The sequence below is a fragment of the Dreissena polymorpha genome, chromosome 4, assembly GCF_020536995.1.
Source record: "Dreissena polymorpha isolate Duluth1 chromosome 4, UMN_Dpol_1.0, whole genome shotgun sequence".
NCBI lineage: Eukaryota > Metazoa > Mollusca > Bivalvia > Myida > Dreissenidae > Dreissena > Dreissena polymorpha.
Window position 1 is genome coordinate 114800002 of NC_068358.1, and position 60948 is coordinate 114860949.

The window sequence follows — 60948 nt, forward strand, 5'->3', positions numbered from 1 at the left end:
CGAGTAGCGTAATACGGGATATTTTATTTCAACGATTGATACAACCTGTCTTTTGTTTAATGCATTAAACAGGTATATAATACATATTTTTATTTTACACCTTTGTTATATACTTTTTAAGCGTTTTCATTGGCTTAGTTTTCGTTTATTGACCAATCGCATTTTGTTATTTTGCTAAAATGACGTTTCAACGTCAAATGACATCACGAAATGTAAACAACATTCGGGATTTATCATTATGTTTGCGCGGATATTTATTTAATTTGCTCATTTAAAAGCATGTGAAAAAAAGATCTGACACTCGTTGTCATATCATACCATTTTGTATCATACTCGTCCAGGAAATTCGTTAGTAAGCTCGCAAAAGGTTCGCTTACTAACAAAGTTCCTGAACTCGTTTAATAAAATATCGTATGATATGAAAACTCGTGCCAGATCCTATATTTATGACGCCTTCACAGACAGAGGTAAGATACACTCAGTCATGTACGTTCATTCGTTCGTCATTAATATATGTTATAAAATTATTTCCCTCGTATAAATTATTCGTATAATTCATTCTTCTGATGAACAATACACATATATACATATGCCCATGCGTCAGACTGTCTGTAGAAATTATCCGTCTCCAAACTGCTTTCAAAGACAAGCTTTTTATTTGCACAATCACATATTTAATATGCATCGTTGTTTTTCGACGGGGTTAATAAATCATTCACAATTTATAAACATGACACATATATTTGTTTCATGGCTGCCTTTAGTGCCATCAAACAATAATTGTTTATTATTTAGTCATTATTTTAATATGAGATTCCTAGACTTTCATACAATATCTTTTGGTTCAGAAACAGTAGGCGGGCCCATTATTTCCTATTGCATGGAGACAACTACTATAGAGGCTACTAATTTTTATCATTTGTTTTTCTTTAAGCAGTGAGAGCAAATAAATAAATGCATGTTTTATGTTGTTGATCAATGTTATCTGTGTGTTTGACCTCTCTCTTAACCAGATGGGTAATCACGTGATAGTCAAGATGGCGACGTCCATGACGAGAAAGTTATTTTTCGTTGTTTTATGCCCTTGCTTATTTTTGTTTAATATTTAAATGACACTCACTTTCCAGCCATATCAGTAAAAAGGTTATTAGCGTTTATTTCGTATTAAAGTTCGATTTATATCTCGGCTTTACTTCCCGCGAATTTTCTAAGTGGAGGCTGTAATTAGCTTATCCCGCTAAAACATTTCGCAGTGAGCAAAGTCGAAATTAGAGAAAATATTAATACGAAATAACAAACGAAAGTAACTGCCTTGCTTATATGGCTGGAAAGTGAACGACATTCAACAAGTTAATACAAGTAATTCATGGCATAAAACGGCGAAAGATACCTTCCTCGGCATGGACGTCGCCATATAGACTACCGGTATAACGTGATTACCCCCTCTGCTAACGAGAAATAAGTATTCTAAGTGAATGTCCAATGAGTGTTGTTTAAGAATATTCATTCGCTCTTGTTTCGTATTCTTGGCTGCAATTGAGAAGTTTTTTTCCTTATGAGGTACTTATCAAACAGACAAATATGGTTTATTCAATAAAATCCCTTCATCTCGCAGTCTGGTCGGGGGATAGCTTTGCTCGTGACCATTCTGTGCGAAAGCACATTTTGGTCTGCAGCTACGCAGGGCGTATATTAGTAAACATACATTTTTACTTGTTTGAGTGCTTAAGTGACTTTATTTTTTCAGTTCCGAAATAATGAAAAGATAAAAATTGTTATGTAACCAATACACCATATCGATGAAGAATGTAAGATTAATTGGTAATTTAGGTTTTAACACAATCGTAGTATTAGTGAACATTTTAAATCCGTATCGTGGAAATAAACTCACCCATTGCCGGTTTGTGTAAATTAAACACTTTCGGATGATATATTTATGCGTCACTTGAAAATTGAATGTTTTAATGGTCAACAGTTTGTTCCTTGTGAAGACATAGTAATACACCATTTTGTCGTCGCAGTCAATTTCGCAGGTAGTTCGATTATGGCCAAAGTCTTTTTCTAAATGGTATAAATGTTAATAAAATGTATCTAATACAGGTTTCATCTAATGCACATGCTTAGTATCCGTAAAAAAAAATTCTGTAACGGTAACATATTGAATGCACATGCTAATAATTTGAATCTAATTCAGGCTGCATCTATGCACATGCTTATTATCCGAAAATAATTCTTGAACGGTAAAATATTGAATGCAATTATACCCTTCGTCAGCTGTTAAATCAAATCGAAAACAAACAAAAGTGGTACCGCGTAATGCGAAAATTAGTATTATGCGGCGATTGTAGCTCCCGGACCGCAGTACAGAAACGCAAGGTTTCGTTGTCTCTTTAGCGGACAAAGAGGATTCCACCAGATTGCATAAATGTTGGTCTGGAGCTAGGCTGCCCTAATATTGCATGAAAGCCATGTCCGAATAATGTGATGTTTTTTATTATTATTTTATAAATACGCTGCAACGTTACTTATTTACGATTGCAAAATAAACTCGTTATGAACCTGGAAAAAAAAGGTTTTACCTACAATTGATGAAATATGTATTTATTAACTTTGTTGACATTTTAAAGTCATGATCTTTTATCTACAGTTTGCCCTCGTTTAACGAATTTTTTGACCGAAATCATTCCCTTAACGAAGAATAACTTTTGGAGAATCGTTTGAATCTAATACCAAAGTCATGTATATAGTTGTACTTTAAAAAAAAAACAATTCTCAAATAAGCACTCTGTCACGAGCAGTTTTCAAGTGCGTGTCTCTCAATGTGGGTCATAAAACAAATACACAGTCTGAAGACGCATGCAACAAAATTAATTGTTTCCTACAGTTAAGAAATATTTCTGGTTGCTGTCTAAGCATCAATCATTGTTAAGGATCGAGGCTTTATATTGTTCAGCGCGATATTAATATTAGATCTGTCAGCCCTGGTTTTTGTCGAGTTAATAAATGCGAACGGGAAATTTATTGTTCCTAAATTCGACAATGACAAATGATCGTAAAATATTGAGTCATTTGGTGTAATTACTAATTCATTAAACAAAAACTGTTGAAAGGAATGTGTTTACGAAGAATCAAAACAAAATCAAGCACACTCATTGAGTGTGGGTGCGCGTAATAACTTCATAAAAGTGCATTCAATGTATTAAAATATTTTTGGGACATTCACGTATTGTTGTTTGTGCAATAATGCTATAAATACTCTTAAAGCAATTATCAAAGTCGTGGTATTATGATGCTTGTCGTAACAATAACGTGCACGCATTTTGATAAAATAAGTTAAACAAATTTAACAGGGCTTACTAAAACATGTCTTAACCGGTTTTAGCAATATAAACAGGGTTTTACAATTATAAATTATAAATCATGTAACAAATAAGTATTCATGACCAGCTTTGAAATTTTAATCGCATGCCTTGTAGTGATTGTATTAACTCTTTTCACTCATTTCATAATTTGCTACAGCTTACTTGTTCAATTACAAAATCAAAAACCTTTAAAACTTCGATCTGTTAATACTACATTTGGTATAGCAATCACAAGGCCAGGTCAAAAATATTTCATTATCAATACTAATATTGTGTTTGTTTCAGTACAATATTGCATTCGGTCAAAAAAGCAATGGGAATAATAATGATGATGATGATGATGATGATGATGATGATGATGATGATGATGATGATGATGATTATTATTATTATTATTATTATTATTATTATTATTATTATTATTATTATTATTATAATAAGTGATGTCTTTTAACACAATTGTTAAGAAAATTTGTATGTGTAAATTGGGAGCGACATAAATATACACAGCTTAATCTAAAAAGGCTTAAGTGAGCCGCTTCACACGTAAAGCATAGGTGCATTTCTCGTTCAGGGAGAGCAGCATTACATATCACAGGCGTATATATCTGTGCCGGGGCACACTTTTTGAACACGTTTGCCATAAAAGTAAATGAAAGTTGTAAGCGGCATGTTTCTCTTTATAAAAAAACACACCAGCAACATTCTGTTTAAGAAATCAAATTATGTACCCGATCGATATCTTCTCAGAACTTTTAACCCTACGATTAATGACTTGACACCAGCAAAAGTCTGTAAAACATGTTTTCCCGAAATCGGCGGTAAGTTTTGAAATGTAATATGTTAATCACCCGTGTGTTAAGAGAAATATGCCTTAAACAACAAACGAGTAAATCTTAATTAATGTCAAACAATTCTGGCACAGTAAAACACACTTGCTCCTGTTGCAGTCGACCTGTAATTATTAACCATTTGACCAATGCTTCTGTTAAAGATTGGACGATGGATGTTCGTGACTATGTCAGTAGAACCCGATAACTGAAACACAACACCAATCCGGAAAGTTTCTAACAACAAACAAACCATTAGGATGTAAGGTTGGGAAAAAGCGACCAGTTGCTACGTACTCTGAATCAATACCGGCTATAGAAAGGGCGAGTCTGTGTGTCTGTGTTTTACAAAGTTTATGAGATCCTTTCGCGTATGAGGCTGCACTATTTTAGGACTCAGGGGATTCACAGCACTTTTACCTTATATACTTACTAGACTCATAAAGGTTGTGACGCATTTTGAAGTACTTCTGGTATTCACAGATATTTAGTTTTGTGGTGACTAACAAGAAAGCTCACATGAGATGGGTACGGATTTGATCCTTGGTAGCCTGGGTTGGAAGCGCTTGTACCAACCAATGCGATAACCGAACAGAAGCTCAGAATGAAAGAGTGGTTCTTTTTGTTTGTATTTCGAAAGAAACGAGTTAGCATTTGGACTCAAATACTCTCGTACGGGAATAACAAACTATCAACTAGAGTCACAAAGTCTCAACTAGAATCACAATTTCTCAATTGTCTCACAAGCTCTCAACTTGACTCTCAAGTTCACAACTGGACACACATGCTTGCAACTTGACTCAACAGCTCTCAACTAGACTCACAAACTCTCAACTAGACTCACAAGTTCTCAACTAGCCTCACAAACTCTCAACTGGACTCACAAGCTCTAAACTTGACACACAAGTTCTCAACAGGACACACATTCTTGCAACTTGACTCAAAAGCTCGCAACTGGACACACAAGCTCTCAACGGAACTCACTATCTCTCTACTGAAATCACAAGCTCTCAACCGCACTCACAAGCTATTAACTGGACTCACAAGCTCTCAACTGGGCTAACAAGTTCTCAGCTGAATTTACAAGCTCTCAACTGGACTCACTATCTCTCTGCTGAAATCACAAGCTCTCAACCGCACTCACAAGCTCTCAACTGGACTCGCAAGCTCTCAACTGGACTCGCAAGCTCTCAACTTAACGCACAAGCTGACAACTGGACTCACAAGCTTTCAAATGGAATCACTAGCTCCCCACTGGACTCACAAGCGCTCAACTGGGATCACAAGCTTTCAACTGATCCCACAAGCTCTCAACTGGACTCACAAGCTCTCAACTAAACTCGTAATCTCTCAACTGGACTCAAAACTCCTCAAAGGGACTCACAAACTCTCAACTGAAATCACAAGCTATCAATTGGACGCAAAAGCTCTCAATAGGACTCACAAGTTTGCAACTAGACTCATAATTTAAAAACTGAACTCAAAAGCTCTCAACTGGACTCAAAAGCTCAAAACTGGACTAAAAAGCTCTCCAACAGAGTCGCAAGCTCTCATCTGGACGCACAAGCTATCAACTGGACTCACAAGCTCTCAACTAGACACAAAAGCCATTAACTGGACTGACAAGCTATATGCTGGACTCAAAAGCCATTAACTGGATTGACAAGCTATAAACTGGACTCAAAAGCCATTAACTGGACTGACAAGCTTTCAACTGGACTCAAAAGTCATTTACTGGACTGACAAGCTCTAAACTGGACTCAAAAGCCATCAATTGAACTCATAAGCTCTCAACTGGACACACAACACGCCATTAACTGGGCTAAAAAGCTCTCAACTGAACTCACAAGCTCTCAACTCGACTCAAAAGCTCTCAACTAAACTCGCAAGCTCTCAACTGGACTCACAATCTTTTGACTGAAATCACAAGCTCTGAACTGAACTCAAAAGCCATTTACTGGACTCACAAGCTCTCAACTGGGCACACAAGCTCTAATCTGGGCCCACAAGCTCTCAGCTGAATTCACAAGCGCTCAAATGGACTCACATGCTCTCAACTGCACTCACAAGCCATTAACTGGATTCACAAGCCCTCAACTGGACTCACAAGCCATTAACTGGACTCACAAGCTTTCAGCTGAATTCACGACGCTCAATTGGACTCACAAGCTCTCAACTGAACTCACAAGCCATTAATTGGATTCACAAGTTCTCAACTGGACTAACAAGCCATTAACTGAACTCACAAGCTCTTAACTTGACTCACAAGCTCTTAACTGAACTCACAAGCTCTCAATTGGACTCAAAAGCTCTCAACTGGGACTCGCAAGCTCCCCACTGAACTCACAGGCTTTCGCCTGGACTCAAAAGCTCTCAACTGGACTCAAAAGCTTTCAATTTGATTTGCAAGACCTCAACTTGACCCACAAGCTCTCAATTGGACTCAAAAGCTCTCACATTGCATTGCAAGCTCTCCACTGGACGCACAAGCTATCTAATGGACCCAAAAGCTCTTAACTGGAATCACAAGCTCTCAACTGGAATCACAAGCAATTAACTGGACTCACAACCTATCAACTGGACTCACAAGCTCTCAACTGAACTAACAATGTCTCAACTGGACTAAACAACTTTGAACTGGACTCACAAGCTCTCGATTAGACTCACAAGCTCTCAAATGGACTCGCAAGCTCTCAAATGGACTCACAAGCTCTCAACTGGGACTCGCAACCTCTCAATTGGACGCACACGCTCTTAATTGGACTCACACGCTCTCAATTGGATTCACAAGCTTTTAATTTGACTCAAAAGCTCTCAATTGGACTCGCAAGCTTTTAACGGGACTCACAAATTCTCAAAGGGACTCACACGCTCTAAACTGGACGAACAAGCCATCAATTGGACTCGCAAGCTCACAACTTAACTCAAAAGCTCTAAACTAGACTCGAAAGCTCTCAATGGGACTCGCAAGCTCTCAAAAGGACTCACTAGCTCTAAATTGGACTCACAAGCTCTTCATTGCACTCGCAACCTCTCAACTTAACTCAAAAGCTCTCTATTTGACTAACAAGCTCTCAATTTGACTCACAAGCTCTAAAACGGACTCACAAGCTCACAACTGGACAAACAAGCTCCCAATTCGATTCACAATCTCTCAATTGGATTTGCAAACTCTCAACTAAACTCAAAAGTTCTAAACTAAACCCACAAGCTCTCAACTGAACTCACAAGCTCTCAACAGAACTTACAAGCTCTCAACTGGGCTCACAAACTCTCAACAAAACACACAAGCTCGCAACTTGACTCACAAGCTCTCAATTTGACTGACAAGCTCACATCTGAATTTACAAACTCTCATCTGGACTCACAAGTTCGCAACTAGACTCACAAGCTCACAACTCGGCGCAAAAGCTCTCAGCTGGACTCAAAAGCTCTTAACTAGACTCAATATCTCTCAAGTGGACTCACAAGCTCATAAGTGGACTCGTAAGCTCTCAATTGGACTCGCACGCGCCCAACTTGACTCATAAGCTCCCAGATTGTCTCACAAGCTCTCAAATGGACTCACATGCTCCCAACGGGATTCGCAAGCTCTCAACAGAAATCTCAATCTCTGAATTGGTTTCACAAGCTCGCAACTGAAATCTCAAGATCGCAACTAGACTCACTAGCTCTCAATTGGACTCACAAGCTCTCAACCGAACTCACAAGCTCTCAACCGAACTCACAAGCTCGCAACTGAAATCTCAAGATCTCAACCGGACTCACACGCTCTTAATTGGACCCATAAGCTCTCAACTGAACTAAAAAGCTCTCAACTGGAGTTACATATTCTCCTTTAGATTCAAAAGCTTGCAGCTGGAGTCATAAGCGCGCGACTTGACTCACGTGCTCGCTACTGAAGATAATGTGAAAATACACACATCCTATTAAAATGACAATACTGCAGATTCATCTAATATTATGATACCGATACTGTATATAAATTATTCTGATACATAGATTGAATATATTTTATAATTTCTGGTTTAAATCATTTGAACTTATTTTGTGTTTCATATCATTTTGATTAATTGCTAAATATTTTGTGTCAACAACCAGGCGGAACAAAGGCGATAAATCATGTTTACCAAGATGAAGTATGTATCTTTTTTGACATTTTATAGCTAGATCAATTTTGAAATCGAGTTATTGATCCAAATGGAATATTTCTTTGCAACCGACGCTGTTGTGCTTGCGAAAATGTGGTGTTCTATTTTTCTGTATCTTGCTAGTTTGATTTCTGCTTGCTTTATTCGTCCGTTGTTTGTTTTAATTTGGTATTGGGCTATTAACTTATTCACATGATTACAAAATGACCATATTTCCATTTTACATAGACATTTACTCAGTACGTAACTCATTCAGTGACTCAGCCGGCTAATCGATTGGTTTATACGTTTTAGTTATAGTTATGTATCTATAATAATTGCACATATTTATTATATTTTACTTTAAGGTACCATGCATTGAAGCAAATGTAATTTGCCCGCATATATTAACCTAGCCTAGCGTCCTGAAAAAAAGACTTTGCAAACAGCGTAGACCCAGATGAGACGCCGCATGATGCGGCGTCTCATCCGGGTCTGCGCTGTTTGCTTAAAGGAATTACTGTAAGAAATATTCTTAATATACATATAAGTATGCTAGACATCCCTAAATTTGGAAATAAATTAATCCAATTTAGAAGGATGGGAGAGTCCACTGGGCATAAATGGGTTAAACGTATTCTGTATTACCTTCACACACTCGTGTGTTTATACATTTAACAGGACGAGTGTCTGGAAGGAAACGGACCTGATAGTCGCTCCTCCTCATCATCATCCTCGCGCTCAGTCATGAAAGACTTTCGGGAGAAGCTGCGGGGACACCGGCACGCCCGTTGGATTCTCCTGGCAGTCGTTATCGTCGTCGTGGTGCTTATTATTGGCATCACGGTGGCAATATACTTTGCAAGGAACACCGGCGGAGGTGAGAGCGATATGAAATGCATGCATGCGTACTTAGTTAAAATTGTATACATAATTATCTTGATTTTCGAGCAACCGGATAATTAAAATAAGCTAGGTGGGATTCTTTGCTCATGTTAAGCATTCATCAGTTAAATGTTACCAAATAAAATTAAGAATTAAATTGTATTATACTACTTATAATACGTTTTGACTCGGTGCATACGGCGCTCCCCACACTTATGCGAATTTATTTTTATTGTATTTTTTGCAAAAGTATGATACGATTTCTGTCATTTCATATTTAAGTCGGTTCCAATACCGTGACGCCACACGCTTCGGTAAACGGGACTTCGACGTCATCAACAACAAACATTCCCTCCGACCATCCGTCAATTACCACACAGAGCCCTACATCGGAAGAAACAACTTCGACGCAAACAACCGAGAAATCAACGACACCAAAACCAACAACAATCACTCCGTCAACCACGGTCCCATTGACCACACCAACAACCACTACAATAAAAACTTCTACTCAAACAACATCAGCTACAACAATTACATCAACAGTTCAAACACCCACATCAACAACAACAAAAACAACGACAAACGCAACTCAAACATCAACCACGCCCACGTCAACAACAACAACGCCAATAACAACGACGCCAATAACATCAACTGGAACAACTAAATCAACTTCAGCTCCGGTAGCTTCAACAACTGCGTTTAAAACAACAACGACGACTACATCAATGTCAACACCTTCTACACCTAGCAAACAGAATCTCAGTAAGTACGCTTTATAATTTCCTCATAAATATATATTTAACATAGTAACATTATAATTACATTTACATGTTTTGAGTTAATGTGATTTAATTAATATGCATCGATTGATAGCTTCGGCAGTATATTTATTCCTGTTTTATTTTAAAGATTATTATTAACAGCTTTATCTCAGCGTTTGCAAGAAAGCCATTTGCGAACACGTTTCTAGGTAGTAGCATCCTATAGGGTCCACTTGCAATCTCCACTTCTACCGATTCCGATACAACCAACATTCATTCATTACGGTATAATGCAAAATCATCATCAATCCCTTTACCGGTTTGGCCGCTGGGGGAATGAGAGACGACAATTCAGAAATTCTCGAGTCAGGTCTGTGGTGTGCGGCAGAGAGCAATTCATCCATTATCGATCAAGTTTTTCCTCTGACGGCCTCGACGTCGACCTCCCTCAAGCGTGTCCTGGAGAACAGTCATTCATAGAAAGTCGTGCATTGTGACGTTTCCAAACCAAGCCAACTTTCGTCGTTTGACGGTCACCATTAGAGACTATTGAGGACCAACAAGTGTTGCAGTCATGTTCCAGACGTACTCGTTGGTCTTGTACTCCGTATAAGAGATGCGGAGCAGTTCTCGAATACATTTATGTTTAAATGCCTGTATCCTGCGTTCTGTGTCCGCGCGAGGCGTCCATGTCTCGCAGCCGAAGATTAGATGGAGACTACGAGGGACTTGTAGAGCCTGTTGTTAGCGGGGAAGCTGATGGGACTGCTTGTACACAACCTGCTCAATCTGACCATCGCTACGGTCGCCATGGTAATTCTTATTCGGGACTGGTACTGGTACCATTCTTGGACAAGGTTTAGCCCAAGTACTTGGAGCTTGTCACTTTTGTTCGCTTCTCGTCGTTCATGGAGATGTCTACACCGGTGTTAGTCGTGCTATTCACCATGATCTTTGACTTCTCCATGCTGACCTCCATCCCGTATGCTCTTGCTCTTTCATATAGTTTGTTGGTGAGCTCTTTAAGTTCACTGCTGGAGCCGACCATGAGTTCAATATCATCAGCGAATATCAAGTTGGAGATAGGTCTTCCACCGATTGAAATAGAAGTGTGGTGGTCATAGGCAGTCTCAATCTTCTCAAGGAAAAGGTTGAACAGGACGGGAGACACCAGACATCCCTGACGGACGCCAACTGATGTCCTCAAGAAGTCCATCTGCTCTCCGTTGAGAAGTACTGCACTGGTGCCGTTTCAGTAGAGTTATTGGATGACTTGCACAAGCCTTGCGTCAATGCTAAATCCTCTCATAACATTCCATAGGCCATTGTGCCACACGCGGTAACAACTTAAACAAGCAAAATACATTAAACAAACCCGTTTAAACACATAAAACCTTGTTGATGTATCACATAAAACCTCGTTGGTGTATAAATAATAACCTCGTTAGTGTATTACATAAAACCTCGTTAATGTATCCTTATTTAAGAGAATTTTATTGTAATTTTCGTTCACTACCTATTGGTATAAATACTGCTATATGTATTTGCACACTAGTTAATTAGTCGTTTCAATTTCTTTGTAGCTGTAGCAATGAACGACATCCTCTTTAATCCAACGGATGTGACGTCACTGACCTTACGTTGCGATGGGAGCTACCGGGGACGCTTAGAGAGCTTGACAATACGAAAGCAGTTCAAGGATGGCTTCGAACCAATCGCTGTTGCAATCTTTAATGATAGCAACTTTGTGGAGGTCGTAAAGTTATATCCGAATATTACTCATCTTGTTGACGTAACTTCTGATTCGGTGACGTTGTCTTTGAATTTGGACCCGTTCCGATGCATTGATCTGACAAATTATACGTGTTCTGTGGTTGACGAGGAAGATGTCGCTAGGGCCGAAGCCCCCATATCAGGTAAACAATTAATCATGTTTTGTTACCAATAGTGTGTCGTTTGTTATAGAGGTAACATTAGTTATTATTCCAATTAATTTCACCCTTAGAAGTTATAATTTCATGTTTATAATATTTACTACCTTTGATTTCCATGTATGTCTAATATTGCTAAACAAAAATGCTTCACATTGTTTTGAGAGATATTCGAGAACTCTACGACGTGCGTGGTTTTTATTCCAATACGAGTTCAATTATCCAAATATGTGTTAAAAAGTAATTAAGTAAGTCGTCACCAATTCAAGAGTTGCAAATATCGTTATTACTCGACGTTTTCAGACAATCTTTATTATCGGGCAGACCTGTTTTTGGCCCGATTAATTATCTTTCGTGACTCTCAATTTTCGACCATAAGTTTTGTTGTCTAAAATGTATCACTCTTATCTTTCGGAAAGTTTATTTCACAGCGCTATTTTACCCGAACTCTGTCCTGTTGAGCATATCTGGTGAAACGTTGACAAAAGCTTCGGGCAATTGACCATTACATTTGTGTTATTGGGTTGATAACTATATAATACGGTTATCAGCTTAAACTGGAACATACATAAAACTAATTTATACTATACAGCATGGTATTCGATTGTTTGTTTAAACAATTAACGTTACACACCTTGCATTCTTGTATCCGATCGTCAATGCAATATTTGTAAAGTTTCATCCAATTTTTGAACATATATTTTTGTCTCTACATTTTCAGACATCAGAAGTGTACTAAAACGTAGAGTTATTATGGTATAATGGTATTCAGACTGTTTTGGTCCCTGATTTGACAAAAAAATCACGTCCAATAGAAACATGTAAAATCCATATACAAAGTGTATTGCTACACGTTTGCTCAGGTGTTGGGTGCGTGACCAAGCCACTTTAACACTATAAATATGTCATAAAACAACATTTTTCATCACTTTGACAAAAAACGTCAATACTAAAACCAGGTTTAAAATTGCCAAACAATTATCAAATATACACTCTTTCTTAACTAATCAAATACTCAAAGATCACAGTAGCAACAACACATATAGAGAAAGTCCATGTCATTCAGTAAAACGTAAAATGTCCTACATTAACTCGATTGACAGTACAGGCCCCGTGTTCACAAAACGATTTTGCAATCGAAAATCGATTTTAACTGACATCGACATGATTGTTTTAAGGCATGTTGGCATGATCTTATCATTCCAAGACTGATCCAAGAAGTTCCGCTATGCTAATGTCACAGCTCTAGTCATTGAAACTAGCTTTTTTTTTTTTTAAACATCCGAGCCATTATCGCCTTCTAACTAATCTCCTGCGTTGTCTTGACTTGAACGCTGTTTCCATAAAAATCTGTACAACTATATGTTATCCAATCGTCTGACCAAACGGTATTAATCAGGTTATTGGAAAGGAAATTCGACGGTAATTATGTATAACAATATCCTTCAAGTTCTTGACGAAGTTAAAAGCCGTGTTCTGCATGGTAACAAAAGAATTTGACAGGTTATTTCATTTTATGTCTACTAAAACACTTTTAGCTGCATGGATTCAATTAAATCTACTAAATTTGATCCATTCGTAATATATAAAACGGAAACGTGTAGCCCTTTGCTAATTTGTCTAGTATTACTCGGATGCCAACAGATCAAATAATGCGCTCAGAACAAAAGTCACCAGTAAATTGGTTTTATGTTAACCTTGTAAAGCGCATGCGCAGAAAAACGGTTGTCGGATTTAGGCGTTAGCTAGTTATTGAAATAATATAGCGAAGTAAAACTGAGGGTATTCAATATATTGTTTGATGTCCATAAAAAATGACAGAAAAAATTGCAGCAAAAAATCCACCTCAAACTTAATTTAAAACCGTTTTGCATGATGTGTTCCTTCCAGCGTTTTGATAGGTAGATGCATATCAGTTCAATGTGGCGACAAACAATCTGATTTTCAAACCCTCGTCCTTGCAGTATTCCTACCGGAGCCTCTGCTGGGAGTCCCGCATGCCGTTGTGGAGGCTCGGGAACTCACCCTGCAGTGTCTGGCAGAAATCTGGCACCAAAATGGAGACGTTGTCTGGAAGTTCAAGGTCTAAAGAGAACATTTTTAAATCATTATTATTATTTATTTATTTTTATTATTATTATTTTTTATTATTATTATTATTATTATTATTATTATTATTATTATTATTATTATTATTATAATTATTATTATTATTATTATTATTATTATTATTATTATTATTATTATTATTATTGTTGTTATTGTTATTTTTATTATAATTATTAAAAAAATATTATTTGTAGTTATATTATTAGCAGGAGTAGCAGTAGTAGTAGTAGTAGCATGTGTAAACATAGTATCGGACCTCTTAATGAAAACATCTTAATATTTTTGTGAAAAGGTTTAAAACAGACATGTTTAATACGTCAATCTATAGTTTAATGTGTATTCTTGGACATAACAACAAAAACTGCTTTAAACTCGGTAATGTCTTACCAAATGTTTTGGCGAGACAGAGTCCTTGTAATATCTCATACCTCATAATATCGGCCCTTCTGATTGGTAGCTAAAGGTTTGATACTGTGCGCATATACTTATTCCAAAAATTGTTTCTTATTGGAAAAACGAAACACTTGTTTATGTTTCTCTCTTAAATTATTACCTTGTTTTCACAAATAAGAGGCTTATACAACATTTGATAAACCTACTAATAAACCAAACATAAACTAAAACAAGTATGTGAAATCATAATCTCGGCCTGGAGTAAACATGACCTACTTTCAAATGAAAACCGGACATCATGAGAAACATCGTCGTAATAGTCATTACTATGCAGCAAATAAATTAAAACTTCTAAAAATGGAAAAACCTTTACTGTCTTTCACTTCTTGAGGAGGGCCTTACCTATGAGAATAAGGGATAGTAGTAGTAGTAGAAGTAGTAGTAGTAGTAGTAGTAGTAGTAGTAGTAGTAGTAGTAGTAGTAGTAGTAGTAGTAGTAGTAGTAGTAGTAGTAGTAGTAGAAGTAGTAGTAGTAGTAGAAGAAGTAGAAGTAGTAGTAGTAGTAGTAGTAGTAGTAGTAGTAGTAGTAGAAGTAGTATTAGTAGTAGTTGTTGTTGTTGTTGTTGTTGTTGTAGTAGTAGTAGTAGTAGTAGTAGTAGTAGTAGTAGTAGTAGTAGTAGTAGTAGTAGTAGTAGTAGTAGTGGTTGTAGTAGTAGTAGTAGTAGTAGTAGTAGTAGTAGTAGTAGTAGTAGTAGTAGTAGTAGTAGTAGTAGTAGTAGTAGTAGTAGTAGTAGTAGAAGTAGTAGAAGTAGTAGTAGTAGTAGTAGTAGAAGTAGTAGTAGTAGTAGTAGTAGTAGTAGTAGTAGTAGTAGTAGTAGTAGTAGAAGTAGTAGTAGTAGTAATAGAAGTAGTAGTGTTGTTGTTGTTGTTATTATTTGTATTGCGTTATCATCGCACTCATTATAGCCCCCGCAAGCGACTCGATTCATGCTGTTCAGCGTCCCTCCAGTTACCACCGTCAAGTACAACAACTGCACTACCGTAGTTAACAGCACGTTGACGTTTAACGTGACGTCATTTGAGCACGACGCTGAGTTCCGTTGTGAGATTGTACCTCGATGGCCCGACCCCCAGGTCATACAGACTAGATTCTCGGATGTGACGCTTAAAGTTGTGCCAGGTACGTATTTTTACAATCATACAAGAAGTATACGTCAAAGTTTTAAAATGGACTTAAAGGGACCTTTTCACTTTGAGGTAAATGGACAAACCTTGAAAAGAGTGTTTCAGATTTGCGAATTTTCGTTGCAGTTACGATATTTGATATGAACAGTAATACTGAAAAATTACTATGCTCTAAAACATCCATTATATACATCTTTTGACGATTTAAAAACCTAATAATTATAAAGCGTTAAGGCGAAACGATAGAATAATGAGTAGAGTTATGTTGTAATCTTTATTATTTTTTGTGTGTGATATTGCGAGGATAACTCACATAAAGAATAAAATACACCACTCCATAAATGCTTTACTCCTAGACTTTACACCACTCCATAAATGCTTTACTCCTAGACTTTTACTTAAAGGGTCAGTTGATCGAGCTTAGTTGAAGATTACTTTTTTCCTTTTTTTAATTTTATTCTTGATGTTAAATCATTTGACGATAAACTTCTATACATGCCAAAATCTGTGAAAATGTCTCTTTAACAACAGAGTTTTGTATTAGTGAAAACGTCTTTCACTATATTTAAAAGCAAAACTAATCATCACAAATAATACAAATGTCTCCCCTAAAAGTGACCTTTGAGAGCAAAACTATCAACACGCTATAACTTGTTCATACAGGCTTTACAACATAATATCGGATGTTAAGTGTTATGTAAGTATGAAACTGTTTTCCGAATAATCGACGAACTACGTTTCATTTGCTAAATTTTATATCTTTTTTTGATTCTCCATAACCGAAACGATTGTTTTCCTGTATCATAATGGATATTTCGCTTGTTTATTTATTTTGATTTATTGGTCAAGACATTTTGTAATGGTCTCTTAGCCCAACTTTTCTCTGTTCATTTTGATATTTCATTCCAAATATAACCAATGATAGATTTTGTTCCTTTCATGAGTGAGTAAATCAACGTTTAATAAACTGTCAACACTTACTTTTGTTCCACTCTTAATTGTATTTTGTTCTTCTCTTAAATTCGTTTGTATTTGTATTTGTATTTTATTTCAACTTAGTGTAAACAATATTTATAATATTACTCTTGTTCGGTGCCCGACACAGAAGTACGATGTGACATTAATTTTACTATAACACAATGTGGAACAAAAACGAACGGCAAATGCTTAATATTTGTTTTAACATCACTACTGTTGTTCTCCCTTAAAGTGATCTTACATATATGATACATGATACTGTTATAATAACGGTCGAGCTATCTTCAAACTAATCTGTCCATCTTAACCCATTTATGCCTACCGTCTAAAAAAAGGCCTTGGCAAACAGCGTAGAACTTGATGAGACACGGTCTGCGCTGTTTGCATAAAGGAATTTCTGTAAGGAATATTCTAAATATAGAAATAAATATACCAGACATCCCTAATTTTGGAAATAAATTGATCTTATTTAGAAGGATGGGAGAGACCACTAGACATAAATGGGTTAAAGTAGCGCAAATACAAGTACAATGTATTTCCATTCATATTCAAGAAGAAAAATTAAACGGCTGGTGAAAAAAAATGTTTAGCCCCCTTGAGTATCAAAACACAAAGTAAACAAACCAAGGAAATATTACAAATATAATTCATTAAAAAGAAAGCACCATACATTGCTGTGACATATGGACACAGTTTTAGGTTATGAAACGTTCAACAAGTACATCTATGATTAAAAGTTTTTCATCAGAAGTGGGATCCTGTTTTGCTTGCTGTTCTACTACGATATTTATTTTTTTAACTAAGTGACCCGTAATTCAGTTTGATTTATATGTATGTTGTCTGTCTTTCCCCACAGGCAACTATTGTGAAGGAAAGCGTCCCAACACCATTTACCCACACCCGCACGGACCATGTACACTGGTTGTGTATTGCCTCAGCACCGGGCCGTTGGTGTTTGAGATAGAGTGTGAGCCCAACCACTGCTACGATTACGTCAAGACGGCGTGTGTTTTACGTGACACCGGATAGATTACGTCATCATATGTACGAATTTTAAAAGTTTGAGTGGTTAACAACTTCCAACATAGTTCTCTTGGCAACTTAAACTGCTTAATATTAACCAGAGTTTGGTTTCCTTTCAGGACATTTTTATTGTTTGAGCAAAACGAAAGCCTTAAAAGGAGAATGTTTCCTTTAATAGGGAAATCATAAGTTAGGGATAACAACAACCGATGGTCTTGTGAAACGTCCTGCGTGGTAATGGCGAAGCTAAATGGCGATACCGATACTATACGTGCGTTTATGCCTGCGTTCTACATGGAATGATTGATGTAAGATATTATTTTTAGTATTTGCACAAGAAAATCGTGGTGGATAAAGACAATCGGATTCGTATGTGTAGAAATGCGTGTTGACCTACCTGTTACTGCTGTAAAACTGTACTGTGTTTCAACACTGTGATAACATTAGTGTTTATTGGGCATTGTATATGTATGTATCTACATAAGAGTTACTGTATATTTAGTATGGTACGGAATAAATATTTACATCATTTAATATTTTAATAGAATGTGCATTCAAGACACGGGGATCGAATGCGGTATTTGGGTAAACCTAAACGAACATATAATTGCGCCCAAAAATAATATAGATGTTGATCCTGAGGAACCAGCTTCTGTCTTGTTAAAAGTCGACTTTCACAAGGGTCGACAAGTCTAATGCTTTAAAGTTTGGTCATTAAGTAAAGTATCGTTTTTCTACAGGTAATATAGATGCTATATAACGCTGTGGTGTTCTTTCAACTTTGTATATGATATTCTGTATGCATGTATACTGTTTTAATTACATGTGCAAACCACAGGCAACTTGTGGACACGTTAACCGACAATCTACCTTACTTGCATGGCTCATCAAATAGTATCAAAACTCAAATTAAATTGAGCAATGTTCTGAGAAAACTGGGCATAATGCATGTGCGTAAATTCTCGTCTCAGATTAGCCTGTGCAGTCCGCACAGGCTAATCAGGAACGACACTTTCCGCCCAAACTTGATTTTCTGTAAGGAGGGACTTCCATGAAACGAAAAATACCATAAAAGCATCGTCCCTGATTAGCCTGTGCGGATTGAACAGGCTAATCTGGGACGACACTTTTCGCACATGCATTAAGCCCAGTTTTCTCAGAACAAGGCTCAATAGTCTCTTCTCTTATGTGTGATTCGTGTACTGTTTTATTTCAATATATGTGTTCCACATTCTTGTATGTCTTCACATTCTTTGCGGCTGTTTGTGATTTGTGAAATTTCATTTTCAATGTTTTTGTAACTCAGTTATTATTAGATGTTTCTGTCGTTTTCTTATTATTATTGATGCAGTGGTGTGTTTTGATATTTAAAACTTGCATATTTATCGACTGGGTTTTCAATTACTGCTGACTTGTGTATACCGTATATCACGCTATATTTCAAGCTCATTTATCTTCACCTCTTTTTGACCTTTTTGCTTTACTTTTTTTATCCGAATAGTTGGTACATTTAGTGAACACTTGCCTGATGTATGTGCAGAAATGAAATCGGTGGACATTTTCTTTTTCTACCTCACCTTACACCATGTTTGTTGTTTGTATATAGTCACTGTTGCTATGGAAACAACGCATGTTATAACGTTGGTATTTAAACCACGTCAGGAATATGTTTATGTGACAATTTATTATTTTATATGAGACAGTTATATTATCGTTGAAGAGTTTACTGGTTTTGCCTATATTAGACAAAACAGTTGCATATATGAGTCATGTTCTGATAAAACTGGGCATAATGCATGTGCGTAAAGTGTCGTCCCACATTAGCCTGTGCAGTCCGCGCAGGCTAATCAGGGACGACACTTTCCGCTTTTATGACATTTTCGTTTAAATGAAGTCTCTTCTTAGCAAAAAAATCCAATTTAGGCGGCAAGTGTCGCCCCTGATTAGCCTGTGCGGACTGCACAGGCTAATCTGGGACGACACTTTACGCACATGCATTATGCCAAGTTTTCTCAAAACACGACTCATATAGTCCGCGTGTGCAAGCAACGCATAATACTACTACCCGTGCTGTTTGTCTGCACACTTTGTGCAATTTGAGGTCTTATGCTCATATACATGTTGTGCAAGTTTGTTAAGATCGGATGAAAAAGACAGAGAATTTCTAAGTGGTCCTGTTTTTACTGACCCATCAAACAATGTCTAATATTTTATGCAGACACTGAGCAACGTTGGATAAGATATCACAAACAGATTTTGCCAATGCATGAACGTTCTTCGCCTTCACAATGCATGGGCATTGCACTCTTCTTCCTTGCCTCTTCCTTTCCATTGCATGAAAATTCTTATCTCCAGCCTCCGCCTTACCAACGTTTGACACCAGAATTTACGAGGAACGACACAGGAGAGTTTCCGTTTATCAATAGCTAACCATCCAATAACTACGCGCTACGGCAATCGGAAAGTTGCTCCCATTAGGATAAAAATGTGTTTCCTCTCGAACATGAAAATATCTGCCATTCAAATATGTTCTAGTCTGGTAGTCATGAGATGTTTGTTGGTAATCATTGGTGTTATAAGATTGTTCATGGCAAACCTATCCACGGGAAACTATTTTGTGTCTATGTTGGGTTCAATTCAAAACAAATTATTAACTCTCAAGTTTTCGTTTTAGACCAAGTTTAGATAAGAGGACATATGTCATTCATGAATTCACATTGAGCAAATATTTTTTAAACAAATGAAGGAAGCAAAATATTTTATTTTTGCTTACTTCACACTGTACGTTCATGGCTTCTGACGCAATTGATTTGTATCTAACCAACGTAATGACGATAGTATGCATTCTTGATGTGGCGATCAACTATCTAAAAAAAATGCAACGATGATTAATTCTTTAAGCACAGACACTTATTGTATTTATTATTGAGTCGTTAGTTATTCGCATCCTCGATTATACTTTATACCCCAGTCACACCGGATAGGCGTTCTTTCTGCGTTCTTAAAAAGGGGCCTTTTCACTTTTGGGTTAATTGACAAAATTAAAAAAAAAGTTTCAGATTCGCAAATTTTGGTTTTAGTTATGATATTTGTGTGGAAACGGTAATTACAATTTAAAAGCCTGAAAATTATACAGCGTTGCAACGCGAAAAGATTGAATGATTTGGAGAGTTTTGTTGTTGTTATATTTTGTGTTACTACGAGGATCTTACATAAAGTATAAAAATACATCCATTGTCTTAGGACGGATGGTCGAGTGGTCTAAGCAGCAGACTTTTACTTCATTTACTCCATGGGTCAGTGGTTCGAGCCCAGTTGCTGGTTACTTTTTTTCTTTCTTTAATCTTATTACGATTTTTACTGGAGCTTTTTAGATCCAATGTTTCCTTTTACAAATATAAAGCATTGAATGACAAACGTCAAACGTCAAAACATGCCAAAATTCTGTGAAAAGGCCCCTTTACGGTGAAATAACGTTTATCGTTTTTTTTGTATAATTTCACAAATGCCTATTTTTGGTTTATTTGAATAATGTTATGAAACAAAAATCGAACGCACGCATGTGTTCATGCATTGAATTGTGCATGCTACACTCCCACTACTCGATGGGTTACGCATTTCTAGACCAAACACCATGCGTGCATCGAATTATATGATGTATCACGCTTGCGTAAATTTTGACAGAAAACATCAAACTCTAATAACTTAAATACGTTTTACTTTTTATCGTTTTAGTTTATTATATGTCCGCCGAAGTTCAAATGTGAGTCTATGCAGCCCAGATAAGCACCGCTCTTTTCTCGGAATTGCACGTTCACTAGATATCGCCCCTGTCGAGAAATAACATAGATAACGACAGAAAGAAATGGGCCGTGCTCTGTGAAAAGGGGGGGGGGGGGGTTAATGCATGTCTGTAAAGCGTCGACCCAGATAAGCCTGTGCAGTCCGCATATGCCAATCAGGGGCGAAACTTTTCGCCTAAACTGGATTTTTGCTCAGAAGATACTTTCTTCACACAGAAAAGCGGAAAGGGTTGTCCTTGATTAGCCTGTGCGGACTACACAGGCTAATCTTGGACGACATTTCACGCACATGCATTAAACCCCCTTTTCCCAGAGCACGTCACAAAATAAATGATTTTGTTTCTTTCGTGAGAATGTAAATATAATGCTAATGAAAAGAATGACACTAACGAAAATTATTAAAATGACGGCGATGATTACATTTTTCAAATGATGCCGATGATTAATCAAAGGGTTTTGATATTGTATGTCTACAATTAAAACAGCAATGAGGGTAGTGATGACGACGATTATAGTGATGGTGATAATGAAGTTGATGCTGATGTGGCTAATGACAAAGATGATTAGGACGACGGCAATTGCAGAAAATGCAACACCTTTGGTAGAAGGTTGAGTTGAACAAGGTCGAAGGGAAGCAGAAGGGGCTGGTCTCTGAATGCAACCCGGCCCTTCAGCAGTGGGCAGCCGGCGTGATAGTGCAGTGCCTGCGTATACAGCTTGTCAATCTGGATGTCAATGTGGTCCTTGATCCGCTCAGGGCTGGCAAACAACAGCTTGTCAATGAGAAAACAGCCGTCGTAGACACGTCTGAAACAATACAATTCATTAAATAATAGTGTTTGTTTATGTTTTGGGGTTGCAGTAGTTGTTTTTAGGCGGTCGCGGTATAGACAAAACGAAGACTTTTTCAGGCTTTACAATGCTGCTACATCAAATCCAAAAATTGTATCGCATTCTCGACATCTTTGTATGCGCCGTTTGAGTAAAATGACATGTTCTTACTTACATAAACTCTGTCTCCACGGGATACACCCGCTCCACTTCCGCCGTGGAGGCATTTTGCAGCCCTATCTGAACGTCGATCACGAGCTTCTCAATCTCACGGGCAGCGACGCCGTCAAAGGAGATGTTGTAGAGTCCCGGAAGCTGCACGACTACCGGGGATACTACCATCTCGTGCACGAAGAAAACGTCGGAGTTCGCATCCGGCACTCAAATAAAGCAAATGAAATACGTTTCAAATGCATATAAAAAATATCACATTTAACAAAAAAGTTTCTTTAACACACTTAAATAAACTCCATCGATGTGTGTGCATTTGGCACATATATTTACAATAATGCATTTACAAATGTGCATTACTCTTCTAAAGCGTGTTAATTTTTTGTAGTTTAATCGGTTGTTATCCAACGTAGTTGGGTCATGAAAGTGCACATTCGTTTAATTATTTAAAATCTTCAGTATACGTTATATTTGAAAATATTTCATCCTTTCGAAAAACAGCAAACATAAAAAATACAATAAAAAACCTTATGACATGCAAAAACCTAAAGCTTACATAATAACGTCTGCATATACAAAGAAATGGAAACTATTGGCAGTAAATATTTGCTGAAAGTACAATTTACATAAATATTTGTATGTACAGCACTTTGCAAACATAGCAATAATAAATAAAAAAAATCAATTTAGACAATGATCTCCCAAAAAAGTCAATATAGCCAATAAGTGCATGTATACACGGTTGTAGCTTTAAAGTGTTCTGTAGCCTACACAGTCAAAGAGTAGCCCACACGATTCATGTCTCTAAAAAGTCATACATACACACAAAATCGTTAGCAATATACATTTAAATCGGATGAAATAACGCACTGCTTACCACATTTAGTCCAATTTGTATCGCTGAGACTTCCATAGCAGGACATGAAAAATATAACGATCTGTAAAACGAATTCCATTCCCGAGGTCGTCAACTGTCGAACTCATCAAGTCTCGTACGAGGAATATCGCGTTACTTATCACCTAAAGTGACCCAGTCAAAAGCCAATGTGCAAGATACGTAATCACGATGCACCGTATTGACTACTTTCACAATGTTTCGTGAATGTCTCGACAGATAGAAACACACCAGTTTATCGAGTGCTTCCAATTTGAGATGTGCTTAGGTTTTATACCACCACATTAAATGATAATCAGAAAATCGGTAGAACGTTGATTTCAATTTATTGTCAATGTCGCAAGCATATCAAAGTTTATATTAGTGTAAAAAACACTGATTAACGCTTAACGTTATAAATACCTGTATGGATGGATATATGTATAATGAGTTAATAGAACAAACGAATCTAGGACATCAGCTTGTAAAGTCTTATGTTATGTCAATCTTATCTATGACCAACATGAACACTGTTACCTAACATTTGTGCATATAGCCGTTAAGTCTGCACAGAAGCCCGGATCACACTTTAAGCGACGAGTATCTCAAACATTAGGAAGAACGATCGTGATGGTCCTTTGTTGTTGTTCGTGCGTTTTGTGTTCCAATAATTGTGTCTTGTTGTGAGAAAATTGGGCTTAATGCATGTGCTTAAAGTGTCGTCCCAAATTAGCCTGTGCAGTCCGCAAAGGCTAATCAGGGACGACACTTTCCGCTTTTATGGTATTTTCAGTGTCAAGGAAGTCCCTCCTTACCGAAAATCAAGTTTAGGCGGAAAGTGTCGTCCCTGATTAGCCTCTGCGGACAGCACAGGGTAATCTGGGATGACACTTTACGCACATGAATTATGCCCAGTTTTCTCAGAACACGGCTCAATTAATCAAGTTCATTAGTAAAATATTATTCGGCCACATGGATTGTAAGTAGCGTCTATGAAGGATAACTGCAAAACATTTCCCTCTTGATGAATAAAACATTCAAGGCGTTCTATTTCCTTCTTGTCGATATAACTGCGCAACTGTTCCGATTGTATAAATGAGTCTTCATTCAGTCAAGTTCCTCCCAGAAGCCTTTCCATACGCTAAATCATTTAATTGTTTCAAACAATAACAAAAAATCCTTAGCAAGTAAATACGAACCTTGAATGAAAATCATTTAAAATGTTAACACTGTTTAAATTAGAAAATATTATATCAGAAATTTATTGATGAACGTATTTCTTGACGAAGCGGGCTAATTTCCACATATAGCCTACGTTTAAGTTTGTTGTAACCCATTTAACCGAAGTGCGAGGTTACCGAACCTATTCATCATGGGTATCCTTTGAGAAATTTGATTCGATTTACAATTGTTAATCGGTAATTAAACACAATTTGCAAAAAATATGCTATGAACTAAATCCACAAGCGGTTAAATCCGAGTTGTCAGATAAACACTCATAACACCAACCAACAACTGTTTTTTCATACATTACCATAAAGAGGCAATACTTTCACAATTTAATAAATATATGTGAACTTAAAATAAAACACATATTTAAGATGGCATTCTCATGTTCAGGACATCTTCAAGTGTTGTTAGAAAATAGACTTTCAACGAAGCTCAGAAAGAAATGTGTTGGAATCTTTTTTTTATCAACAATCTCCGTAGAACACATAATGAACAGAAAATGCTGAAGACAGAAGTTATCTAGAATATATACAGAATTAAGTGGCCGTTAAAGTGATATTGAATGCACAAATTAAGGACATAAAAAGAAAAAAATGATAATGGTGCAATATACAACATGTAAAACGATTGACATTTGAGGCCACATCAACGATACAACAACCAAAAAACGCGGTTTAAATTAGATTCCTTTATATCGAAATAAATACAATGACACACAAACTATTAAGCTGAATACGAATGCATGAATACTCCCAGCATAATTTTCACCCAACAGGCCTTGATGAACGAAGATCAAGATCATATTCCAGGTCGAACTCGATGCAACCAAAGTGATCTTTCGCGTCACGTGATTCCTTGAAGAACAGTTTGATCGTGTACATCTTCTGTAAAAAACGAGCATACGTACCTTTCAAGTCCCAAACGCATCGAACAAGCTTTTGTCAGACTTTTTATTGTTTTTCGGCATTGCATTGAATAACAATGTAATTGTATGTGTATGCTTAATTATCAGTAACAATACCAAAAGGGTCCTATTACGAATGTGTATTTAAATAAGCGAGAAGTACATTTAGCGCTTTGGCACGTTTAATTGTAATGCTAAATAAATGGTCGTGTGATATAATTATTTGGTCAACTAATAAAATAAAAAAGAAACAATATTGGTACAAAAACAACACGCACGTTTCCCAGAAGGACGAGGGGCCCAGGCACAGAGGGTATTGAGATGAGCTCGTCCTGGATCACCACGGACTTGGAGGGGATGGGACAGTAGCTCTCGTTGCCTAGGAGATAGAACATGAACCGCTCCCAGATTTCCGGCATCTCGATCGTCCTGTACTCGCAGCAGTCGATGTCCGAACTGCAACATACAACATTATAAATTAAATTCACTAATGTTTCGGTTGAAGAAGAACACAAATTGACATCTCTAAACTGCCTATGAAATCAATGTAGTGAGAAGTCCTCATCCCTCGCGAAGCAATATAATAAGATTATCCAATTTGCAAGGTCATAATTGAAGCGAAATAATATTCGCAGTTCCATTTATATCGATCAAGAAACAACGCCCTTTCATATGTATTAAAATCTAAGGCGCCGTTCGACACCGATTCCTCGTAATTTGTTCTTTATTAATTAAACAACATTTTATTACTCTGGACTGGAAATTAACTGTTATAAATTATTTCCTTGTATTTTTAAAAAGAAAAGAGCTAAGTATCTGTCTGTCAAAAATCATGTGACAAGCTAAAGGATTGACTGACATATGTTGTTACGTGTTGTACGTTCTAAACATAAATAATAAAATGAACAATTAATGAGTCATCATAGATAAGTCATCATAGATTATGTTGTTTTGCATTTATACTAATTTCAAAATGGTGGCGTTATGTGACGGTGTCATACGATTTCGAACATTAATCTACTGCTGTTCCTTTGGAAAGCTCGTTCATTTTTTTCAAATACATTTAAGTTACAGTTTTATATTTCTTTAAAGTACTCTGTATCTAACGAATCCTTAAATACATTAATTTTTCATACATTTGTTACACTGTAGTAAAAGGTGTAAATTTACATTACTTCGTTTAAGTTTATCAGGAATATACAGTAGCTTGAAGCAGATAACTGAATTCAATTCATTATAATAGAGTATTATTTAACTGCATTGAATATCTGCAAAATTGATTTCTAAATTGGTAATACACTAATATCTCTTGCTTGTCTAATAAGAGCTAGTTGCCGATATGTATGAACGCATTTGTATTTAAAAAAAATAATGAATCTATGGAAAACAAACACGTGTTTTGCATTGACAATTCGACATTTATCTTAAAGTATCTGCCAATTATTGAGTTTTCATATATTGTATTGGCCACTATTAAAACCTCATGTAAATCTCTACACCTCAACGCTATAACGTGATTTAAGGGATGGTTTACCAGGAACCGATCCCCTGGCCCATACAAGGCAGCTTAAAGAAGAAACTCTCGATGGCTTCGTCCACATCTTCGTCCATATAGAGGCTGTGTACCGGCCGGTTCACGGTCAGATCCGCAGATAAATGGACCGTGCCGGGAACCAAGATGGGCATCGGCCAGATGTTGAAGTTATCGAAGGTGAAGGCCGCTGTGGTTTTGTTTTGAGCTGTAATAAATCATAATCAACGCCATAAGGTTGACAAATAAAATTTCATTTTAACCATTCATGCATTTGTTTTACAAGGACAATAAAAAGGCTTTTTGTGACTACCTTTTGTAAATGGTTTGTTTGTGCGGAATGAAACATTTTATTGCAAAATAATCCCGTCATGGCCGAGATTCATATCTCGTACGTTCTTTGCAAAGTTAAAAGTGGATCATTCTAATCTACAATCATAAAAATCCACTTGAATACAATGTTTAGCTGTGCGTTTTGGCCAAATAATAAAGAATGTGTGTCACATAATCGCTTATTGTTCGTGGAGAACACACAGTAACAAACATAGTTTATTTCTCTTCATTTAACAGTGTGTAACTAATCGTTCGATTACACGTCATGTGCATATTGCCATAATGACGTGATTCGCATTAACTACATTTTGCTACATTGCGAATAGGGCAAGTCGGTACCTTTCTATTAATGTCAATTTATCCATATAACAACGTGGAATGAAATACTCAACAACCACGCCTTATGTGAATTCCAGTCCAATTTAATATCTAATATAATTAATATGTTCAAATATATAAGTACAGTCTGACAACTACATGATTGGATCTTTCTCGATCCGTTCACCTCAAAATCTAAGCGCAGAGTGTAATTTCTACACCAAACATCTCGACATTACCTAAAATAATACTATTCCTTATAACATATTTGATTGGTCAAAGCGTTTCACTGACTACTCGTTGATTTCTAATTGGCTTGGTCAAATAGTTCCCTTAATACTTGTTACTTGCCGATTGGCTGACCGCTAAAGTACTGTTCCAAAATGGCATTCCCCGGGAATTGAGTAACCAAATTATTCATGTGTTTACCCAATTATCGAATAATCCTTTCAGACATCTGATTTGACTACTTGTGGTGATAATAAGCATAGGCGCTCGATGTCAATGACAATGTTGTTTGTTTTTTTTATTTATTTTTTAGTTACCCGTTGTTTATTATAATGCATACACATACTAAATTAAAATAATCTTCCGACAAAACGTCTTCTTAAAAAAAGATAGTTCGACTATGTACATAGATATTGACAAGGTAAATCACTCGCCATTTTCTAAAGCAACGGAAGTGCGTCATTATGCATATTTAAATCGCTGTCACTCCGCTCGCTATTTGAAATGCGCGCGCAGACCTCGCTCTTTCTCTATCTACTTTCAGTTTCAACAGAAACATCCACAGACGATGTGATAAATCCTTGTAACTATTGTTTCACTCAATTAATGGGGCAATCAACAAAAAATATTGTAAACTGCATACACATGAATTATTCCTTACCAAATGTTTAACTTGATTTCGTCTGCCATGGTGATTTCCTGAAAAAAAATCAGCACGTCAAAAATCAAATCTGGCGCCCATAGTGTTTAGTGGCTGTTATTGTGTATAAAGAGCGAGGTTCCCGGCCTGCGCGCGCATTTCAATAAGCGAGCGGGGTGACAGCGATTTAATTATGCATAATGTCGCACTTCCATTGCTTTAGAAAATGGCGAGTGATATACCCAATCTCCACGCAGAGTTGTCGTTCCTTGCTCTCACATAAAACTCTGCATAAGGCTCAGCACGCCATTTTGTCTACCAAATAGCTAAAACCGAACAAACGCATACACTGTATATTTGAGTGGATATTTAAGATCGCATGCATTTAATTAAGATATATGACTTTTAAATGTACGATAAATCGTGCAAAAACTTGTGAGTTTTAATGCAACTCTTTGGAACTATTTTATTGCCCATTTACACAGATGTAATCATTCCACGCACTTCACAAATGTAAACAATTGTACATATTTTTTATTGAGTGACGTTAGGCATTGCTTCGACGTATTTAGGTATGTCGGCTTCTTAACATAAAAAACATATCAATTTTATAATAATTAATTAAGACTGATATAAGATATGGTATGAGATGGTTTTCTTTAATTCAGTTAATGCAATGTAACCGTCGTGCAAGAGATTGTTTAGTATACTGTAACCTCACTGATGAACGCTTGGAATGATCATGACATGAATGAGACGCTTTCATAACAATAGTCCGTTCTGAGCCCAACACAGAGGTGAATGTAATGTGACCGTCGTGCAAGAGATTGTGATATACCTTGTCAATATCTATACATACATAGTCGAACTATCTTTTTTAAGAAGACGTTTTGTCGGAAGATTTTTTATTAATTTAGTATGTGTATGCATTATAACAAACAACGGGTAACTAAAAATTAAATAAATTAATTAATTTAAAAAAACACATTGTCATTGACATCGAGCACGTATGCTAATAAGGTATAATTGTAATCGTCTTCATCGTATAGTTCAATGGATGTGAGAGATAATTTAATAAGATTATGATTCCCGCTGCAGTACTTTGTATGTCTGGTGATAATAAGGTATTATTGTAATCTTCTTCATCGGCATAGTTCAATGGATGTACGAAATAATTTAATAAGATTATAATTCCCGTGTCCGTACTTTTGACCATTTTATTAACTGGGATACCTTGTTATATACACGTCGCTGAGTAACAGATTCAGGTTTTTACTTGCGAGATATCTTAAATAAAGTTCTATTTTATGTATATTCTTATATTATTTATAATTTAACAAATAATAATAATTTTCAAATCCTATAATCATGGCCAATATATCACAAAGATTTATTTTTAAATTTCCAAACTTAATTTATGTTATAATTGTTTCTTACATTGAAATATTTTTGTTATAGAACCCTTAATTTTTACGATATAAGATGTATCATTAATAACGACGGTTATTTTATTTATAAATATTAATGTAAATAAACTTTTCACATTTTCTTACATTATTAAGACACCCATTTAATTTATGAAATGCATACATGATTTTGTCATAATATTAAAACATCTCTTGATAATTTCTGACATACAATTATGATAATTATATCTACTTATACATTCCTATCACATTATTAATATTATCTGTAACTAAATTCCTATCATATTGTTATAGTATATAACATAATATTTATGTTATATGAATAAACAATATGTTATATGAACAAATACTTAATTGCTTTATTTATCTCTACAGGGCTGTTACATTACATGTGGTGAACTATGTTAGACAAACTTGTGTATATTGGTTAGAATAAGGAATAAGAGTAGATTTTGAGTTTCTTATCAGAGAATGGTATGCAGAGTTTGCAATATATAGGCATTACAATCGAGCATTAATTATTTTTGTATAGTCACAAAGGTAAAGCGACACTGTTATTGCTTGTTATCTGTATTCATGCGGTGTTAGAATACAAATATTTCTTATTATAAGCCCATGCATATATTTTCTGTGTATTATTCCATAATATGTAAACTAAAAGGTTAGTCCACTCCATCAAAACAAGGCAGTGAGTAGTTAGATTTAAATCTAATCTACAAACAAAAGATGTATACAACGGTATCATTACGTCTAACAACTTAATTAGAGTGGCAAGACATTTATGTAAATATTGCATATTGATAAGACTAAAATAAACTGTACAAGTGTATTATTCAAATTTTATTGAACATGAATTATGAATCAATATTTAAAAGCCATATGGTGAGTGTACTAAAATTGCGCTATTAAAAATGTATTTTTACTTTTAAAGCTTTTCACGTCTTGGTAAATTGACAAAAAATTTAAAAAAAGTTTCAAATTCGCAAATTTTCATTGTAGTTATGATATTTATGGGGAAACAGCAATACTGAACATTTACCATGCTTTAAAATATCCATCATATGCATCCTGTGACGATTGAAAAGCCTGACAATTATTTTCGTCGCACTGAAATGCGGCGACTAGTATGTAATACTTTTTTTTCGCTTATGGAAGGATAAGTTATTTTACGGATCAATGTATATATTTTTGTTGTCAGAATATCTGGTTTTGTATAAAAACAAAACTTCTTTGTTCCACTATCCTAGCAACCACCTAGTTATAAATAATGCTGCTAAAGAGCGCGAAGCGCGACACGCATTATTAATTGTAAAAATGAGTCTTGATAAAGGAAGCAGCCGCTTATCAATGAGGAGCACCATCACAGCACCCCAGTCTCATTACTATCAAGTCCTCCTACAGGTTGTTCTTTTAAGATCCACATATAGAAGGCCGGAGGCCTGACCCGTATCTTGCCAGTGGTATGGACCCTTTGGTATGGACCTTTAACCCCGCTCACTATCCAGCGTTTAAACTTCCGGGTTTACATTTAAACCGACTATTAATAGCTTATTAATATCTTAGTCAGAAGGTGATTTTTAAGCGGTTTCGTAGTGTATTGGTTACACGCTCGCTTCACATGTGAGAGGCGCAAGGTTCGAGCCCCAGTAGAATCAAATCATTTTATTTGTGTTCTGTGTTAACTTTTTGTTTTGATGTATACATTTTAGTTTAAATAAATATGCTGCTTTAGTGTAACCATTTTTTGTTTTTATTATGCCCATGAAATATATGTGTGAGAGGGTGGGGGGGGGTCGTTAACACATTAAAACTTTTACAATGTTTTCATATCAATGAGTACTCAACCCCTATCGTAAATGAGCAACGTAAGAATAAGTTCAGAAACATCTCCCCTTGAGGTTGAGAAAAATATGAAATTACGCTTACAAGATGAAGCAGATTTTTTAAAAACCTACACAGTTCTGTTCCATTAATGAAAACTTCACACGGATGCCAGTAAAAAAAAGGAAACCAATGTAAATAAAATGAACTATGAAATATCTGGGGGTTACAACACAATATCATACATAATGGTTATTTGGGGGTTATAACACAACATCATAGATAATGGTTATTTGGGAGTTATAACACAAAATTATAGATAATGGTTATACCAGTATCTTTTTCTATTTTGCTTATAATATTCGGCAAATATATTAATATTTACAGTAGAAAAAAATCGTTCCATGTAACTTCATTGAGTGCCTTTTACACTGAAATTTCCGACGCCCTTTCATGCTTTGCATCAATACTTATCTTGTAAAGCGTTGCAACGCGAAATGATTGAATAATTTGAAGATTTCTGTTGTTGTCGTTAAAATTATGTTTCACTACGATTACTTATATAAGCCATAATATACATCACACATTGTATTAGCACGGATGGCCGATTGGTCTAAGCGTTAGACTTTTACTCCAGGGGTCAGTGATTCGAGCTCGGTTTAGGGTTACTTTTTTCTATCTTTATTTTTTCTTGTTTTCTACTGGTGCTTTTTAAATCCAATGTTTATCAATATAAAGCATTTAATTAAAAACTTCAATACATGCAAAGAGCAGTGAAAGGGTCCCTTTAATGCAAGTGTGGATTGTAAACAAGTTTCGGTTTCTACAAGACCATTTGGTTTCTTAATAGAAGCCCTAATTTCGAAGTTTACTGATCACAAGTTCAATACTTGAGCCAACTGAATAGTTTCAGCGATTGATAAGCATCAAATATAACTGTGTATCGATGTATCGGGGACCTTTATATTAAATAACGAGAATACCAATCGAAAGAAAGATTTGTGTCACATGGCTTGTGAAACACATAATGATAAAATCAAGCTATGTCTGACCTGTTCAATGACATTAATTCTTTGCATCACGTTACTATTTTATAAATGGCTGCCGTGATGATAATAGAAGTAATTCTTCTGTATATAGGGATTTAAGATCAAATGTAAGTATCACCTATTATATTGACAACTTCGAATGCATTTTAAATTCGTAACATGGTTATATGACAATAAGATTTATATAAAAAACGTCCTCACAATTTCTCGGATTTAGTACATTTCAACCTAATTTCCTACAAATCTTTGTTCGGATATTTGCAAGCCTATTTAGATAGACCTTCAACGAACACGAAGTAAAACATATATTAAGGAGAACCTAGTGGTATGAATGCAAAATATATTTAAAATAATTAGTCAAGAAATGCAATATTCATAACCGCAGTTTATAGTTATCAGTCATAATCGCGGAGTTAAAATGTAGGTTTTATTAAGATAGCAGGGGCTTAATTAGCATTTGTTTTAGCTGTGGGCCCGGATATGAAACATAAAAACGGTGGGTCCGGGGGTCCTCCTCCTGAACATTTGTAAATCCTATAACGCCTGTGGTGAGATTAAAACCATATCTAGATAAATAATAAGATAAGAAAATATCAGACGTTGGCATGTTTTTCTTTGATATTTTACTTTTTTATCTCAATGTCAGAGAACTAAATTTTACTGTATTATTTTTATACCAGAGAACTAAATTTTAAAACATTATGGAATAGAGGAACATTTAAAAGTGTAACACTCTACTTATTCACAAGTCAAACCATGGGAATTCTTTCCAATAATGCTGTCTCCATGTCTATAACGGCAAGTTTTTGTTCGGCATCAAGGGACCTAACCGACCAGAATTCAGTCAATGGATCGGGATACGGGGGCAAGTGCTCCATTTTAAATTCCCGCGGTCATAAACATAATTCGGAATGATTCTTAAAAATCCAACGATAATCGATTACAACTTACTGTAATGTTGAAAAGGAGAAAATTAGATCTACATAGATCTATGTAGATCTATGTATACTTATAACAGCAAGTCACGTGAAAAGACGCGATCTAGAATCTATGCACATAGAAAGAAGTAGAGTTGATAATTGGAAGATATGTCCTTTGAACACGACCAGAAACCATTGTCTGAGGATTATATCAATATGAAATGCAGATTTCTAACACCTCACTCCCTCAGGGTCAACATTTTAATGCGTTTTTCGAAGTTGAAGCTTTTTTTCATGTTTCCAAAAAAATTGTATGCCCGGTTCTGCTGTGCCTAATAGCAGCTACGCCCCTGGTTAGAACAGCTGATTATTTTGATTAACAAACGTACTGATGATCATGCGCAGAGAAATGCTCTGAAACAAGTTCAATAATGTTATTTGTTTACTGAAACTTTAAAGGTTTGGTCAAGTTTTAGCTGAAAGCCATTTTCATGTAATTGACACATGTTTGCAAAATTTATAAAAAAAAATGTTTAAAAAAAAATAGTGGTTCAATCCTCATGATAGTGCTCTGTTTGTGTTTAAGATTGGTTGTGTTTAAAATCACGAAAAGCAATTGTTTAAGGTCTTGTTTAGCCCTTATATTGAATTGTAAGGTTTTATAGAAAGAAGTTTTGTATAAGTACGATAAAAATGACATTTAAATAATCTGTGCAACGTTGAACACCGCCCAAGCTGTTCTATATACATAAACTGACAAGGTACGTGTATTCTCTTCGTTAACGCGTGGTCATTTAATATTGGAAGGAGAAATAGTTGGGTGCTTTCATATAGTCATACTAATTCAAATTGTTACAAGAAAATGTGGGACAAGGTCTTTATTTTTGTTATCATTTAATGTTGTAGAAATCTCAAACACGCAACAATATGCTGTTTTCTCATACATTAATAATGATTTATAATATCATATCCTATGTTATAGTACCTTTCTATAATTTAACATTTATTTGGTGTGTGTTTTTGCAAAATTAAGGTTTCTAAAAACGCATGTTTCATATTAAAAACAAACCTGTGGCGTGTATGTTATTGAAATTAATTGTGGATGTAGCACAAACTTTCACAAATCAAAGCCTTTTTTACAACGGCCCGTAATAAGCAAGAGTTTCGTAACTAAATTGTTGGAGTCATTATGCTAGACATGTTAAGAAGAAATGTTAGCTCAAGATAATTTTTAAATGAAGAAATGAGGAATCGAAGTGCGTCAACGTTTTACATGAGTTGGGAGATACATGGTATGCACGCAAAAAGTGTCTCATAAGTCAAATTTGCTGGCCCTTTCAATAAGGGTGACACTATAATAAAAAGACCTTTACCTTTTACATACTTGAGACATGCTTTATATGTTTTATAGATGTTGAACTAGAAATCGTCGTAACATTAGTGTATGTGAATACACCCTAGCATAAAAGTAATGTATAATCTAAACACTCACCGCAATCCCTCCATCGGAAACATTCCACCGACAAAAGAATGGCAAAGAGTAAAAACGCGATCGTTACTATGTTACGCATGACTGTTGCTAATGTAAGTAAGGAAGTATCTCCGACCCATTCTTATCTACTTCAGACTACTTGCACTCACCAGAGGTGCAGTAGTTGACATTCATATTGGCATGCGCATTGACATGTCACGATAAACATGGAAAGCGTCGGCGATAAAGTCCAGTGTACCTATTGTATTCATTACAGGAACTCTAGGATATTGTGATTCTGTGTGGTTTAAAACTAGTATCTCATAAGCTTAAACGATAATTGTAAAATAACCGATGCGTTATTCAGATTATGTTCATAACTAAATGTATGTTTCCATTCGATGGCAGTGTAAATATTCATGTAATGCAAGACTAGCATATATATGTCTGAAAAGCCTTATAGGTTGGTCAAATCCCTCTTAATGTATCAACAAGCCTCATCCTAAGTCCAGCGTTTGTAAAGTAGTCATCTACACACGCTTGTTGTGTATAAGAAGCTATAAATATGCACACACATTGTACAATATCTCGCTTTAATCATTGGTCGCAGACAACAAAGTTTGCTAATGCAAGCAAAGACACGAACGCGGAAGTCAAGTTGCGTAAACACTTTATTTATGGATAAAAAATGTAACGATAAGAAAAACTGTACACAATTTAGAACATAGAAACCAATAAATCAATGCATACATGTTCGATTGAAAGTGTGCGTTTTTCTTTCTTGTCTAAGATCACTTTATAAACACCATTGTGTCAGGAAGTATCACTATTTTTGACGATGCTGCGAAGCATCGTCTAAGTTATCATATCATGAAAAAATTCTTCACAATGGCAACCTATGTAAAAGACCGAGCCAGTCCGATTGAGATAGCTCGATTTTTCTAATCGGCATACCTCGCTGATTATCATTGATAAAGGTATAGGAAGCTCAGCTATAACTAGGACAGCATATTCTGGGAAAAGATTTAATAATAGTTTGAAAACGTTAATTTTAAATCAGTTATATTCAATCCATTATATGTTTATAGATCAATGAAATAACTATGCATTTTCTGTATTGTTTTTGACATTTGTCGTGATTCAGTAAATAAATTGCGAATCAAAACGTGTATAATTAACTTTCAAAGCGATCATGAGTGTAAAGAAAACGAATGATTTCGAACCTGCCATTTGTAAACGTTGTAGCGACTATGGTATATAAACAGCATAATAGCCGTATTAAATCTACGATACTCGCTCTTCTGCATGCTTTCACATATTGAATATTTAATAAACTTTTCAAACATAAATTACAGAGCTACATCAGTGCACATACTATGTTTGACAATTCATTCGTTTGTTGGATATTGTTTGCTGTTTTAAATACATATAAGGTCATATCGCGGAGATTTAGTTAACCTTACCATGTGTTCATGGGCGAACTCACGTATTCAAGTGCTCTTACGACTATGTGCTCATACCCACTTTCGATCGGGAATCATCATGAAATTATTGCCGTACTTAACGAACAAACATGCCTAAGCTTATTGAATTAGAGAAAAAGAACAATAAAAAAAAGTATATGTTCATGCACATAGGATTGTGAAATCACGTCCGTATACATAGCATCATTAACTTAGGAAAGGAAACAACGAAATATAAAGTTTGGTATGATATACATGTGAAATTAAAGAGCATGGTGTAATTAAAGAGCATGTCAAGTTTTGAATTTATATGCTAACCCACAAACGTTTTACTGTAACAGACAGTTTTTTAAGATAAGTGTTACATAAAATACACGTCGAATACCTTTTTAAAGATATTTCTTGTTATATTTGATCGAGAATGTAACCCGCCTCCCAGTTTCGCTGAAAGGATCAAGTTCCCCACGGGTACTACTTCCCCGTACCACCATTTTTTTTCGTACCCTACATTTTTCGTGCCCAATTTTTTTCGTACTTAATTTTTTTTTCGTACCCAAATTTGTGCTCGTAAACAAATTTTTTTTCGTACCCAATTTGTTTCCTACCCAAATTTTTTTCGTAACCAAATCTTCTTGTTAAGGAAGTGTGGATTCAATGGCATTTTTCTAATACGGTTTTGCAAAAATGTAGAGGTTAATTCAAAAGTACAAAACAGCGGGTCAGTGACAAGCCTAATAATTAACTCTTCCGGTCTGACGAGTGAAATTACGATAGCTCAAACATAACAATTTGACTGATTATAAAATGAACTTTTTCTTATCTCTTGAACAATATAAAAAAGCAGTTTTTTACTGCTTTCAATTCTAAATGCCATTGCAAAGGCTACATATTTTTCATGAAGGTTTATATTTATATTATCATTTTTAATACGATGAAATTAAAGATTTCCAAATCATTTCGTGAGACATTTTAGCAAAATGATTAATATTCTTCGTGTCCCAATCTATCGCAGCCTATATGCAGGTTACTAACTACATATAATTATATTGTTATGTTCACTAATCATCACGCAAACAGTGCCAATGTCATAAAGCAAAATTATACAGATCCCTCCAAATTATTCAATCGTTTCGCGTTTGTAACGCTTTATAATTTTCTGGGTTGTAAATCGTCAAAAGATACATATAATGGATATTTTAGAGCATGGTAAATGTTCAGTGTTTCTGTTTCCTGGAAAATATAATAACTTGAATGAGAAGTTGCAAATCCGAAACAATTTTTGTCAATGTTGTCAATTTACCAAAACGTAAAAAGGTCCGTTAAAACCAATGTCCACTGTATTCGTTTGACAAAACCAGTTCGCTTGTTTTTTATTCGTTTAAAGTTGAAATGAAAATCAAACGAGTAAAAAGCGCCGATTGTGGAAGATGTCATTGTGATTGAACCGAGCTATCTTCCTAAAAAATGAATACATAAATAACGAAAAAACATTAACTGCACTATGAACATGGTACAAAATCAATCTAAACGTGCCGGATAATTCTAAATGCCTTGTCAATAATGTGAAATAATAATGATTCTTGTGAATACATGCATTCACTTTAACGTATTTATCAACTTCAAAGCCGAGTATATTTCCGCGTCTATATCTTTTTATGTCGATTTATACTAACTAATAAAATTATCAACGAAATAACCAGGAGCAGCAAATTTCGACCAAAGTACTTAAAAAAGGTGACCCTAACAGCCGTTCTCCAACAGACATCGATTCGTCGTCCTGTAACCAGTTGCTAAAGAATTCAGTTGTCCTCAATGTGTTGGTATGAAGTAATAAGTGTGCCTCTGTATGTCAGCACTGTACAAATAGCTGTTAAGTAGACAGTGAACTATCATTTCTTCGGTTTGGGTTTGACTGTGTTGTCTTTAAAGAAGAAGTTCTTAATGGTCCTGCTGACCGAGCCAGCTGGGCGGTAGTCTGAAAATGCAATTCCAAAATAATCCACTAGAATACGCAAAACATAGTGTGTTACAGAGGGGGTAATCACGTGATAGTCAAGATAGCGATGTTCATGCCGAGGACGGTATTTTTCTCCGTTTTATTCCCTTTAATAACTTGTATTATTTTTTTAATTCCGCCCACTTTCCAGCCATATAAGCAAAAAAGTTCCTGGCGTTTATTTCATAGTAATATTCGCTCAATATCTCGACTTTGCTCGGTGCAAAATTTCTTAGCGGGATGACCTAATTAGGGCTCCACTAAGAAAATTTGCGGGGAGTAAAGTTGAGATAAAAGCTAATTTAAAAACGAAATAAACACTTGTTTACTGATATGGCTGGAAAGTGAGCGTCGTTTAAAAATAAAGGGTATAACACGGCAAAAAATAACTGTCTCGGCGTAGACGTCGCAATCTTGACTATCACGTGATTACCCCCTCTGTTTTAGTTTGCTGTCTTCGAACCGAATGTTGGGCGTGACGCTGATTTAAAACTGTAGAACAAACACACCAGCTTCACGTGCAACCCTTGAAAATCATTTAACGCTATGTTCGTTATATATTTTGGTATAAAGCATATTATATGATATTATTTAAAAGATTTGTTTTTACTTTAGAACAGCAATTTGAAGACTGCTCTTAAGTGGCAATAAACGTTCACCTGGTTGTTTACGAAGGAGCTCATTCAATCGATCATGCGGCTGCGGTGTCGGCGGCGGCGGTGGTGGCGGCGGCTGCAGCTTGATGCGAAGGCGGGCGGCCTCCTCGATGCCGGTGTCTGTCTTCTTGGAGATGATCACGTGACCGAACGCCTCCTCTGGGTCGTAGATGCCTTCGTGGAGGAGCACCCGGTACGCCTGGAAGCTCGGGCGGCACTGAAGGAACTGCAACTTTCGCTCGGTCGCTTCCGATGCATCTTCAAGTGCAGAGTTCCCCTGAGCAGATTCAAAGATTCTGAGACTCGTGTATGCTGACATTTCTAACGAAAAGTTACTAGCATACATATTATTTTTGCGCGAAATGTAAAATTAACTTCAGTGCTAAGGTCTTTTAATATCGATGCATAATTTTAGTATAGTATGCGCGAAATCTGGTCAAGAACTAACATGTTCGCATTAAAAACAAAAGGAGTTCGTGGTCTCTTTAGCGGACATGTTGCTTGTGACTGGAGTGCGCGGATGGAATGACGTTGTTCGCATAAGAAATATGACCGATTTAAGCAAGATGCGTACCACTTATTTCAATATATAAGGTATAGTCACCCGTTGCTAACCTCTACATTCACTATGAAGGTGTCCCCGGGGGTCATCATAATGGCGCCTGTCTCTGGCGGGTTCTGTCCCTCAAAGTCTTGCAGCTCCCATCTCTGACGGCGCTCGAAACTCTTTGACGCCAACACACACTCCACGAGGATAATGTGACGCAGACCTTTAAGTGAAACAATGATAATAAATGTTCGTGAGGTAAATCCTAAACAAATCTGTAAGCTTGAAATATATATCGCCAAGACTAGTAAAAATAATAAACGAAATTTTATTAAATACTTTTTATATAAACGTAGTTCTTTGAAACTTATGGATTTGGTGCTAAACCATCGGTCAATAACAAAGTTTGTTTAACTAAATTTACTTGATGTTTCAATGAAACGTCAAAAAGGAGACTATAATAAAGTATATGGTACATCTTTTGAGGCGAAATCAAGTTTAAACTTAAACAAATGACAGTATTCCATTTATCCCATCATTAATAGCATGATCTAATTGTCCTTGATGTCATAAAACATAACCGAATTATACCAAGCCTTTTGCTGTTTTCCACAGTGTGAAAATACAATGTAAATGAGTCACATACTGTAGGGTGGTATTTCGTTAATTCAGGCTAAAAGATTGAATAGCTATCTGTATATCCTTATACGTAGGCATTCAATGGAGAATAGAGAGTAAGTAAGAGCGCCCGCCCATTATTGTATAACGAAAAAAACTGGAATTTCGGGATATCATCTCACGTTGGTTTACAAAGATTTGTATATTTTAATTCATATTTACTTACATTTAAAAACGATTGAATTAAGAAGCGATACATATATTAATAGTTATGTGAAAATAGAGAGCTTGGATTCTTCCGGCTTTGCCAGTTCTTAAAAAATATGCTTATTAATAAAAAATATGCTAAATAACGCTACTACTAACAAATAATCAGCAGAAACAAGATATGTGTTTGTCAGAAACACTATGTCCCCTTCTGCGCCTCTTTGAAGCTATATATTTGACATTTGACCTTGAAGGATGACCTTGACCTTGACCTTTCGCCACCAAAAATGTGCAGCTCTATGAGATACACTTGCATGCCAAATATCAAGTTGCTATCTTCAATATTGCAAAAGTTATGGCAAATGTTAAAGTCTGACGAAAACACACACACAAAGTAACAAACCAACAAACCAACAGACAGGGCAAAAACAATATGTCCCCGACTATAGTGGTGGGGGACATAAAAATATGTTTAAACACGAAATTAACAGATGTTCAGCATTAAATAACACAATTCAAATACGGCCAGACCTGTTGGGTCGGTGTCGTCTTTCCGGACGACGACGAACAATGCCGCCGGCTTCTGTTTCTCACGGGTGCTGCTGATCTGCCGCTGCAGCTCACGACGGTCGTCCACTGTCGTAACCTTCTTCTTCCAGGACGCTACATAGCTGCAACCAGGTCATTCAGTTAATATCGCCAGATTTTAATATGGCGACGCCAGGTCAGAAAAGGTTTAGCCAGCAACTGCATATGGTAAAACCAAGTTATTAAAGTTGGAAAAGACCACTAAAAGTGCGAATAGTACTTAGATATTGAGCAACAATGGCACATATAACAAACAGCCCGTGAATTGAGTGTTCACAGACCAAGCATTATAGAGAATATGGTGATTCAGGTCATGTATGTATGATACATGCAAGAGCATCTATGCATTTCAATCAGTGGATTTATATAAAGCAACGAAGCCACATTATTCGCCAATGTTTTGGTCATAAAAGTAGTGGACAAAAATATTTGATACAATTATTTAAGCCAGGTCAGTAATGTATGCAGCAAAGCATTAATTTAGTCATCCCGCAATAAGGAATGTAACAAAAAGTTGAGAAAACTGTGTTCGAAAATATTATGACGTAGACAATGATTAAAATGAATGGTGCAATCATGTATTCGCAAACGTGCACAATACACAAATGCCATGGATATGATACACACATGTGGTTGATATATAGTAACTAATGCACTCAAAGTGAAAATGTAATATTTGCCGTTAAAACTTGATTAAAACTTAAAACTATTATGCAACCAGGTCACACAAACTGAAAGCATGGCACAGAAAGTTCCATGTTTATACCGGAAACTGTAATACAAGTTGTAACTTGTAAAACAAGTGACGGCTGAATAGAATTATGTAACAAATTGTGAAACCACAACATAAATATATTGCAAGAGAAATCCATGAAGGCGAACAATGTCACACAGTCCGTTGAGATTAAAAAGTGCACAAGGAGCCTCAAAATATGGATAATAATAAGCGCACCGAAAAAAACAATGCATGCAGCCCGGTAACACAAACAGCAACCAGATTATTATATTGAGCCAGATCAAAAAGTGTGCGAGAAGTCAACGACACCACCAGGTTATGGACATATTGCAAACAGGCCATGTAATGCGACCATAGTTAAAAGAAAGACAAAATGTTTCATATTATACAACTGGCCATCGGGTAAGACACATAAATGACATCACATGCTCTCGCGAAAACAAAAACTAATATATTCATCATAAAAGTACTTTTACATAGATATATTCAAACATATATGCAAGTGTCAAATAATATTGCCGAGCTATTTAAACGTATTTTGTATGTGTTCATTAAAAAAATAACAATAAAAACAAACATACGTGATACTTCAAGAGCACAGTTTTGATACATCAAACGTGTACACGGGAAATTCTTTACATTTGTTGTTTTTATACACAAATGATAAAAGTAACGTTTCTTTGAAGCCGTTTGGGTGCATATGTGAATAAATTGCATGTAAAGTTTTCGTGATTATGTATAATTTTAAAAGGGCGATAACACATGTGTGTTATTATCGGATATTCGAGTTTGTTTAAAGAGATGTTCGCTAGGCTAGTACTGTTTGTAATGTTCAGAATACCGAATGTGTACTGGGTGCATAGATATGTCGACGAAATATTAATATTTCGGACATAAGTGTTCTTTAGGACATAAGTATACTAAATGTTTAAGTAAAATATTGTAATTGTGTATACAAATAGCGAACGTATAGTATACAGCAGGATAACTTATGGTCCGAATAGCGCTGTTTCACATTTGATCTATAAAACGCTGTATAATACTTGATGCAAATATAAACGCTGAATAACACTTTATATAAAAAGCGCTTTATGTACTAAAGCTTAAGTGAATATGTGCATTCTGTTACACGATCTTACACACTGTTTTAGTTAACACCTGACATCACCAAAATCTCATCCGGTTACACTCTATATTACACGATGACAAAGCGAGTTGATCTGTATGCATCATTTGATACTAGCTCGACCATGGTTGGTGTTTTGCCTATTTTCAAAGAAAACATGTCTGTGTGGTACAGTTTAAACTGGAGTTAGTATATTCGGATCATGGCTAAATTGATACGTGCATTCTGTGGCGCTAGTGCTTATAGTATTGATAGTTATTTGATCGCAATTATAATAAACGCTCAAATCACATTTTCAAAATTATTATCAATAAGTGAAAACTGTTTGTGCTTTTTCGCAAAATTTAAACTGTATGGAATGATTTATGTATAGTGTGGTATAAATGAAGTGAAAGCGGAACACATATTTTGCACACATATAACTTAATTTCTAAAATGAGTAGGAAAGTTATTTTTATGGCGTACCAAAACAAACACTTTATGACAAGTATCTTGTGTAACACCCATCACATATGTTCACAAATGTGTGAAAAAGGTGCAAAATTGTACAAACATGATGTAATAAAACAAATGTTTAAAATACTATTAAAAATAAAACAAATCAAGATAATATATCGGTAAGGGCAAATGACTTTGCATGAGTTTGCATATGGGTTTCATGAACTTAAACATTTACAGAATTAGAACCTAATGTGACTAAAAATTGACAAGCGAATAATTTCTTATGACCACAAGTTCTTGAATAAACAATGTCAGAAAGTTTAACATTTAAACTTTTATTAATAAATAGATATTTAAAGGTACCGTCAACCACGACGACGAAGAAAAGAAAAGTTGTAAAATACCGATTTTTTGACAATTATTAGTTTATATTGATTAAAATATTACGACTGGTTTATTACATTACTTGAAAAAAGTTCATATTTTCAGTATATTCGGTAATAAAATTTCGCGATGTGAAATCAAAAGTACGCATGCACAATTATCATTTCTGGGTTTACCACGTGATGATGATGATCAATCTACTGGCGTTAACTGTTAGTTACCTGGTACCGGTACCCAGTAAAATTTATTACCGAATATACTAAACATATGAAAACCTGACAACTTTTGTCAAGTAATGTAATATGCCAGTCGTGATATTTTACACTTACATGCTGAAGTGGGACACCTCGAAGATGAGGTTGAAATTGACCACCCTCGGAGCCTCCGGAAGAATCTCGAGAGCGTTTTCATTGCATTGAAGCTCGTTCTCGTCGGCCCGGACGATCACTATGTCGTCGTCGGCTGTCATTCCTTTGCAGAGCGGGATCTGAATTAGAACCTCTTTTTTCGGCTGCTTACCTGTGAACATCACAACGGATAGAGGTTATGGTTTCAGAAATGTGTTTTATTAAGTGTTTCAGGTCGTAAAATCAGCAGCTTGCATAATAATTCAATCGATAACATATAGGAAAAGAAACTACTTCAAATACAGTTTAAAGGGGCTTTTTCACAGATTTTGGCATGTATAGAATTGTGGCATTAAATGATTTATAATGATAAATTTAAACATTCGATCTGAAAAGCTCAAGTAAAAAACAAGAATAAAGTTAAAGAAAGAACAAAAGTAACCCTCAACTGGGCTCGAACCACTGACCACAGGAGTAAAAGTCTATGGCTTAGACCAATCGGCCAGCCGCGCCCATACAATGAGTAATGAATTTTAAACTATATATGAGCACTTTTCGTAGTATCATAAAATATAACGACAACATCAGAACTCTCCAAATTATTCAATCGTTTCGCGTTACAACGCTTTTTAATTGTCAGGTTTTTAAATCGTCAAAAGATGCATATCTTGGATATTTTAAAGCATGGTAAATGTTCAGTATTACTGTTTCCTCATAAATATCATAACTACAACGAAATTTGCGAATCTGAAACCTTTTTTTTTATTTTATCAATTTACCGAAACGTGAAAAGGCCCCTTTAAATTATTTATTTGTTACTAATTATATGCAATATGCTGCAATGATGTTTGTGAAAATTTATTCATATAGATGTAATAGATGTATTTTGATTGGTGAACACAGTTTTATAGCCCACCACATACAATATATGCTGAAAAGTTCACATTTATTAGGCCCTAACATACACCTTTGACATTTATCTGGTAAACATCCGTAATCAAATTTTGATTGTGAATGTTTGGTGGGGTATCTGGCTTCTTTTGGGTCAACTGTTTATCGATTGACGAATCTTGTTTTCTCTTGTCAGATGCTACACCGACCATATCGTCTTCTGGTTCTTCGACAGTGTCATCATCGTTTGTCTCATAAACCTGAAGATAATGAGCGTTTGTGCTTTCTTTATGTTTAAGGCTATAGTATGTTCTCTACAAAGTCGCGAGCCACGAGGTCAAAACATTGACACAGCAAGCATCTAAGTAATATTTAACTAGAGACACACCGAAAGTCGTGTCGGTTTGTAAATTATATATGCATTAAGATTTTTCTAATGAGTATTTTTATTGGATCTACGCCGTTGCGGTTTCGGTGCTTTACAGGATATCCAAAAGATTTTTAATCGTTTATGTATACAGTGAACACAAACAAAAATTAACACGCGATAAGTTTTTTTAATCCTCAACATAGCAATTATAATTGTCATCTTAAGCAGCAGCAAACGAAACATACTCATAATCATTGTCATCGTAACATTATCATAACATATGAAATTCTGAACCTGACATGGATGAGCATTTATCGAATATTTTTTTCGAAGCAGTTGCATAACGAGTTTCACTCTGGGAAAACGAGATTAAGGCGTGTAATTAAAATGTCGCCTGAGATAAGCTTGTGCAGTCCGCACAGGTTAATCAGGGACGAAACTGTCCGCTGTATGGATTTTTTCGTGTTAAGAAAGTCTCTTTTAAACGATATCCAATCTAGGCCGACAATGTCGTCCCAGTTTAGCTCGTGCGGACTGACACTATTTATGGATGCATTCAGCCCAGTTTCACAGAACGCGGCTCTTATAACAATATGTCAACAAGCAGTATTGCAATATAATGCCTCCCAGGTTGCTGGCTTGTTGAATAATTTCGTAGTTGAAAGATAAGTTTATACTAGCATTAAAAGCATGCTCTTATAAGCTCTCATATTACGCAGTGCGATGAATGTTAACTTATTTAGCTTACAAGATAAACGCTAACGCCAAGCTCTATTTGCAGATTATATAAGATATCAAAGATTGCATACATGCCTTAAAGATTTGTTTACTTAATGATTGGAACAATAAACGAAAAATGTTCAAAATGTAAAAAAACACTAAATATGTATTTATTTGTTTGTTGTTTTATTTAGATTTTGTTCCACGTCCCCTTTTTAAAGAAGGTGACGTCTAGCAGTCGCATTGTCCGTCTGGTCGTCTGTTTGTCTCTGCAAATCTATCTGTCTGAGCAATAAGTTTGTCATATGTTAATGGCTTTTTAAATAACATAGCACTATCGTCTACCATCATATGTCGACGTGTCGCGTATAAAACCCCTCTAATTACATATGATGTCAAGGTCACACTTAGAAGTCAACGGTCAAATGTCGTAATCAAACAGCTTGACAAATTTTGTGTCAGCCATCTCTTTGCAATATGTTTAGAGATTTTAAAATAAATTGGCGCAAAGTTAAAACATCGTAATACGACGAGTTGTAAAATGAGAAATTCATTCTGTCTGCCATAGTTTTTAATTTTTTAAAACAATATTGTCTCTTCATTATAAGTTTTGTACTAATGTTCTTAAGCTCTTGTAATTGTTACATTGGGTACATTCTCCATTAACAAAAAGCATTGCATTTTTGTAGAAACTTGTTAATTAACTTGTTTTTTGTATTAATTATTTAATTATTCAAATTCCGGAGTATGAATTAATCATTGTATTTAATGTCTTAAAATGACATATGCATACATCGGAAATAAAAACACTAGCGCAAATAATAACAAGAAAACTATATCAAAATAAGAAAAGAATAAGACGTTAAAGCAACTGAATTTCGGATTCCGGATTGATCGTGGAGATTTTGCGACATTTTTTCGGAGCATTATTTTTGATAGAGTGCGTGTTCACTTGTTTTGAGTATATGAATAAAACCATTCATAAAACAAAACTAACTTGTAGGCTAAGTACAGTGTTCTCCTCGAACGTCCCCGCCGGAACCTCCAGTGTGAACGCCTTCTCCATGTCAGATGTGACCGTTGTACCGGAAGCGCTGACGGTGCTTTCCTCTTTCCGGGGCCGGATGATCACAAAACACACGCAGGTGGTTTCCGGTACCAACGTAACCTCTAAGGGACAGTAATGCATCTGGCGAAAAGATTGATGAATTTATTAATTTTCCTCGTTTTTTACGGAACATTTATAGAACTGTATGATAAGTTGGCTATTAAAATGTTATAATGTAGGAGGCTTGAGGCATTTAGAAAAATAACTCAAGAAAGACAATACATAGGAAATCGTGTTTACTGAATACAATGCTAATAATATATTTTATAGAGATTGTTATGGATTCATGAATAAGAGAAAATAACACACATAGGTTTATTAAAAGGAAGCAACCTATTTTAAAACAATACATTTGTGACTGATCATAATAGGGCATACTTTTTTCTTAAATGTCCGTGCAATAGTTAATATCTATACAAACCTTATTGTTTGTAATGAAGTTATCCAACGGGCGGTCTTCCGGTGCGGATTCGATAAACCGTAACATCATCTGCTCTTTCTCCGACGGCAACCGATAGACGGGAAGCTGTATAGTGGCAACGCAGTTCCGGTTCACCTCGAATATCCGGATGTGGTAGACGTCGCTGATAACCGCCTCTTCCTCACGCTTGGAGATCTGAATCGTGCTGTTTTCAACCTTTTCCCGTCTGCAGTAGAACCCTGTAGGGAATTCCGTTGGGATATCAATGCTGGCTATGATGACTCCCACTCTATCCACAGGATACGGCTTTGCGACCTGCTCCCGCGTGATTTTAATTCCTTTGGCTCTGATGTTGCTTTATTGTATGAGAAAACTGTCATTAAGGAAGCAAAAACTTGTACTTTGTATTTTAGTTGGACAGTGGATGAATATGTATATATGATTTGTAGTGTTGTAATCATGACGTTTACGTATCATCATGGTTTGTCATTTGTGGTCAACGTTGTTTTCGAATTCAATGAAAATTTAATAAAAAAATAACGTGATTAAGTGATGTTTTCGTCTTACAGTTGTTCGAATTGTTTAACAATCTTAAGGGCTGAAGATCTATAGATATTTATAGAAAAGAGTCTAATAATATTGTAAAGATGAGCAACAGGAAGTTGTATGGGATCGTCAATACAAGGAAGTATAAAGCGAATGCATGCATTACATGCGAGGGCTAGATATGAGTCGTGTGCTGAGAAAACTGGGCATAATGCATGTGCGAAAAGTGTCGTCCTAGATTAGCCTGTGCAGTCCGCATAGGCTAATCAGGGACGACACTTTCCGCCTAAATTGGATTTTTGTTAAGAAGAGACTTCATTTAAACGAAAAATGTCATAAAAGCGGAAGTTTTTGTCCCTGATAATCCTGTGCGGACTGCACAGGCTAATCTGGGACGACACTTTAAGCACATGCATTATGCTCAGTTTTCTCAGAATACGACTAAATTATGTTATATATGTGGCTTGATACAAGGGACATTCTGATGCGCCAAATGTAAGATCGCGATCGAAAGATTCATACATGCAAACAAACACAGAATGAAGATTCTACATAGGGTGTATTTTCCTAATAGAATGGCGAGCTAAATACGCTATAATATACATTTTCTCGTTAATAAATTGCATACTTGGTTCCGATACGTTCCTGTTTATAAACATGCATACTTTGGTACGATGCTTAAATAAAAAGAAACGAAAGCATGAACAATTCCTTGAGGGCAGAATAGAGAGTTTGTAATGAAAACAGAATTATACTGATAACGAATTGATTCGTTTTTTTGGCATGCTTTTCTAAATCTATATGAAACGGCTTGCTTAGTGGAGAGAAAGAATAATAGACACTTCTACATAATATAGATAAAGCAAGTAAGATAAACAAATGCGTATGTTCGAAAATATTAAATAAACGTTACCAAAACTTGCCACTAAAGAATCAGATAATGTTAGACAAATAATGTGCACAGTAACATAACTTGCTACAGCCATGTCGCCTATAACCAAACAACAAAACACAAGTATTATTATTATTTAAACCTATTTTTCACCGATTTATTAATTTCTTTAAATTTAACTCGAGGATTGATAACAGTACATGCAATGGTGTCAGTGATCGTTCACATTGATCTTTCACATTCACACTATGCGATGTTATGTCTAGAGAAATAAGCTTTGAATTTTGCTACAATTTCCATCAGTACCGGAATGTTTATACGTGGCCTTTTTTACACTTTACAAAGCAAACTTATCATAAATATTATGTTTTTTGAACAAACAATTAACAATATACATATAATGATAAAACCATCAGTGTAGGTATTCACAAATGATCAAAACGACGCACAATCATATAGTAAATATATAATGGGTAAATATGATACACATTAATTTGCAAAGAAGCATATCAGAATCTTAAGACGCATTAGGTACTAAACCTAAAATATTTCCGTTGATACATATGAAAATTGTGTTTTCTATTGAATGCTTGAATCTGTCACTCAAGTATTAAGGAATACGGGGAATCGTTTGCAAAATAGTTTTCAGTCCCTGAATCTTTTATAACGCTCTAACGAAAGGCTGAAACAATAAACTTATCATACTTTAAAATAAGAAACCGGTAAAATGAAAAGCAAATATTATTCATTATTTTACTCCGCTATTAAATTCCGACATTAACAATTCGGTCGTATTGTTATTCGAAATTAAACAACAATCACCTTTTTTAAACTTCTTACTTAAGATCCACACAAAAATGTTAAAATCTTCATGAAATCATTTGATAGATATTAGCTTATTAACCGCAGTCAGAAATGTTCGGTCGGTTAAATGAAACAAGCATTATTCTGATGAATTGTTATTTCACCGCCTGTGTTTAGTACACAGACAGCATTTTTGATTTCGAATAGGTAGGAGCAGAAATTATAGCGGTCGCATAAGAATTGCTTGTACTTCTGTAATATAATGTTTTATGTTTAAAGATCCTATTAAAACATTTCAGCCGCGTCATGCAAATATTGGCCTTATTCCATATGCGGTCAGCGCCGTTGCTCCAGACAAGCCTATGCAGTTGCCCAGACCGCTACCTTTTTGCCGGCTTATGAGGCCATGATACATTTTTGCGGACTTTATAGCGTACAGAGTAGCTCCTGAACAATCTACTCGGATAAAGAAGACTGGCCGCCTATGGCATAAGATCCATTTTTCACTTGACGCGGGTCAGTTTTGCAAAGGCCAATAAGCTATTTTGGCTTTCACACGACGTTTATCAGGGTCTGACTTTTCTTATTGATTTTCACAATATAAATTACACCGGAAGTGGCAAGGGACATACCCGTGGGACATGGCCATCAGGAGGGACTTGTACATCCGGAGACTCTCGCGGATAGCAGGATGTTTGGCCACGTCTTCGGGTTTCTTTTTGTCCTGTCATCGCAATGGATAAAAACACTGATTAGACGTCGCATACCTAAATACATGTACAAGAGACATGTTTTTATATGAGTTGCTCGATGCATTGTGTGTGGAATTTCTAAATTTACCTACAAGAAGTACCTCATCGTTAAATTATTTTAAAGTACACATGCACCTAAATAAGTTCTTACCTAATCCTTAATAAAAGCCAATGCCGATTTCGTTTACGTACAAAAGTTCAACTGTTCTTTATTTAAAAGCCGTCATAAAAGGACATTAAGAATGCCCAATATACAACGTTGTCTTTCTTCATTAGTCACACACCTTGTTCTGTTATTAACTTACTATCGGTTTAAATTACTTAACGTTTGCTTACGAAATTGCGCAGTTCCGGATTGGCCCCTTTAATAAGCAGAGCTTCCATCGCCTCCTGTGCCCCGCACTCCAGTGCCGAATGCAGTGGCGTATTTCCATTCTTCTGTAGGGTAAAAATACGGCACACGATGACACAAAGCATGAATACTTAAGAAATAATGCTCGAATTCCCTTTGTTTATTGACCAATAAACAACAATGGCGTGAACAATATTTTGAGTGTAACATTATCCGGCAAATATTAGTTGTTATTAGATTGACGCCTTTGTGTTACTATGCTCATGATATCGACCTATTTCCTGTTGATAATTTAACACTTTAACAACAATTTGTCTATACAGAAAGACCCGATGGATTAAGTGAATAAGTCTGTTTTTAAAGCAATCATTAATTCGATTGTAATAAGATCTTACATAAAAGTCATGTTGTTGGAAAACAGGGCAACCATAAACTAAAATAAATAGTGTGAACCATAACAAATATTTTGTGTGTGCTATCTTATAAAGGAACATATCATTTTATATATAAAGAAGTTACGTTTTTCAATTTGCATTAACTCGATGTATTACGATGAAAGAAGAATGCTGAAAAGTCGTTTCTACGGTGTTTGGAATGCTGGAATGTTAAAATGAGCCGGTAACAAGTAGCGTACCTTGTTGACGACGTTGGGGTTCATGCCGAGGTCTGCCAGTGTCTCTATGGTGTCCATGGTTTGGGTAGTGACCGCCTTGTGCAGCGGGGAGTCGCCGTCCTGAAATGTGCCACACCAGGCATGTCATGCAAATCACGCAACACAATGTTCGATGTTCAACACCAAATCGCGCCAATGGTTTTGTCTACACCAAAGTGAGTTCTATTTACGGTCAATACCAAAGTGCGCCACCTTTAATGTCTACACCAAAGTGAGTTCTATTTAAATTCAACACCAAAGTGCGCTACCTTTAACGTCTACACTAAAGTGAGTTCTCGTTGATGTACACACCAAAACGTGTTCTCTCAAAGGTCAACATTACCGTGTGTTCACTTTTAGGTCAACACCAAAACGTGTTCTTTTTTTAGGTCTACATCACAGTCCGTTCTCTTTAAGGTAACGCCAAAGTGCGTTCTTTTTTATGTCTACACCCAAAGTGCATTGCAGTGATAAACATACCAGTAGTGTAGAACGCCTTTAATGCGGTTTCAGCTACTAGTATGTTTAATTTCTATACGTAGAAAACAGCGTCCCAAAAAAACATTTTAAACATATTTACTCTGCATAGTCTCCATGGTTTGGTTTTGGTTATTCTTTATTAAAGCAAATAAACAGGAAGCATGTTTTGTCCCTACCTTAACTACATACATTTACAACAGTTGTTTGTACGACAATGCCATAAACAGGAGGAACGTACCAGATCGTTTAAAGGATTGAGCTGACATCTGTTTGCCTTTAAATACTTCACCACGTCTATATAGCCACCTCTGGCTGCGAAATGCATCGCTGTATTCCCATGCTACAAAAAGGCTAACATTATATATGATAAATATGAGTCGTGTTCTGAGAAAACTGGGCATAATGCATGTGCGTAAAGTGTCGTCCCAGATTAGCCTGTGCAGTCCGCAAATTGGATTTTTGCTAAGAAGAGACTTCATTTTAACGAAAAATGTCATAAAAGCGGAAGGTGTCGTTCCTGATTAGCCCGTGCGCATTGCACAGGCTAATCTGGGACGGCACTTCACGCACATGCATTATGCCCAGTTTTCTCAGTTCTAACACGACACATATGATCCAAAACTCTTTACAACGGTTATCCCAGCAACCATTAGTAGAAGCCTTCCAGGTATCCAAGAAGGATCTGAGTATAGCTTTTCTCAATAAATGATTACCGGTGCAATTTTGTGTATTAACGCATTCTTTCTGTATTGGAAAGAATGGCACAAATGAAGAGAGGAAAAAAAACACGTAATAACGTCATATACAAAAATAGTGCTATTTGAATATATCATCATTACGTAGTTTGAATTCTTGACACGAATGAAATACGCTGTACGCGGAAAATACTCAGATCTTGATGTGGAGGTTTTAATGAACACCTTACGGAGAAAATAAAATTGTGACTTTGAACTACATTAAACAACCTTAAACGCAAATGCATAGATTATACGCTGAGTATCATGTTACTAATCTGGCAACTTTTTTATAACGGCTGTACCAGCCGGATTATTTTCCGTAACGCGTGTTTTATTCACAAATATTTTCGGAACGGTCTTGATTTTTGAAATTATGTACTGTAACAAAAATGGGGGTTTCTAACATACAATATTATGATATCGGTGTGATGTATTGACGACGTCGACAAATATACCCGCTCGAAAGACAAAATCGCGATGTGTCGCCTTTTTTTTATCATTCTGGCAAATATATAAGTCGTTTTAGATGTTGGAAACTAAAAAAACATGTTTTGTCGTTCTAAAGAATTCTCGCGTTGGCGACCTTCAAACCCGCAAACACACCGGACGATATATCTGAAGTAAGCAACCATACACTACGGGGCTGAATGAAAAATTATGGTATTTCATTATGCATTCTTAAACAGATATAAGCGTTTTACACTCAGCCCTCGATAAAAATTAAGAACCATCAGAAAACCGCACGTCACCAGGTTTTCACGCTGCAGATTCTCTCCCACTTCCTGCATCAGCTGGATCAGCTCGAGTCTTCCCAGTCTCGCCGCCAGGTGGAGCGGGTTGTCGCCGCGCTGCAACCATAGCAACCAATACAAATTAACAACATGTAGCACAAAGATCACTTTCAGAAATAATGTATAGCTTACAGTTAAGAGGCTACCGGGTATTCTACTTAAGCATTTTATTGAGCCGCGTTCTGAGAAAACTGGGCTTAGTGCATGTGCGTAAGTGTCGTCCCAGATTAGCCTGTGCAGTCCGCACAGGCTAATCAGGAACGACACTTTCCGCTTATATGGTACATGTATTTTTAGTTTCAATGAAGTCCCTCCTTACTGAAAATCAAGTTAATGCGGAAAGTGTCGTCCCTGATTAGCCTGTGTGGACTGCACAGGCTAATCTGGGACGACACTTTATGCACATGCATTAGCCCAGTTTTCTTAGAACACGACACAAATAGTCAAACATACTCGTATTGGAAAGTGAACGTTAAGATTGATGTGTGATATCTAGCTTACAGCTTTAGAGTTTTGTTCATTTGGTCATTTGATTATGTGCTTCTAAATTGTTACTCACTTAAAGAAACTTAAATTGCATCAGCTGTGGAATCTAATAATCACTACATGATCCATTGTTAATGACATGTGATCATTATAAAAATGACAAAGCAAAGGAAAAACAACAAAAACATGACCATATAAATGAATACCACTTGTGTCAGAGGATCGGAACGGCTATCACGTTCATGCTATGAATACTTCTTATTAAAAACTTGAATACGTATACTGTTAATTCTTTTGCTATAAATATTTATATTATCTCTTTACTTTTTACTTTTAAAATTAAGTACAAGTTAGGGTTTAGGTAAAAAATGTAGAATAAATCGCTTTGAATAAAATGGAGCTTCTTAAGATCCAACAAATATGATGGCTTTCCTAAAACATTTTTCGTAATTTGAATTTAAGCATAAATTTATTTCATTATTCGCCACAAAACACACTCATAACAGGGCCATGATGACCCTTAATTGACCATCTGAGTTCAAGGTACACCAATCGTCAAAGTTTGACCCAGATTCAAACATGATTCCAATAATGTCGAGATAACTTTCATAATTTAAACCTATTTATTTAAGCTTGATTGAATTGGCCCCCTAAGTATTATTGAAACTCTTGATTCCATTTCCAGGGTGTATTTGGAGATGAGATAAAGAAAAAGAAAGCTCAAGTAGAAGGGTTCGAACCCGTGACCTCCCGGTCGCAATGCGGACAATCTACTACGCTACGATGGCTGGATGACATTATGTCGGTCTTTTATATATATTGAGCCATGAATGCTGCCTCTAGAGTTGCAATATGGTTTTACCAACATTTGACCTGCTGGTCATGTTTTGGAATGCATGAGGCCCAGCAGACGTCAAGATAAACGTTCTAACAAAGTTTCATTATGATTTGGTAACCCATGCGGCTTCTAAAATCGTAATATTGCTCTAATATTTGACCTAGTTTTGGACGCTTGTGACCCAGATTAAAAAATAGCTTGCATATTGTAAAGTTAACATTCTGAAATGTTTTATCATCGATGTGGCTTCTGGAGTGTTGAAAACAAAGTGGCTTCTGGAGTGTTGAAAACAAAGAACAAACAGTATATATATATTTCTTGGGATTCACAGAATACTGAAAGACAATTTTACGACACCAAGCAACCATTTACAATGATGTATGTATCAAAATTGCCTTCGTTCAAGGGCGTACAAGATAAGTATTGATGCAAAGCATCAAAGGGCGTCAGGAATTTCAGTGTAAAAGGCACTCAATGAAGTTACATTTAACGATTTTTTCTACTTTAAATATTAATATATTGGCCGATTATTTTAAACAAAATAGAAAAAGATACTGGTATAACCATTATCTATAATTTTGTGTTTAAACCCCCAAATAACCATTATTTATGATGTTGTGTTATAACCCCCAAATAACCATTATCTTTGATTTTGTGTTGTAACCCCCAAATATTTCATAGTTCATTGTATTTACATTGGTTTCCTTTTTTTACTGGCATCCGTGTGCAGTTTTCATGAATGGAACAGAACTGTGTAGGTTTTAAAAAACCTGCTTCATCTTGTAAGCGTAATTTCATATTTTTCTCAACTTCAAGGGGAGATGATTCTGAACTTATTCTTACGTTGCTCATTTACGATAGGGGTTGAGTACTCATTGAAAACACTGTAAAAGTTTGAAAAAACATGAATAAAAACTGTAAATTGCATAAAGAAGCTGCATTAAACAATACTTTGAAATTCAGTAAAAGATCATAATAGATTTATTGCTCCGATATTCATCATTTTCAATAGGGTTCGTGTAATACTGATATAAAAACACTTAACAAGTTTGGAAAGATTCAGGCGAAAGTTGTGAAATCTTTTAAACAAGTGGAAATTGTTTATTTTGTCAAATTTAATAGAAAAAAAATCTTGACTAATTGTCCCGATGTTTCTCATTTTAAATGAGGTAAAAATGCTCATTGATATGAAGACACTGTAAGTTTGGAAATAATCTGATGAAAAATGTTGACATAATCACCTAACCAAGCAGTTTTTTACTTTTATTTTTAAATTCAAAGAGACAAAATTCTGGACTTATGGGCCGATATTGCTCATATAGAGTTTGGGTTGGGTCCTCATTGATAAAAAACCTGTGCAAGTTTGGGAACAAACGGATGAAAATTTTGGACTTCGAACAACGATTTCAAAATTTCTCAAGTTCTAAGGAAGATAACTATGGACGTAATGGTCGGATAATGCTAAAGGGCCCACACCACCTGGATAATAATACGTGTCGCGCTTCGCGCTCTACTTGTGGTTCTTAAAAAAAAACTCCGAGGAATGCTTGACTCTAGGGAAACGGGTTACTGGGACACAGCTCCTCCAGGATAAGCGGCTGCTTCCTTTATCGCAACTCATTGTTACAATCAATAATACGTGTCGCGCTTCGCGCTCTATATGTGGTAGGGATAGTAATTAGGGACTATGATAGACAACCATAAAAATACATGGATAATAGATGTGTTGTTTGCATTTATTTGTTAATATAAAAACACGTGTATTTTTTTATAAGATATTTAAGTGATGTAAGAAATTTTAATTAACGTTGTCACCACGCGGCATCCATTAATTTTAATTTAAATGTCCAATTGTAGTAAAATGGATTTTAAAATGTCTACATAAAATAAAGCTTTATTATATTTATTAACCTGACTGAAAAAATTATCAGCCTCCGAACTGTTCCGTTCGTGCCGGAACACGGGATTGAATCGGGGGCCTCTAGATGATTGTTGCGTATACAACTTCAGTCTAACGCTCTCCCAACTGAGCTATTCCGGCTGACATCATTTGTGTACTGCTATTTGGTGAAGTTGTGTATAGCGATCGTTATTATATGTCTATTAATAAACTAATACATTGTACGTTTTCGTACCACTACGCCTTCCAATAAACTTGCTTGCGCGATAGGTCGTCAAATATCGTACTACATTAATTCTCCACTAAATAAGCAAATTAGAAAAACTACAAAATAAATATATTTTGATTATGTTTTGTTTTTATACAAAACCAGAAAGTTTCGCGTATTTGCCCAGTCCCTGTGATCTTTCCCCTGTGATCAGTTGTGGATCAGTTATTAAATAAAACAATTAGCTTTGCATTATGGGCAATAAATGTTGTAATAAATGTTATAGGCACAAATGCAGTACTTATTTACACTAATTTACACAAAAAAATCACCACTATGCAAGATATTCTTAAAACACTGTTGATTATATTTTACGGATATAAGTATATATTTTTGTTTAACAAAAATATATACTTATATCCGTAAAATAACTTCTCCTCCCATAAGCGAAAAAAATGCATTACATACTAGTCGCCGCTCTCCAGAGCGACGCCAATAACTGTGCAACAAAGAGCATAACATACACGGAAGTTACGTCTTGCACTTTTACGTTGTATAAACAGCATATTTGAAGATATTCACGTTGGTAAACATTAAACTTAGATACTTATTCGTGACCCAGAGTCGAATGTGCAGCCTGACAGACCAACCAACAAACCAACCAACCAACCAGCCAGCTTGCCAGCCTGCCAGCCTGCCAGCCAATCAACAAACTAAACAACTAACCACAAAAACAACAAACCGACCGACCAACCTACCGACATGGTGATACGAACGATTCAAAATTAAGCTTCACTCACATTTTCGACGGTGAAATCCAGCTCGTCCAGACGCTTGATGGCGAGCAGTTTCCGGGCGGCGTCATGTTTACCTTCCAGCAGTGCATCAATCAGCTTCTGGCCCCGCTCCTACAGTGCGTTTTCGATTGATATACGGCACGCTTTATGCGAAAATGTGTCTCATGCAATACGCGGCTAGCGTAGCTCCAAACCAGTTTTCGCACTCCTGGTCTGGAGCTGCATTAATGTCCGCTACAAATCATTCAAAGTGTTGTGGTTTTATTAGCCGCCATGATAGCTCCTGACCAGACAGCGCGTATGTGCAGGCTGGTCTGGACCTATTATGTTTGCATGTGGCATAATACCCATTTTTGTATGACAATGCTAAAGTACGTTAACAGGCAAACGTGCAAAATGTGCGTGTGGCGGGAAAGGCTGATTAAACACTCGTAACATGTCGTAACAAAAAAGCATCTATTTTGCAAAATAAAATAAAGTCCTTTGGATTCCATAACGATGACCCTGTTTATCCACCGATCATGATAGTTGCATTAAAAAAAAGGCTGATACGTTATGCACGGACATATCAGGTCGGACTTGGACAAGTTTATCTCGTGCCTCAAGTATTGTTTTGACACAACACAATGACTTTACCTTGATTTTTTTTTACTTCACAGAGAAAATTAAATATTGAATATGTATTGAATGTCTCTACTTTTAAAAGGAATGACTTGCATATCAGCTATGACTGATATCTAAATACGTTACAAGTGTATGACCACGTTAGGGATTTGTTTTATTTTGAAACACTTTTATTGCCACAGACCTTAACACGTGCTCGCTTAATAATATAGAATGGGCGACGAACGAATGAATAGATAAGAACGACAAGATTGCATTTATTACAGAAATAAAAAAGCTTATGTTTGTGTGTCAAATATAAACTTAATCTACAATTCTATTGTTCGCATGTTAACGTGTTTAAGTTAAACATAGAAACTGACACTAACTAATGAATTATTATCATCGACCTTCAATAGAAATTGTACCGGCATGTGAAGAGTCACCGCAGGCCCGTGATTACCATCTATGAAATCTAATGCACTTATAAACACCGTGAACATAAAGGGTAATTTACCTGAGCATGCATCGAAACTATAAAATTGTAAGGACACTACGGATTTAAAATAAAATTACCTATAATTGTATGTAAATTAGCGACTTCTGTTTGTTAAACACCGGTTATTGGAAAATCAGCAAGTATATCGCTATGAACTTTTTTTAAAGCTTTAAGTGAATCATTAGAAGTGAAAAAAACCAACAAACATAATTCCGCCATTTTTACTGATAAATCAATTGAATGACATTGTGGTAAAACGACGTGTCTATAAACTTCTTTGGAAGGTGTTACATTTTCCACGCGAACATATTACTTCCATTAAAAAAAATAAGTAAACATTCTTATATATGCGAATAAGTAGGAGATAAAACACAGTACAAATTGCATATTGAAGCCCATTCATCTTGTATGTTTTTGTTAGTAAAGAAAGAAGTGATATTTAAGATTCATTTAACAAACTCACGTGAAGAAAACGATGTATTACCTCCGGCCACTTTTTCGCATTTCTGTAACGGACAACGGGTGAGCCAACAATTGTCCAGCCCAACGTTCTTTTCTCAACGTGTTGTTTAGGAAATTTGACATTGATAACAATTATAATATTTTGTATTAAATATTGTAAATCTGTATGTAGCCAAGAAGTTATGAAGGCGTGAACGAGTACGTACCTTTGGATGCATCGGCGATCTACAAATAAAGTAAACTAATAAGTATAACAGCATTATATACAATGGCGAGATTTCGGCCAGATTATTTGATAGATGGAAAATACAAGTTGTAAATGTTATGTTAAATGTGTACTTGTATTAACATAAAAGTCAGGTGCATATGTGAATAAAACACATGGTTTATTTCTAAGACTTACCTTTGTTCAGCTGAAAACGTCTTATATTTTCCTTTTGACGAACAAAGAAAACTGGCAACTATACATTTATCACTTTCTTAGTCAAAAGCAAGAATAAAAAGACCACAATTCAGACAATTTCATTATGGCAGAAACGCAAAACGAGGTTGACTTAATAAATGCACATCAATTTAACGATCGTATAAAAAAAATGACAAAACTTCGTGTGATTGTGTTTACTTCGTAAGACTAAATAAATAAGGTTATCAGTTGATCAGGCTGCCAAGTTTACGGATTTAACAAGGCAGAGAATTGTTCCAATAATGTATCGATTTTCAACAATAATTAGGAAGTTTAAATCATTTATTATTGGTCTATACATGGATTAATGGCAAAATTAATTATGTTGATTATTGATTTAAACCAGTTCCTTACATAAAACAAAACGGATTGATTTAATAAACGCTATTCGATAATCTCTATTGTTTGGATTAATTAATGTATGTTTGTGGATGGATGGATGAATGAATGGATGGGTGGATGGATTGCTGGATTAATTGATGTATGGATGGATGAATGGATGGATGGATTGATGGATTAATTGATGGATGGATTGATGAATTGATGGATGAATGGATGGGTGGATGGATTCCTGGATCATGGATGGACTTTTATACACCAAAGTATCCATTGTACATCCGGACCAGATATGTGTATTAATCTAATACACATACCTGATCCGGACATACGGATTCCTTGTAGCAGACTCTTGCCGGAAGTAGAAAGGGTAGATAGGATTAATGTGATATGGGAACGAGCGAGATCATCATTGAATCACTGAAAGAGTAACAACTCACATGCATAAACAAAAGAAGTGGGCAATAGGATGAAGGTAACCCGAGAAATGTCGTTACCTATTGTTTGAAACTACTAATATATACTTGTGTATATGCATCTTATAAATTACAATCAACCATACCTAAAGAGATAGCCATCTATTTATAA

At 35.8% G+C, this 60948-nt stretch overlaps 5 protein-coding genes and 1 long non-coding RNA gene across 6 annotated transcripts; 3 read left to right on the forward strand and 3 right to left on the reverse strand.

Moving 5' to 3' along the window:
• The first annotated feature begins 8546 nt into the window (after positions 1-8546).
• LOC127878721 (GATA zinc finger domain-containing protein 8-like) lies at positions 8547-9877 on the forward strand. The gene is made up of 3 exons (XM_052425253.1): positions 8547-8582; positions 9004-9230; positions 9490-9877. Exons 1-3 carry the CDS (start codon positions 8547-8549, stop codon positions 9875-9877), a joined length of 651 nt encoding a protein of 216 aa, XP_052281213.1.
• Positions 9517-18669, forward strand: LOC127879734 (uncharacterized). Its single transcript, XM_052426751.1, has 5 exons — positions 9517-9975; positions 11558-11890; positions 13870-13988; positions 15373-15586; positions 17426-18669. The coding sequence occupies exons 1-5, from the start codon at positions 9939-9941 to the stop codon at positions 17596-17598; spliced, it is 876 nt and encodes a 291-aa protein (XP_052282711.1). The 5' UTR covers positions 9517-9938; the 3' UTR covers positions 17599-18669.
• A 2624-nt stretch (positions 18670-21293) lies between these two features.
• LOC127877108 (uncharacterized) lies at positions 21294-23700 on the reverse strand. The gene is made up of 4 exons (XM_052422762.1): positions 23275-23700; positions 22402-22606; positions 21992-22202; positions 21294-21422 (listed from the first exon to the last, which is right to left on the reverse strand). The coding sequence occupies exons 1-4, from the start codon at positions 23351-23353 to the stop codon at positions 21324-21326; spliced, it is 594 nt and encodes a 197-aa protein (XP_052278722.1). The 5' UTR covers positions 23354-23700; the 3' UTR covers positions 21294-21323.
• A 1474-nt stretch (positions 23701-25174) lies between these two features.
• Positions 25175-60178, reverse strand: LOC127877107 (uncharacterized). Its single transcript, XM_052422761.1, has 19 exons — positions 59965-60178; positions 59768-59786; positions 58001-58108; positions 53727-53825; positions 52479-52580; positions 51743-51841; positions 51093-51194; positions 50637-50728; positions 47763-48117; positions 47231-47422; positions 45220-45403; positions 44235-44424; positions 41162-41301; positions 39874-40028; positions 39262-39535; positions 35165-38581; positions 26940-27144; positions 25684-25861; positions 25175-25385 (listed from the first exon to the last, which is right to left on the reverse strand). Exons 2-16 carry the CDS (start codon positions 59777-59779, stop codon positions 38496-38498), a joined length of 2190 nt encoding a protein of 729 aa, XP_052278721.1. The 5' UTR covers positions 59780-59786; positions 59965-60178; the 3' UTR covers positions 25175-25385; positions 25684-25861; positions 26940-27144; positions 35165-38495.
• On the reverse strand, positions 25266-27823 carry LOC127878722 (uncharacterized). The gene is made up of 4 exons (XM_052425254.1): positions 27814-27823; positions 26940-27144; positions 25684-25861; positions 25266-25385 (listed from the first exon to the last, which is right to left on the reverse strand). The coding sequence occupies exons 1-4, from the start codon at positions 27821-27823 to the stop codon at positions 25266-25268; spliced, it is 513 nt and encodes a 170-aa protein (XP_052281214.1).
• LOC127877109 (uncharacterized) lies at positions 34137-39731 on the forward strand. Its single transcript, XR_008048248.1, has 2 exons — positions 34137-34433; positions 39218-39731. It is a non-coding gene; the product is annotated as an uncharacterized LOC127877109 (long non-coding RNA).
• Positions 60179-60948: the final 770 nt, after the last annotated feature.

Excerpts from the sequence above, each read along its gene's own strand:
- LOC127878721 (XM_052425253.1), top strand. The coding sequence starts at position 8,547 with ATGACCATATTTCCATTTTACATAGACATTTACTCA. Across the intron at positions 8,583-9,003 it reads TTTACATAGACATTTACTCA|GACGAGTGTCTGGAAGGAAA; the intron begins GTACGTAACTCA and ends TACATTTAACAG. Across the intron at positions 9,231-9,489 it reads GATATGAAATGCATGCATGC|TCGGTTCCAATACCGTGACG; the intron begins GTACTTAGTTAA and ends TTCATATTTAAG.
- LOC127879734 (XM_052426751.1), top strand. The coding sequence starts at position 9,939 with ATGTCAACACCTTCTACACCTAGCAAACAGAATCTCA. Across the intron at positions 9,976-11,557 it reads ACCTAGCAAACAGAATCTCA|CTGTAGCAATGAACGACATC; the intron begins GTAAGTACGCTT and ends ATTTCTTTGTAG. Across the intron at positions 15,587-17,425 it reads GACGCTTAAAGTTGTGCCAG|GCAACTATTGTGAAGGAAAG; the intron begins GTACGTATTTTT and ends CTTTCCCCACAG.
- LOC127877108 (XM_052422762.1), bottom strand. The coding sequence starts at position 23,353 with ATGGAATTCGTTTTACAGATCGTTATATTTTTCATGTCCTGCTATGGA. Across the intron at positions 22,203-22,401 it reads CCCGTGGAGACAGAGTTTAT|ACGTGTCTACGACGGCTGTT; the intron begins GTAAGTAAGAAC and ends GTATTGTTTCAG. Across the intron at positions 21,423-21,991 it reads AACTCAACCTTCTACCAAAG|GGGCGATATCTAGTGAACGT; the intron begins GTGTTGCATTTT and ends ATTTCTCGACAG.
- LOC127878722 (XM_052425254.1), bottom strand. Across the intron at positions 25,862-26,939 it reads GGCCAGGGGATCGGTTCCTG|TTCGGACATCGACTGCTGCG; the intron begins GTAAACCATCCC and ends TGTATGTTGCAG. Across the intron at positions 25,386-25,683 it reads CCCTCGTCCTTCTGGGAAAC|AAGATGTACACGATCAAACT; the intron begins GTGCGTGTTGTT and ends CGTTTTTTACAG.
- LOC127877107 (XM_052422761.1), bottom strand. Across the intron at positions 53,826-58,000 it reads TGGATTTCACCGTCGAAAAT|CGCGGCGACAACCCGCTCCA; the intron begins GTGAGTGAAGCT and ends CTATGGTTGCAG. Across the intron at positions 47,423-47,762 it reads ACTTCATTACAAACAATAAG|ATGCATTACTGTCCCTTAGA; the intron begins GTTTGTATAGAT and ends TCTTTTCGCCAG.